A 60,948-nucleotide genomic window follows, 5' to 3' on the forward strand; every position below is an offset into this window, starting at 1 on the left:
CTGTTGAAAGTTTGGATGAAATAAAACCTGAAGACAGTGTCTCTAATATCTCAAGTGTAAAACCACCTTCAAAAACCTTGTCACAGCAAAGTCGAATTTCATCAACATCTTCCGCATGCATTAAAGCTGCGGCTGACAAGGCAGCGCTCATGGAGCGACTGGCTGCATTAAAGAAAAAACATTCTATCGAAGCGCAAGAGGAAAACTGAGAAAAGAAAAGGAGACATTATCCTTGGAAACAGAGCTGGCAGCCACTAATGCAAAGCTTCGTGTCTTAAAAATAAATTCAGTTTGTATCTCTGAGCATTCTGATGGAATGAACTCTTATTTTGAAAGAGGGCACGTACAAGAAGCGCCTAGTTTAAATCCTTGTGCCGATACATTTGTTCCAACATCAAGAGATTACTCTGGTATAAATTCTGCATCTGAATCACAAGTAATCGTACCTAGACAAAGTCAAACCCAACATCAGGTTGATGATTCAGCTCAAGTGACGCAGCAAACACAGCCTCAGTCTCCTACTTTGACTGGGAATTGCACGAAGGAGATTGTAAATATTATGCAAAAACAAAATGACATCACTACTTTGCTTGTAAAACAAAACTTATCTTCTGTCCTCCCCGCCAGAAACATCCCTGTGTTTGATGGAGACCCTTTACAGTACAGATCATTTATGAATGCCTTTGAAAATGGAGTGGAAGCTAAAACTGATAACTGGAGCGACTGTTTGCATTTTTTAGAGCAGTTCACTAGGGGGCAGCCTAGGGATTTGGTGCATAGTTGTCAGCACTTACCACCTGAGCAGGGCTATTCCACAGCCAAAGATCTTCTTGAAGAACATTTTGGGAACGAAAATAAAATTGCCTCTGCATATATGGAGAGGATTGTGAGTTGGGTACCTATTAAAAGTGAGGATGTGAAAGGTCTACAGTCATTCTCTCTTTTTCTTCAAGGATGTTCGAATCTAATGCAGCAAGTTGTTTATATGAAGGAGTTGGATTTGCCCTCAAATATGAGAATGGTTGTTATGAAACTTCCATACAAATTGAGGGAAAAATGGAGAGTTGTTGCCTATGAACTGCAGGAACAAAATGGTTACAGAGCAGTATTCACTGATCTGGTTACCTTTATAATAAAACAGGTAAAAGTAGCATCAGATCCAGTGTTTGGCAACATACAAGACTCACAATCTGGAAGCAGCTTTAAAGCTTCAAGTTCTACCAAGCAAAGAAAAAAGGGAAGTAGTTTTGCCACTAATGTCAGTACAGTGCCAGGAATCAAAGCTCAATCAACTGGAAGCAGAACAACTTCCGCCGTTCTGCATAGTTGTTTGTTTTGTTCACACAGCAACCATTTACTAGAGAATTGTAAGCAGTTTAAAGCTAAAACGCATCAGGATAAGTTGACTTTTATCAAGGAAAGGGGAATTTGTTTTGGTTGTTTAAAAGTTGGTCACACAAGCAAAGACTGTAGGAGTCGTTTGGATTGCGACGTGTGTCACCAAAGGCACCCAGGGGTTCTTCATATAGAGCGAAAGGATCCAGGTGCGTCTTCGGAACAAACTCAACAGAGGACAAACTCTAATGTCAACTTTTCAACTGCAACCACTCAGACATGTGGGTATATTGGGGCTGGTCATGAAGTTGATGCAATTTTTTCTATAGTTCCAGTTCAAGTTAAGAGCCAAAAGAGTAATAAAATTGTGCAAACTTATGCGTTTTTGGATCCTGGAAGTTCAGGTACATTCTGTACAGAAACTTTGGCAAAAAGGCTGAATGTAAAAGGTAAAAAGACCAATATCTTTTTGAGAACAATGAGTCAAGATAAGATTGTTAGTACACAAGTTCTGTCTGGTTTGGAAGTGTCTGGTTTGGAAGCAAATGATTTCATGCCATTGCCAGATGTTTTGACTCAAAAGACTATGCCAGTTTCTACAGTTAATATTCCCCAGCAAAGCGACATCGATCAGTGGCCTCATCTTAAACCTGTTAAATTGTGCAACTCTATTAGATAATATATTTACAAATATAATAGAAGGAAAGATAAAAAGTGGGCTGTTAATCAATGATATAAGTGACCATTTACCAGTCTTTGCATCGTATAATTGCCATTATAAAGTGAACAACGATGGACATAAGATTATTTACAAAAGAATAAGAACAGAGAAGACCTTAAATTGTCTTAGAAATGAACTTTTAAAGCAAGATTGGAATATTGTATATGAACAAACAGAAGTTAATAAAGCTTACGAAGGATTTTTAAGAACATTTAACACATTACTTGATAAAAACTGCCCAGTAATTGAAATCAATAGGAAACACAACTATGCAGGAAGACCATGGATGACAAAAGGACTACAAAATGCCAGCAAAAAAAAGAATACCTTATATCGAGAATTCATAAAAAAGAGAACAATAGAAACTGAAATGAAGTATAAAACTTACAAAAATAAATTAACTAATATAATGAGATCCTGTAAAAGAGAGTATTACATTAAAAGGTTAGAACACAATAAAGATAACACAAGAGATATATGGAATGTATTAAACAGAATAATCAAAAATGAATCAAGGAATAATGATTACCCTGGGTACTTTATAGAAGGGACAAGAAGTATTAATAACATGGAGGAGATAGTAAATGGCTTTAATGAATTCTTCGTAAACATAGGGCCAAAACTGGCAGAAGAAATAAAGGTTGATGGAATAGAAAGGGACACTGGTGAAAATATTGAAAGGAATAGTAGCTCAATGTTTTTAAGAGCAGTGGAAGAGAAAGAGATTTATGACATGGTTAGAGGACTTAAGAACAAAACCAGTACAGACTGGAATGATATTGATATGGTAACGGTAAAGACAGTTATTGATGGTATCGTAAAACCATTAAAATATATATTCAACTTGTCGTTTCAAAAAGGAGTTTTTCCACAAAAAATGAAAGTTGCTAAAGTTATTCCCATTTACAAAACCGGTGAAAGACATCATTTTACAAACTATAGACCAGTGTCAATACTCTCCCAGTTCTCTAAGATACTGGAAAAACTCTTCATAAAAAGATTTGACAGTTTTGTGGAAAAATATGAATTAATGACAGATAGTCAGTATGGGTTCAGAAACAACAGATCAACAGCTTTGGCACTGATAGATTTAATGGAAAAGATAACGGAATGTATGGATAATAAGAGGTATGCGCTCGGAGTTTTCTTAGATCTAAAGAAGGCGTTTGATACTGTTAATCATGAAATTCTATTAAAAAAACTGGAAAAGTACGGGTTTAGGGGAGTGGTTTTGGAATGGTTAAAAAGCTATGTAGGGAATAGGCAACAATATGTACAAATAAATGAATATAAATCTAATTTGATGGATATAGCTTGTGGAGTAGCTCAAGGTTCAGTACTGGGTCCAAAAATGTTTATTATGTACTTAAATGATATCTGCAGAGTATCGGAGATTTTAAAGTTTGTAATATTTGCAGATGACACAAATATACTGTGTGCAGGTGGGGAATTGCCACAGGTTTTGGAAATGATCACACAGGAATTAACGATATTAAAGAAGTGGTTTGATATAAATAAATTATCATTGAATCTCGATAAAACCAAATTCATGTTGTTTGGAAACCAAAAGAAAAACATCGAAGTAGAAATATGTGTTGACAATGTATATTTAGAAAGAGTAAATGAAATAAAATTTCTTGGGGTGATCATTGACCACAAGCTCTGTTGGAAGCCACACATTACTTATGTTCGGGGGAAATTGGCACGGGGCATTGCCGTCCTGGGGAAAGCAAAGCATATGTTGGATCAGAAAGCCCTGCACATATTATACTGTGCTTTACTACTGCCATATATGAGCTACTGTGTAGAGGTCTGGGGAAACACATACAAAAGTAACACACAAACAATAACTATAATACAGAAAAGGGCCATTAGATTAATAAATAATGTAGGGTACAGGGACCATACAAATGCACTCTTTGTCAAAATGCAAGCTATTAAATTCCAAGACTTGGTGAAGCTTAAAACAGCGCAAATAATGTATAAAGTCAGAAATAAATTGCTTCCCAAAGAAATCTGTAAATTGTTCATAGAAAGAGAAGGTGGGTATAACTTAAGAGGGAAATGGAATTTAAAAATACAAAGTGCTAGAACAACTTTAAGAACTATGTCAATCTCAATTGCAGGAGTTAAATTATGGAACAGTCTAACAGAAGAAATAAAAGACAGTCAAAACATAAAACAGTTTAAAGTAAAATATAAAAACCTAATTTTAAATAAGTATAAGAATGAAGAAAACGGGGTTAACCCAGGATGGTAATGTTGCTGGTAATGGTGTTGTGGTTCTTTTTTGGTTGTTTTTTTGTTTTGTTTTGGTTTGTTGTTTTTCCATAACTTGTGTATCTGCAAATATACACATTCTGTATTTTTCATATGAAAGAAACTATACTGTGGTGGGGCTTGCTAATTTCTTGTTTTTGATTTATGTATGTTATGTTTTACTTCATATGTTTATATGTTTCATATGTTGTTTGTTTAATTTAAGACAAAAACAAATTAAATGAATGAGAGGTAAAACTTGAGGGGGTAGGGACAAATAAGTAAATACTTCAGCCTACTCCTTTTCAAACAAATAATGGAATGATATTTTGTAATGATTGTGAAGGCACATGTTTGAAATAAAAATGAACTGAACTGAACTGAACTTAATGCAGATGTGGAGCTACTGATAGGCACTGATGCTTCCAATGTTTTGGAGCCATGGAAGGTGATAAACAGTGTGGGAGGTGGACCTTATGCTGTAAAAACAAAAGTTGGCTGGGTCATAAATGGTCCCCTGCGCACTGGAAGTAACAGTGGAAATAAAACCAACTGCACTGCTGTAACAGCCAATAGGATTTCTGTTGAGCGTCTTGAAGACATGTTGATTAAACAGTACAATCATGATTTTAATGAAAGATCATCAGAGGAGCAGACTGAAATGTCTAGAGAGGATCTGTGTTTCATGGATATTGTTAGTAGTTCAATAAAGCTTATTGGAAATCATTATCACATTGATTTGCCTTTCAGGAGAGAAGGTTCCAGTTTGCCAAATAACCTCTGTGTCGCGGAGCAGCGTCTCCAGAGTCTCAGACGGAGATTTGAAAAGGATACTCATTATAAGGATGAATACACTAAATGTGTAAACAACATGCTTGAACGAGGATATGCCGAGTTTGTGCCTGTAGATGAGTTGCACAAAGATGATGGAAAGGTGTGGTACATCCCTCATCATGGAGTGTATCATCCCACAAAGGGCAAATTAAGAGTTGTATTTGACTGTGGAACAACTTATAAAGGAGCATCATTGAACAGTCAGCTTCTACAGGGACCTGATCTCCCAAACTCGCTGGTTGGGGTTCTGATCAGATTTAGACAAGAGCCTGTTGCATTAATGGCGGACATTGATTCCATGTTTCACCAAGTTCACGTCTCAGAAAAACATGTCAACTTTCTCCGTTTCCTGTGGTGGCAACATGGCAACACTTCAAGGTCTGCACAGGAATGCAGGATGAAAGTGCATTTGTTTGGAGCTGTATCTTCGCCAAGTTGTGCAAATTATGCTCTACAGAGAACTGCAGATGATAATGCACAACAGTTTCCAGCTGAAGTGGTTGATACAGTCAAAAGAAACTTTTATGTGGATGATTGTTTGAAATCTGTTGCTTCAGAAGAGGAGGCAGTGCACATGGTAAAATGGTAAATGGCCTGTATTTATATAGCGCTTTTACTAGTCCCTAAGGACCCCAAAGCGCTTTACATATCCAGTCATCCACCCATTCACACACTGGTGATGGCAAGCTACATTGTAGCCACAGCCACCCTGGGGCGCACTGACAGAGGCGAGGCTGCCGGACACTGGCGCCACCGGGCCCTCTGACCACCACCAGTAGGCAACAGGTGAAGTGTCTTGCCCAAGGACACAACGACCGAGACTGTCCAAGCCGAGGCTCGAACCGGCAACCTTCCGATTACAAGACGAACGCCCAACTCTTGAGCCACGATGGTGAAGAGGCTGACAGATATCTGCGCTAAAGGAGGATTTAAGCTTTCAAAATGGATCAGCAACAGTCGCACAGTGCTCATGTCAATCCCAGAGGAAAGAAGAGCAAAGGAAATTAAGGATCTGGATTTGGACACAGATCAACTTCCAGTTGAGAGAGCACTGGGTTTACAGTGGTGCATAGCAACAGACAAGTTCCAGTTCAGAACCTCCCTGCAGGACCGTCCAACAACCAGAAGGGGAATTTTGTCTGTGGTCAGCTCACTGTATGATCCTTTGGGAATCTTGTCTCCCTTCAGTATGCCAGCTAAACTGTTGCTACAAGAGCTTTGCCGACAAAATTTGAAGTGGGATGAAGTTATTCCCCACTCTCTTTCCCAGCGGTGGCGTGATTGGCTGGAGGATCTCCAGCTGATTTCAAAGTTTAAAGTGGAACGTTGCATTAAACCAAATTGCTTTGGAAGACCAGATAGGGCACAACTTCATCATTTTTCTGATGCAAGTCAAGATGGGTATGGAACGGTGTCATATTTAAAGTTGGAAAAGAATAACGTCACGCATGTTGCTTTTATCCTGGGAAAGGCTAGAGTTGCTCCTCTCAAGCAAACTACAATTCCCAGGTTGGAATTGACGGCTGCAGTTCTTGCAGTTCGGGTGGACAGGCTTCTGCAAAAGGAGCTGCAAGTCAGGTTGGAAAAATCAGTTTTTTGGACTGATAGCACAACAGTACTGAAATACATCTCCAATGAAACCAGAAGATTCAATACTTTTGTTGCAAACAGAATTGCTGTTATTCGGGAAGCAACAGATGTGAATCAGTGGAGATACGTTTCTTCTAAGGAGAATCCTGCAGATGACGCATCCAGAGGTATGAGAGCTGGGGATCTCCTCAAATGTAGGAGATGGATAAAAGGGCCAGAATTTCTCTATGAGTCAGAAAAGGAATGGCCTAAACTGGATGTGGAGTACAGTGTAATTTCTGCAGATGACCCAGAGGTCAAAAGGGACCTGACAATGAATGCCATTGTGAGGGAATTACAAAATCCTACCAGCTATTTTATCCTCTACTTCTCGTCTTGGGCAAAACTTAAAATCTCTGTAGCCTGGCTTTTAAAGATGAAAGAGGTCTTGGTGTTGTTGGCACAGAAGAGGAAAGAGTTGCTTGCTGCAGGTTTGAATAAGAATGATCCGGAAGGTCAGAAAGAAGTGGAGATAAGAATGGAAAGATTTAAGACCACTTTGAAGAAAGGAAATCTCACTCCAGAAGACTTGGCAAAGGCAGAACAAGCTATTCTTCAATATGCACAACAACAGAAATTTACGACTGAAATGGCTTTAATCCGCAATGGCCTCAAAGGAGTCTCTAAGGGAAATTGTCTCTATAAACTTGATCCAGTGTTGGATGCAGGAATCCTCAGAGTGGGTGGCCGATTGAATAAAGCAGCCATGCCTATGGAATTAAAGCATCCTGTAATTTTGACAAAAGATATGCATGTGTCAACACTGATTTTACGCCATATCCATCAAAGGTTGGGACATGCAGGAAGAGCACACATGCTGTCAAAACTAAGACAAAATTACTGGATACTAAATGCAAATTCTGCTGCCAGGAAAATCATCTCTCGTTGTGTCACGTGTAGACGCAACAGAGGAAAGTTTGTTGAACAAAAGATGGCGGATCTGCCTGAAGAGAGAGTCCTGCCAGACATAGCCCCATTCACAAATGTTGGAGTGGACTATTTTGGACCTATAAGTGTTAAAAGAGGACGAAGTCTCCTTAAAAGGTATGGAGTTCTTTTTACTTGTTTCACCAGTCGTGCAGTACATCTGGAGATGGCATGTACACTTGATACAGACTCTTGTATAAATGCTGTGAGGAGGTTCATCTGTAGACGAGGCCCAGTTTCGACCATCAGATCTGATAATGCTACAAATTTTGTTGGGGCGAATCGAGAGTTGAAAGAAAGTTTGACTGAGCTGGACCATGCCAAAATTCAAAAGGCTTTTGTTCAGGATGGCATGAAATGGAACTTCAACATCCCAGCAGCTTCTCACCAGGGTGGTGTGTGGGAGCGTCTCATTCGTTCAGTAAAGAATATTTTAGCCTCAGTTCTTAAGGAGCAAGTTCTGGATGATGAAGGACTCCACACAGTCTTCTGTGAGGTTGAAGCTATAATGAACGACAGACCCATTACTAAAGTTTCAGATGACTCAAATGATCTTGTAGCACTGACACCCAATCACTTGTTGTTGCTGAAAAATAAACCAGTTTTTCCACCAGGACTGTTTCATCCAAGTGATTTGCATGTCAGGAAAAGGTGGAAACAGGTACAGTACATGGCAGAGTTGTTCTGGAAGAGATGGCTTTCTGAGTACCTACCTTTGATGCAAGAAAGACAAAAATGGATGAGGACTAAAAGATGTCTTATACCTGGAGATGTTGTTTTAATTGCAGACGCTACAGCTCCAAGAGGATCATGGATGATGGCGAAAGTCTTAAATGTAAACCAGGATGCAAAAGGCTTGGTGCGTTCTGTGAGACTACAAACAAGGACCAGTGTTTTGGAAAGGCCAGTGACAAAACTTATTTTGCTACTGGAAGCCTCATCGTGAAGAAAATCCTCAATGAAAATTAAGGATTTGTTTAAGGGAATAGCTCCTCCTTTTGGGACTTTAAAGTAATTGTGATTGTATGCACAATTAGGGGCCGGAGTGTTGGAGCTATTTGTTCTTTATTTTTGTTTTTGTTCTTATTTTTGAAATTAGTTAAAGTTTGTTGTTAGTTTACTTATATTTTGGGGTTTATTTGTCGGTTAATATTTTGTTTTAAATGATTTGTTTTGTTTGTTGTTATTTTGTTAAATTAGTCAGTAAGAGCTGTAGGGCCATTTTGTTTCTATAAATAAAGAGACTGGTATAGGACCAGCATGCATTGGGGTGGGCCTATGGTTTTTTACCAGAGCAGGAGAAGCAGTAGGAAGGATCTTGTTATTGCTTGCCAAATGGATAAATAAACCAAAACCAAAACTCTCAACTAAAAGGTTTGGACAATGGACTTCTTTTGCCTGCGTACGAAATATTACCTCAGTGCAGCAGTGGCTTGTGGACTTTAAGTTGTGGGACGTTTGATCATTCAAAAGTAAAGGAATTGCCACTACATGGACCTTTTGGTGTGCATTTGTGAGAGGTCACCAGATTTACAGGGGAATAGGAATAAAAAAATTACTTGTTTTTCAGTACAGTTGTGTGGGTTGGAAATTGATCATGATCTGCTGCTTACTGGCTTCAAAAAAAATATCTGGCCCAGATAAATTCCTCGGTTTGAAAATCTAACTTCGTAGTTGAATAGCCATGCTCTACGGCAAACATCGGCACTGAGTTGCCAGGTTCTCAGCCACTCATCCCTCCTCTGCTAAACTCCGCGGCAAACCTCGGCACCAGGTTGCCAGGTTCTCAGCCACCCATCCATCCTTTGCAAATTTCTGCAGGAAACCTCTGCACCGAGTTGCCAGGTTCCCAACCTCTTCCCTCCTCGGCTAGACTCCATAGCAAACGTCGGCACCCGGTTGCCAGGTTCCTTTATTGCTCATTCGCGAAAGCAGCAGCAGCTTTTCTACCATCGGGTTGGCAGTTGTCTGTATAGACAAATAAATTAAAAGCCACCGGGTTGCCAGGTTTTCCTTCATCCCCCATTTGCATGCAGCATCTAGCTTCCCTACTACCGAACTGCCAGTTTCTCCGCTTCTATCATTGCAAGCAGCAGCAAACCCTTCTAGCACAGAGGTGTCAGGTTCTTGCTATATCTGCCATGTGCAAACCGCAGTGACAAGCTTCTTACCCCTGAGTTGCCAGTTCCTGTCCATCCATCATGGCTAAAGCAGCAGAGAATCCTTCCCGCTGGTTCCTTCTATGTCCATCATTCTTAATCGCAGCAGCAATCTTCTTTAACCACGTTGCCAGTTTCTCTGCGTCCATTATTGCAAAGCAGTAGTAAACCCCTCTGGCACCGAGATGCCAGGTTCTCTCTTTATCCCTCATTCGCAAACGCAGCAGCACGCTTTCTAATATAGAGTTGCCAGTTTCTCTGCTCGGCACTGAGATGCCAGATTCGCTGCCATCTTTCCTGCCTTTCCAAAGCATCGGCGAACCTCATGGCAAAGAGATGCCAGGTTCTCTCTTTATCCCTCATTCGCAAATGCAGCAGCATGCTTCCAGCACCGAGATGCCAGTTTCACTGCCATCTTTCCTGCCTTTCCAAAGCAAAGCTGAACCTTCGTGGCACAGAGATGCCAGGTTCTGTCCTCCATCAATCCTTTTAAGACATCCAAACTGAGTCGCGCGCGTAATTTTTCAAGGCGTCCCTTCACTTCTCATGTGTTTTCACTAGCATCATCAGGCATCCACCCTCAACACAATCATTCGAGACCGCTCTCTAAGTTGACTCACGGTTCTGACTGCGTCTGAACGGCTTATCATCTCCCACGCTCTCTGCTCTTGGACAATTTTGGGGGTTATTATTAAAGAGATTATTTTCCTCTAATCAATCTTTCAATTCATCAACTCTACCCAAGCTGCTGCTGTCACTTCTGTTAATTCAGAAATCAGCTCAGTCGTTATTGCTACCTTATCTGAAGTAATTAACCAGCTAAGCACCTCCTATCCATCTTCTACTCAAAGACAAGCTCACAAGCTTTTTGAGCCGCCAAGCCCTACCTCAAATCTCAAATCCAGCATTCTTCTCTGTCAGAGCTTCAGCTCAAAGTCGAGCCACGTCGCTACGCGATCGAGGGTTCCCCTCATTGATCCATTAAGATATCCGTTGTTTGCAACTTCCTTTGATCTCTTCTCCTGCCTTTCCTTTCTAATTGTCCGAGCTCATCCACTCCACACCACGGAACGACGTTTGCTCTCCCTGTGCTCGTCTTTGTCCTCCGCGCTATGAATTCTGGGATAGGCTGGGCCATGAAGAAAACACCAACTCATCCTTCAAATCTGGGGAAAAGGAGGACGCACTTGTTGACATTTACCTTAATTGGATAGCCTATGTCGAATATATTTGAAACCAACGATAACACTTCTCACTATTGCCAATATTAACAAAACTAAGGGTAGGTGCTAGTGATGGCCCGCTAGAAGCTGACGCTCTGGTGCGTGTGTCAAAAAAAGTCAACACACTGCTTCAGAAGCACTTGGTTCATTTGGCCGGAGTCACGTGATCAGTGATGTCCGAAGCTTCGTTTAGAACATACCTGATTCTGTGGTTTATAAGGGTTTGTGGAGTGTTTTGATGGTGAGAGAGCAAACCACTGATCATTCTATTGAGAGATACGGAGCCAGCGAGGAACAGGGGAGGTTCTGTCGTGTGGGAGTATTTTGAGTTGATTTTGGTCCATTTTGGTTGGGTTTGCCAGCTTTGTGTTCTTGTTGTTTGTTTTTGTTTTGTGCATCTTTAATTTATCTGAAAATGTGAAAAATTCTCTTCATAATATAAATATCATGAAAGAACTTCAGAAAGACTTCCATTTGACTCTTTACATTTAATGTAATAAAAATGTATATTTTATTTTTAAAATAATCTTAAAATATTATTCTACAGAATGTGCAGCAATTTAATGTGTTTATTCTTTTTAACTGATAATTTGTGCGACCCAGGCACTCCAGCCTCCTCTGTCCCATGTGAGAGGATTTTCTTTAAGGCTGGAGAAGTTATCTCCATGAAAACCAGCAGGTTCGGCCATCGCACAGAGGAACAAATTCTCTTCTTAAACAAAAATTAAAAAGGGGTTACTATAGATGCATCGTGTTTTTAATTTGCAAGTTCATAAGCATTTTCCAGTTCACAATTAATTCTACCCCCAGGTCAAAGAAGATGTATAAGAAAATTGGCCTAATATCATATTATTATTTTATTTTATTTTTTTATTTTTTAAATGACATCAGAAACAGCAGTATGCGACATTACGTGATGGCAGAGCTTCAGTTCATCCTTTGTCATTTTTTTTTTTTTTTTTTTTTTAAATAAATAGGACAGGGGGAATGAATGAGAGAGAGAGGGGGAGAGAAAGAAAGAAAACCAAAGGGGAGAAGAGACGGTGAGAAGGGGGGGGAAGAGAGACAAAAAAAAAAAAAAAAACTCCTGGGTCACCTGTATGGAGAAAAAAAAACAAACAAACAAACAAACAAAAACAAACAGAGGAGACAGCAAACAACAAAGAGCAACATAATAATAGAGAAAACAAAGCACCATCACAATAAACTAGCTAGTCATAGATATCAGTATTTACTAAATAATAAACGATATTGTGCAGCACGCAAGATAGACAGCGCACAGTGTGCTTTGAGGCAGCAGCCAAGAAAGCTTTAGTCCGCGTCTGTGAATACCCATGTGTGCATACCTGTGTGGATCAGCATGCTTGCATTCCAAAGGTTTCTCCATGTAATGATCTGCTAGGGAGTGTGGGGGGGCCACAGCCCCGTCCTCCAGGGTGTGAATTCTACCCCCAGGTCAAAGAAGATGTATAAGAAAATTGGCCTAATATCATATTATTAATAAACATACCAGCTGTCCAGTGATTAATTGCACAACTACATGGAGGCAGGACTTCACAGCAGAAGCATACTCCATAATGTGTTGTACATTATTACATGTATATTATATGTATTTTTCAATTATTACTGTTTACCAACATCAAGAAGTCACAAACAAAGAGAGACCACACCGTGGCGCATGTTTAAACAAGGAGAGTTTGTTGTTCATTTGTTAAATATATAATTTTGATCAAGAATTTTTTCACCCCCAAAAAATACATGTTCAAAGCAAGACAACGGTGGCCCAATATCAGACAGAAACGTGAACTCCACTCTGTAGAGTGGGCAGTCATAATGAAGCAGTTCGTTGTAGATTCAAGCTGCTCTTCATATTTTGGCCACCAGATGTCACCAGACAGGACTGTGTTGAAAAGCAATGAACCGTTTTTCAATACAAGCTTCCATGCTTCAGAAAGCTTCATTTGGCCATCACTAGTAGGTCCAGTTATTTAAAAAAGAGAACTCACAGTCTTGAAAAATAAAACTGAAAAATAGAAATAAAGAAAAAAATAAAATATCCATCCAGATCTTTTCAACAGACAACAGAAAATCTATTTTAATTGGAGGGCCTAATTCAAAAAATTTTGCAAAATGAAATAAGAATAAAAAAAGACCCCTCAATATAGACAATACCTACAAAACTAAACAGGATTGGCATAGTAATATATATGTATTTTATATATATATATATATATATATATATATATATATATATATATATATATATATATATATATATATATATATATATATATATATATATATATATATATATATATATATATATATATATATATATATAAAAAATTAAAAAAAAAAGTTTATCGCAGTCTCATGGAAACTCAAATTAACAGAGAAACATTAAACGCACCTCATCGCCTGCTGTAGCCAAACGGGAGAAAGAATGTTCTTCGCAGCTGCACTTCATCTCAGAGGTGGGTTAATAAATTGGATATAACTTAACCACAATACTTTGACATGGGTTCTTTATAAACTTGAGTCCAACTTGAAGGCGGTGGGAAGATGCGTCGCATGGATGATTTGTCACGGCTAACCGGGGTGAGCCGTGTGGAGGAAATAAATGAGGACCCCAGAGCAGGCACTCACTGACACGTGAAGGAGGTTTATTGCAAAATAAAAAAATGGTGCATGACAGCAACATAGATCCTGATTGTAATTTTTTTAACAATAAGACAAATGAATGCTATTATTATACAAATGAGCAATTTAAAAAGAAAATCAAGGTAGAAAAGGGTATAACAACGGTTCACTTTAATAGTCAAAGCTTATATGCAAACTTTCAATCCATCAAAGACTACATAAAACAGTTTGAACAGCCATTCAAGGTGAAAGCCATATCAGAGATCTGGATAACTCCTGGAAAAGAAGAAGACTTTGAAATAAATGGATATGAATTCCTTCATGTAGACAGGATCAACAAGAAAGGAGGTGGGGTGGCACTTTACATTGATAAAAACCTAAAGTACAACAGAATTGGAAGAACGACGACTGTTATCGATGGAATGATGGAATGTTTAACAGTGGAAATAAGTACGGAAAAAAGGAAAAACCTAATTGTCAGTTGTATTTACAGAACTAAGATATTTAAGGATAATATGGAGGACTTATTTACAAATGTAAATCAGAAAAGAATGTTTATTTGTGGGGACTTTAATATTGACTTATTGAATCCAAATCATAATAAGAGTACAGAATAATTTATTGACTCCATGTACAGCATCGGTTTATTTCCAATATAACATCTCGCAACTCTATTAGATAATACATTTACAAATATAATAGAAGAAAATATAAAAAGTGGGCTATTAATCAACGACATAAGTGACCATTTACCAGTCTTTGCATCTTATAATTGCCATTATAAAGTCAACAGCGATGGACACGAGATTATTTACAAAAGAATAAGAACAGAGAAGACGTTAAACTGTCTTAGAAAGTAACTTTCAAAGCAAGATTGGAATATTATATATGAACAAACAGAAGTTAATAAAGCTTACGAAGGATTTTTAAGAACATTTAACACGTTACTTGATAAAAACTGCCCAGTAATTGAAATCAATAGGAAACACAATTATGCAGGAAGACCATGGATGACAAAAGGACTACAAAATGCCAGCAAAAAAAACGAATACCCTATATCAAGAATTCATAAAAAAAGAGAACCATAGAAACTGAAAGGAAGTAAAAAACTTAAATAAATTAACTAACATAATGAGATCCTGTAAAAGAGAGTATTACATTAAAAGGTTGGAACACAATAAAGATAACACAAGAGATATCTGGAATGTATTAAACAGTATAATCAAAGATGAATCAGGGAATAATGATGACCCTGGGTACTTTATAGAAGGGACAAGAAGTATTAATAACATGGAGGAGATAGTAAATGGCTTTAATGAATTCTTCGTAAACATAGGGCCAAAACTGGCAGAAGAAATAAAGGTTGATGGAATAGAAAGGGACACTGGTGAAAATATTGAAAGGAGAAGCTCAATGTTTTTAAGAGCAGTGGAAGAGAAAGAGATTTATGACATAGTTAGAGGACTTAAGAACAAAACCAGTACAGACTGGAATGATGTTGCTATGGTAACAGTAAAGAGAGTTATTGATGGTATTGTAAAACCATTAAAATATATATTCAACTTGTCGTTTCAAACAGCGGTTTTTCCACAAAAAATGAAAGTTGCTAAAGTTATTCCCATTTACAAAACCGGTGAAAGGCATCATTTTACAAACTATAGACCAGTGTCAATACTCTCCCAGTTCTCTAAGATACTGGAAAAACTCTTCATAAAAAGATTTGACAGTTTTGTGGAAAAACATGAATTACTGACAGTCAGTATGGGTTCAGAAGCAACAGATCAACAGCTTTGGCACTGATAGATTTAATGGAAGAGATAACGGAATGTGTGGATAATAAGAGGTTTTCTTAGATCTAAAGAAGGCGTTTGATACTGTTAATCATGAAATTCTAATAAAGAAAATGGAAAAGTACGGGTTTAGGAGAGTGGTTTTGGACTGGGTAAAAATCTATGTAGGGAATAGGCAACAATATGTACAAATAAAGGAATATAAATCTAATTTGATGGATATAGCTTGTGGAATACATCATGGTTCAGTACTGGGTCCAAAAATGTTTATTATGTACATAAATGATACCTGCAGAGTATCGCAGATTTTAAAGGTTGTAATATTTGCAGATGACACAAATATACTGTGTTCAGGTGTGGAATTGCCACAGGTTTTGGAGATGATCACACAGGAATTAATGATATTAAAGAAGTGGTTTGATATAAATAAATTATCATTGAATCTAGATAAAACCAGATTTACGTTATTTGTAAACCAAAAGAAAAACATCAGTGTAGAAATATGTGTTGACAATGTATATTTAGAAAGACTAATTGAAATAAAATTTCTTGGTGTGATCATTGACCACAAGCTCTGCTGGAAGCCACACAGCACTATGTTCGGGGGAAACTGGCACAGGGCCGTCGTGGGGAAAGCAAAGCATATAAGATAAGAAGATAAGATAAGATAAGACTTTATTGATCCCACAACGGGGAAATTTTTGCATCACCTCAGCTCAGGTACAGATATCAGAAGGAAATACAAAAATACAAATAAGTACAATCAGTCATGATCCTGAGTCCATGACTCAGTGATTTTGTGTTTGGTGTATTTATTGTTATTATTTTCATTATTACTTGTGGGCTGTTTTGGGATGGTTTGTGTTTTGGGATTTTAGATTCTGGGTTTCTGGGTTTGTGCTCCCCCTGTTGGTCCCTGGTGTTCGTGTTCCCCTGTCTCGTCAGGTTAATCAGGTCCAGCTGTGTCTCCCACCTGTGTGTGATTTCCCAGTGTTCCTCTGTGTATTTATAGTGTGTGTGTTTCCCTCAGTTCCTCATCGCCTGTGTTCATCCTCTGTGTCACCCTGCGTACTCTGCATTTCTCCATGAATCCCCTCCATGTTCACCCTCACATCTGAATAAGTGCTGCATTTGAGTCCTCCTTTCTACACTTCACACGGCTGCTGCCCCAGTCGTGACACAATCAGTGAAAAAAAGTAAAAAATACACTATATTCAATGGTAGCATATACAGTATGTGATTATGGATATGGTTGGAAATATGGAAGACATAAACTATATAGCTTGATTTAGCTATTGTACCACTGCTATTCCTATTTATAGACATGTACACACACACACACACGTACACACTAAATATACATATGTATACATATACAGACATATATACCTGCACATGTCCGTACACATGGAGGGTCCATTATACATGAAGTGGTGACCGTGGATGTTCACAGTGTCCAGTGACTTATGACATCGTGATTGAGGAGTTAGAGTCTAACTGCTGTTGGGATGAATGCTCTGCGAAAGCGCTCCTTCCTGCAGCGAGGGTGTTTCAGTCTCTGACTAAAGGAGCTGCTCAGCCCACTCACAGACTCGTGCAGTGGGTAATGTGGTTTGTGCATGATGGATGTCAGCTTTACTAACATCCTCCCCTCACCAACCACCTCCACAGATATGTTGGATCAGAAAGCCCTGCACATATTATACTGTGCTTTACTACTGCCATATATGAGCTACTGTGTAGAGGTCTGGGGAAACACATACAAAAGTAACACACAAACAATAACTATAATACAGAAAAGGGCCATTAGATTAATAATAATGTGGGTACAGGGACCCTACAAATGCACTCTTTCTCAAAATGCAAGCTATTAAATTCCAAGACTTGGTGAAGCTTAAAACAGCGCAAATAATGTATAAAGTAAGAAATAAAATGCTTCCAAAAGAAATCTGTAAATTGTTCATAGAAAGAGATGGTGGGTATAACTTAAGAGGGAAGTGGAATTTAAAAATACGAAGTGCTAGAACAACTTTAAGAACTATGTCTATCTCAATTGCAGGAGTTAAATTATGAAACAGTCTAAAAGAAGAAATAAAAGACAGTAAAAACATAAACCAGTTTAAAATAAAATATAAAAAACTAATTTTAGATAATTATAAGAATGAAGAAAACAGTGTTAACCCAGGACGGTGATGTTGCTGGTAATGGTGTTGTGGTTCTTTTCGGTTTTTGTGTTAGTTTTTTTCCATAACTTGTGAATCTGCAAATTTACACATTCTGTCTTTTTCATATGAACGAAACTATACTGTGGTGGGGCTTGATTATTTCTTGTTTTTGGTTTATGTATGTTTGTTTTGTTTTGCTTTACTTTTGCTAAAAGAGACTAAAAGAAAATTAAATGAATGAGAGGTAAAACTTGAGGGGGTAGGGACAAATAAGTAAATACTTCAGCCTACTCCTTTTCAAACAAATAATGGAATGATATTTTGCAATAACTGTGAAGGCACATGTTTGAAATGTTTGAAATAAAAATGAACTGAACTGAAACATAAGGATGGCAAAACGGAGCTACAGATAATCTAAACTGGGATAAACTGAACAGCAAACCTGAACATGAAGGAAGGATAGCAGGGTGAACACACGGTTGATACACAGATGGACCAGCGATCAGCACACAAGTAGACACGACTTAGATACACACAGAAGAACAAAGGGAGATTACACACAGGTGGGGAACACACAGCTGGACCTGATGATCCTGAAGAGACGGGGGGAAGTAAACAGAATACACTGACATAAGACATGGACTTTCAAAGTAAAAAAGGAAACAAGAAACAGTTCATAAAGACGCAGACTCGACACTGAACTAAACCTACACTAAACACGAGGGCACAAGACACAAAAGGACAATTGTTTAAGGGGGCATTTCCCCTCTAGCCACCGGAATATAGCCAGCCCTGGTGCACAGTAAAGAAATCATTTGACTGGATAGGATATTCAGGATAAAGAGATTTTTTTTATATGTATGAATGCACAGTCTAAATGTAGGTGTCGATAAAGTTAGAGGGGAAACGTTGGATTAAAAATGCCTAAACCTCAAAAATAAATAAATGCACAGTGCATCTGGTTTCTTTACAGATTCAACAGACAGCTGTCCACCTTTTCTCATTTTTACAGCTTCTAGTATAAAATATCGTGGTTTTGGTGCTCATTTGCTAATAAGACATTGGGCATATACATGCATAAACCCAGACTGCAGTTCTTACTAGTAAATATTTCCATCCATCCATCTTCATCCGCTTTATCCGGGCCTGGGTCGCGGGGGCAGCAGCCTGAGCAGAGAGGCCCAAACCTCCCTCTCCCCAGCCACCTCCTCCAGCTTATCCGGGGGAACACCAAGGCGTTCCCAGGCCAGCCGAGAGATATAATCTCTCCAGCGTGTCCTGGGTCTGCCCCGGGGCCTCCTCCTGGTAGTAAATATTTATAGCTATTTAATATTAAGAGTACTCCAAGACTATTAGACAATATACCGTATGTGTTTTGTTTATCCTGCTTTTGGTTGGAATTTATAAGTACAATTCTAATTTTCAAGACAGAAATATTTCTTGCAAATGATGTATCATTGTCTTTAACTGTCACAGCTCCTCCTTTTCACCCATGGTTCAGTATGTTGAGCAAAATACACGTTACAATACATTCATCTTGATCAACCCAGCTAGTGCTTTTTTTTGGGGGGGGGGGGCATTTTTCAGTAATGTTAATTAAATCATTTAAAATGTATTACAGACCTATGTCTGTATTACAGTGGGGGGTTTGCAACATAGTATTACATCAGGCAGCACGGTGGTTAGCATTGTTGCCTCACAGCAAGAAGGTCCCGAGTTCAATTCCACCATCGGGTGGGGGGCCTTTGTGTGTGGGTTTTTGCATGTTTGCATGTCTGGGTACTCCAGCTTTCTCCCACAGTCCACAGACATTAGTGGGGTCAGGTTAATTGGAAACTCTAAACTGCCCATAGGTGTGAGTGTGACTGGTTGTCTGCGTCTATGTGTTAGCCCTGCGACAGACTGGCGACCTGTCCAGGGTGTAACCTGCTTCTCGCACTAAGGCAGCGGGGATAGGCTCCAGATTGAACACACTGGAAATCATCAATGTCAAAAAAGCACACACTAAAAAGAGACCACATCTCCAACTAAAGACCTACTTGCCGTTGTCTCTCTTGAGGTTCACCATGCCAAAATTATCGACCAACTAACGGATTCAGGCTGATTAACCCTGTCATGCATGAATTATGACCACGACAATCAGAATTTTTTCTTTAGTCTTTTTACTCCTCTTTACGCATGAAAAAATGAATAAAATACTTAAGAAAAAAAAATCCTGATTGAGGTGGTCATAATTCATGCATGACAGGGTTCAATAACAACAATTACAATGAAGCATGTCATATATCTATAGTGACATTAAACGACCAGTGGGTGGCAGGTATGGAGTGAGGCATCAGTGTCCAATGTAGTGGTTTATGTGCAAGTGCAATCCCATCAACACTGACGCAAATACAAGGAAACAGCCTTTGAACAGCTGTGTCCACTGTAGTGACCACTATGCATGAAAGGGTTAAACTGACGTTCTGTCTTTGAAAGAGGCATAGAGAGAAACCAGCTTTGGTCCTTTTCAATACTGAAACCGCTTGGGTCTTGCATGACTCCAGACTCCTTGCTAGCTACATGTAGCCTAATCTCTGCTCCTCCTGTTTTATTTATATTATTATATTTAATAACTATGAAAAAACAGTATCTCTCTTTTCTGTAAACTTTTGGCCAACCATCTTATTTTGCAGAAATGAAAGTTAGACACAAGCCATGAGTTCACATATCTCCAGGAGCATGCGTCACTTTGCAAAACTTAGTGATATACACAGAAAATGTTATATGCTTTTATGCATGCTTTTATTCTACATAAAAACAAACAAACAAAAGGGATTGAGGACAGAAAACAAATCACTTGACACTTGGATTGAAACTGTGCGGGGATGTGAAGTGTGATGTTGTGTGTATGTTTTTACCTACCAATTTCAAGCAGGCTCCCTTAAAGAGTAAATATGTAATGACTGCCATTGCACTTACACGCTTTCCCCTCTCATCACTTGAGCCAGACTTCTCAGTGGCTTCTCTTCCCCAAAGACAGCTCATCAGTATTCTGCTGCTTCACCACCTGACAGGACGCCCGATTGCTGTAAACAACATCGTACATTTTGCATGCAACAGCTGCATCATAGCGCAGCCGTAATGTCACAGAGTGCTGAATTCCTTCTTTCATCTTAAAAAACACACACACACACACACACACACACACACACACACACACACACACACACACACACACACACCAATAGGCTGCAATCAGTTGAAGAGACTTTACTGGGATCAGACCAAACTGCCCCCCCAACACACACTCACACCTTATTGCTTTAGTAATTCATAGTACAGTATGACTAGGTATCATACCACAACAAACAACCATTAGCTAGTATTCTGTTCTTTTGAATGTTCCTCCTCTGATGGTGACTGTGTTGTTTGGCCTCATTTTTTTTTCCCACCAGGTCACATGTGCAAAAACAACAATAAAGCTTTAACAATTGAAAGAAAAACAAAACACACTGTACATTGGTAGCGTATGTGCACCTACCCAGTCATACAGTCTTCTCACTTATGTATGTGCTCCGTATACACATTTTAATGCATAGCTGGTGCACTTGGATTCATTCAGCAGATACGATGATACCGTATACCAGTTCTGAAAGATTGACTGAGCTTATATACTGGGACCATCTGCAGAATAACAATTATTCAGCAAACCAGGAAGACAAATTCTCTCTTGATTTGCATATTTTCTCAGACAAATTCAAGTCTATTAAGTTTGGTTATTTTGGCTTCACAGTTCTACAGTTTGTGGTTTTTTAGGCATAAATAATAATGTAAAAAATCTCTAGGCAGATTTACATTAATCCCCATAAGTTCTCATATGCTGTAATACATCACATCAGTGATTCTAAGGTGACAGTCAATCACTCAGCACCAGGATGCAGGATTCTTAAATCTACACTCACCTCCTCCACAAATGACATAAATACAACATTTGCCAAACTAAGGAATTATGATGATACTCACACTGAGTTAGATTTTACCAAGAGAAGCAGCAGGAAACCACCATGTGTGATTCATTATTCATTGTTGCAAAGAAATCCTTGAATCCAGTCAAACTAAAGCTCCATCTGACAGCACAGCAGTGGGAGCAAGTGTATGCAGTGTGGGTGTAGCCAGTGGCGGTCCTAGCCTGTTCGGTGCCCTGGGAACCCCCCACCCCCCAAATTATGTCTGAGCATCTAAAAGTCACATACATGTTTTATATATTTAGTTCAACAAACATCCTCAAAGTTTCTATGCTAGAAGGTTGTGCATCCATCTGGGGTATCTAAGCTCAAAGGAATAATGAAAGAAGAATAATCAAGTAGAATGAACATGTTTCCCCACTGACCGAGTTCTTGAAAACCATGATCACTAATCAATAAAGACTCAAGCTGCAAGGCAAAAATGCATACACCATCTGTAAGCCAAGCAGGACTGGGCATGGACATGAAGATGAGCAAGTAAACAGTTATTGTCATGGTCCCTGTGCCCCGCTGGTCAATCCTCTATTGGGCAATATGTTTGTGGTTTGTTTGCTCTCTCGCTCTCGCCCTCTCTCTCACTCTCTCTCTCTCTCGCCACGGCGATGCTCACTGCGGGCTCCCGCTGCTGGCCCACACACCTGCTCATCACCACACCGGCCGCTGATCCCAGCTGATTACTGCACTACTTAGATGGCGAGTCTGCACTAGTCTTTGCTGGATCGTTGAGCTATCAGTGTCAGTTAGACTTGTGTTTCTGCTTGTCATGGTCTGGTTGGGCACCTGCAGGTCTCAGACAGCGGCTCCTCCTCCTTTAGGCAGAGTCCGGTTGCCCCTCCCTGGCTGACCACCTGTGAGCAATCGTGCCAGCGGTATATCAGACCTGCGCTCTCAACCACTCATCGCCTGAGTATCTGCTATTCCCATGTTAGTTCAGTGGAGCATCCTAAACCTTGTCTTAACGCCGTGTGATGACTGACCTGTCTTTTCTTGTCCTCAGCGATAGCACCCGGAGTGGAGATCTTGTTCCCCTCGCTCCCGTCCTCCTGGACCTGGGCCGCCAGCTGCTTACACAACGTGGCCTGCCGGCCCACCGCTCACCTGCCTGCCTCCCCACGCCTCGACCGCTTCCGGGTTTTCCGCTCCACCTGTCCCCTCCATCTGAAACCAAGTAAGGCAATTCAATTCAACTGCGGAGGATTATTGGTTGTCTGCTGGATCCCTCTGATCGTGATCTCCTCTTGTTCCAGTGCCCCCGGCCCCTACCTAGTCCTGTTTCTACCTCCCCGCTGTCCCCGCTGTTCAGCCGTCTCCTAGAGGTGTCTAGGTCGCCCTCATTATCACCGACGAATCCTACGCGCCACTAGTGTGGTGGCGTCGCTTTGTGTTTCACCTTTGTTTACCTGTGGGCGGAAATAAATCATTTGTTTTCTGTCACCTCGCTTCCGGGTTGGTTTCTGCGCCTGTGTCCATCCCTGTTCCCTCGTGCCGTTGAGCCGTGACACTGCTAACCTGTACTTTGAGAATTTCTTATAATTATCCTGCTAACCTGACGTTTTGTGTGTAGATCATTTTTGGAACCCGATGTGGAGAGGAGTGATTGAGGGGGAACGTTTTTGTACAGAAAGTGTGGAACACCCTTCTCCCAACCCTGTTTCCCACGGACCCTGGCGACCCGGACCCGTTTCCCCTGCACGTTGTATATAGCCACTTGGTGTATGTGTTCACTGTAAATAAACGCACTGTCCTTCGCTTAAAGGAAAACCCTGGCCTGCGCCTGAGTCTCTCTCGGAAACCTTATCAGTTATAATGCTCAGTGAGTTTTTAAATGCACTCACATTACTTGCTTCCCATGGCTGCTGGAAGGTGAGGTCTTTTCAACTGAGGGATTCGTCTCCTCAGGGCAACAGAAATGAAACAACATGTTGGGAGGATAGTCTTGCTATTAACTGCCGTGTGTGTAAGAAAAAATGGATTCCAGCAGCGTCCAGAGCAGAATTGGAGTACAGTGATCTTTGCACAGTTAAACTTCCTGAAGGGCCTTTTTTAGTCATTATGATTAAAATTCCGCTCACACACATAAAATCCTTTCACAATTCTGTGGATCTACTTTCAAAACATTCCTGCTTCTCTGCTTCTATCTCCTAAAGACAAAAGACTTGCATAACACCTGCAAAGACATTTTAATTGACACAAATGTAGTGAATCAGGGCATGTTTCTGGAAAATGACTAATACTGAAGCAGCTATAATAAAGCAAAGCTACATCTATTACTGGAACTCCATCATCAAGAAGAAGCAGAAATGCAAAGGTGCTCCTGTTGTATCTTCTTTTTACATAGACATGGATATTATAACACAAGCATGTTTTCAGTATTAGAAAATTGAAGCATAGACCTGCATTAAATAAGGCTACGTTCACTCTGCAGGTCTTGATGCTCAATTCCGATTTTTTGATCAAATCCGATTTTTTTGTCTGCTCGTTCACACTACAAATAAAATGCGACAGCAAACGCGCTCTAGTGTGAACGCTCAAAGCGGCCGCATGCGCAAAAGATGTCACACACAACGCGCTCTGTTTAGACCCAGACCAACAGTATTGTTTGACTGATGGCCTTAATATAAAGACTTCGGACTTTACGTTTCCCAATTTTTGCTTTAAGTTATTTTGTTATTTACATAATAATGTAAATAACCTAATAAGGATCCTTATTGCTGTTTGAGAGGAGCGGTGCTTCAAAGGATAGCTGCAGATTTCTGTCAGAATCTGCAGATTATACAGAACAAATAAAATGTTCACGTTTCTCCAACGTTGTCTTCCCAACAGTTTAGCTGACATCTATACTGGATGGCCAGGAAGCGTTCGCGATGTCTTCTCCGGCGCTGATAATTGGCATTTGTCTTGTGTCAGTGACGTAAAAGACGGATTTAATGCGACATGACCATCAAACAGCAGTCGCTTTCTAAAACATTGGATATGCATCAAATTCAGGACCACATACGAAAGTGACCCAGATCGGATGTGATAATATCGGATTTGTGCCGTTCACACTGTCACACCATGATCGGATATGGGTCGCATAGGGTCAAAAAAATCTGATTTGATGCGCTTTCCCCTGCAGTGTGAACGTAGCCTAAGTGATATTACATTATCCTGCGTGGCCTTCAGTCTGGCCTTTGTAATTAAAACATTGTGGGCCTGTTGACTCATCATCACATCAGAAGAATCATTTGTTTTTTAGGCCAACCAGCCTCTGTTCCCTGCCAGAAAACAAGAAAGGAAAACCTTGTCAGCCTGTGCTATCCTATCTGCACACCACGTGGCAGAAAGAAAGTGGAGGAATAAAAGATGATCAGCACAAGAAATATATGAAAAAACAGCAAGTGAAAAAGAATGGAAACAAGACTAACAGCACAATAAAAGCTGACTCTCAGTTCATCCCTCTGTGTCCTGTGCATCCTGTATTTGTGTCCAATCCTGCCTGCCACACAGCAAACACGACATGTCTCCTCTGTGCTGAAGTCTACTGCACCTCTCGCTGTTCTACAGAACAGCCACACCACAAAAAATAAATTGCTGCAAATGGAAAATACAATCTTCTTTTGACTATAATGGTACTGAAACATAAGAAATAGTAACAGCCACAAAAACAAAAGTCTAAAGATGACCTGTGTTCCCTGAAAGCAGCACTGTGGGTTTTCCTGTCTGCAAAGGGGAAAAAGCTTAGAAAAGTTACATGATATTAACCAGGCCAACAGAGAAGAACAGACTGACACTATTGTGTAGAGAATTTGTTAATCTCATATGTTTTGCATTATTGACAAACACAGTTACTATAACAAATTGTGATGTAAGAATAACTTGTCTGATTTTGTTTGTTTTGTTCAGACACAATTTTTTATATTATTATTTTTAATGAATAGCTTCGAGCTCCAGGGCTACAGCCTGTTTTACTATATTTTCACTAATATGTTTCATGTTTTCTGAAAATGCTGATGTCGTTATGGCCTACTGTGTTTAGGAAAGACAGAAAACAGCACAATAATCCCCAGCTGTCAGGCAAACGTACACACTGATTATGTGGGTGCCTGTTCCTGCTCGGACTCCCTTTTACCCATGTATCTGGTTTTTGCCACATGTCTCTAAAGGCTACGTCAATTTACCTTCAAAATGTAGCTGAAAGAATCTCAGGTCTGCTGTTGCTGAGCTGCATAAAAAATTAATGTGCTAGCATTACTATTCATGATTGGAAATGTCTTGCATTGACCAAATATTTGATTTTTGTGCTTTTGGGGTCGTTAATGGACTGCTGTGTAGTTTTATACTACAACTACAAAGATTGATTTTAAATATCATGCATCATCCCAGTAAAAATAAATGAACTGCCTCCACCTGACACCATCATCCTATCATTTCTTGCCTAATTATCTAAGTCTGCCTAAATTAGCTTTTGTTACAGATGTTGTTAATTACCTGAAGCATTTTCTCCAGTAGGATGCACAAGTTGACCTCTCTCTTTTAAAACGATTTTTCAGTCTTTTAGGACTGCTTTCACTGGCTTCCATCTGCAATCCAACTGTCACTTTAGAGGCTCAGTTTCTATCCCCAAAGTCATGCCTTTGGGTATGGCCTTCCAATATGGATTCATCCCACGTTGCACATCTTTCAGGTAAAGCCCGTGAGAAAAAGGGGCTTCCAAGCTGCCCCCAGATCCTCACCACATACCTGAGACGCATGTTTATCCCTATCTATATGGTTGCCTTTTCCCAGGCTTGCTGAATGTGTTAGCTATCCAATCGTTTTTGTTTTTTGACTCCTTTTTTTGTCATTTTGTTCTATTTTTTAGATACATTTTTGCATTGCCCTCCGAGTTTTTTCTGTCTAAGAATTGCCCTGAGAGTGTGTGTCTTATTACTCTGCCAGAATAAACACAGCCTTGCATCTGCACCAGATAGGCTTACTTCCCCGTAAGGGTAAGGTAAGTCAGTTTGAGTACTGCGAGTAAAATGCATTTGATTTCCCCCCGAACATTCAGATTAGTGCAGCATGAATTCATTCATGAGGGGGAAATTACAGTGAGAACATGTAGAGGCTCTGTTAGATGGATAACATAGTGAGTTCAGTGCATTGATGTGACATTGTCCTGAAGGATTTAGTTATTCTCCATGGTTAAAGAAATTGCACTAATTAATTCATATTTATTTAACTTTGGGCTGACTCAGCATGTAACAGAGGCCACACATAATAGAGGACACACTCTTGACCTACTGATCTCCAAAGGCCTGAGCATTTCAAAGGTTACTGTGTCTGATGTGGGCCTGTCTGATCATTACTGTGTTTTCTTTGAAAGTAAAATGAAGATGGCGCCGGTGAGGTCGGCTGCCGTCACGACTGCTCCGACCACTTTTTCTTTGTCTTTGTTTTTTAAGTTAGTTTTCAGCGTTTCTAAATCGGCAAAATCATCACCATTGGGTACATTAGGTATGACAGTGACACTCTTGTTTCTATTGGTATACAATGTACTCACAATTCGAAGTTTTTAACTCCGGATCCGAGCTGGCCGAGTGAGATCTCGAGGGAGAACAAAGGGAAGCGGCGGCGGCCTAGAGGGAAGCGAGCCGGCGTCAGGAACAGGCTGAGAGCTCGTGCACACCGCACACCTCTGCCTAGCATCCTGCTCGCCAACGTCCAGTCACTGGAGAACAAGCTTGACGACCTCAGGGCCAGGATAAAGTTCCAGAGAGACATTCGGGACTGCAATCTCCTCTGCTTCACCGAGACATGGCTGAACCCAGCGGTGCCGGACCACGCCATCCAGCCGGCCGAGTTCTTCTCGGTTCACCGCATGGACAGGACACGGGACTCGGGGAAGTCAAGGGGAGGCGGCGTGTGTTTAATGGTGAACAACAACTGGTGCAACAGTGCGAACGTTGTTCCTCTCACACGCTCCTGCACACCAAATCTGGAACTACTGTCCATCATGTGTCGTCCTTTTTATCTACCTCGGGAATTTACATCGGTCATTATAAGTGCCGTTTATATTCCACCACAAGCGGACACGGTCACCGCCTTATGCGAGCTGCATGAGGCACTCACACAGCACCAGACACAACACCGGGACGCTGCGCTTATTGTGACGGGGGACTTTAATAGCGCCAACCTCAAACGCGCAGCGCCGAACTTTTATCAACACATCACCTGCCCCACCAGGGGTGAAAGGACACTGGACCACTGCTACACTACGGTCAAGGACGGCTACAAGGCACAATCCCGCCCTCCTTTTGGCAAATCTGATCACGCCGCCATCTTCCTCATGCCAAAATATAAACAAAGGCTGAAACAGGAAGTTCCGGTTCAGAGGAAGGTCGCGCGCTGGACGGATCAATCGGTGGCCGCGTTACAGGACGCACTCGATGACGCAGACTGGGGCATGTTCAGAAACAGCTCTGATGATGATGTCAACGTGTTTACGGAAGCGGTTGTGGGATTCATCGGGAAACTAGCGGATGATACCGTGGAGACAAAGACTATCACAACGTTTCCCAACCAGAAGCCGTGGGTGGATAAAACCATCCGCAACGCTCTGAGATCCCGCACCGCTGCCTACAACACGGGACTCACAACGGGGGACATGGACCCGTACAAAGCCGCGTCATATAACGTGCGGAGGGCGGTGAAAGAGGCGAAGCAGCGCTACGGGAGGAAACTAGAGTCACAACTCCAACAGAGTGACTCTAGGAGCCTGTGGCGGGGACTAAGGACAATAACGGACTATAAAGCACCAACAACCGGTATGACGAACGCGGCCGTGACTCTGGCAGACGAGCTGAACACTTTCTATGCTCGCTTCGAGGCTGCAGCTAAGGTCTCCAACAATGCTAGTGTTAGCGGCGCTAACGGCTGCAGACAGGAAGATACTGCCAGCACCGGAAACGTGCTCGTCATCTCCGAGCATGAAGTAAGGAGAGCCTTCAAGAGAGTGAACACCAGGAAAGCAGCAGGACCAGACGGCATCCCAGGTCGTATCCTCAGAGACTGCGCATACCAGCTAGTTCCTGTGTTCACTGAGATATTCAACATCTCTTTATCTCAGTCGGTGATCCCCACATGCTTCAAAGAGTCCATCATTGTTCCTGTCCCGAAGAAACCCCACCCTGCTTCTCTCAATGACTATCGCCCTGTAGCCCTCACCTCAGTAGTGATGAAGTGCTTTGAACGCCTGGTCAGAGACTTAATCATTTCTTCACTACCAGACACACTGGACCCACTACAGTTCGCTTACCGTCCACATCGTTCCACAGACGATGCCATCTCTCATCTCCTCCACACATCACTCACTCACTTGGACACTAGAAGGGGGAATTATGTTAAAATGCTCTTCATAGACTACAGCTCTGCATTTAACACCATAATTCCCTCCACACTCACCACCAAGCTGGAGCATCTGGGACTCAGCTCATCTATGTGTCAGTGGATCTCCAACTTCCTAACTGGCAGACCACAGGCAGTAAGGATGGGCGGACATGTCTCAGCCTCCACCACTCTCAGCACTGGAGCCCCCCAGGGGTGTGTTCTGAGCCCCCTGCTGTACTCTTTGTACACATATGACTGTGTGGCCACTACCAGCTCCACCACCATCATCAAGTTTGCTGACGACACCGTCGTGGTGGGCCTGATCTCTGATAACAACGAGACGGCCTACCTGAAGGAGATTAGGAATCTGGAGAACTGGTGCCAGAGGAACAACCTCCTTCTAAACGTCAGTAAGACAAAGGAGCTGATAGTGGACTTCAGCACTAAGCAGGAGAGGAACTACCAGACCCCCGTCATCAACGAGTGCCCAGTGGAGAGAGTGGACAGCTTCAAATACCTCGGAGTTCACATCACGCAGGACCTGTCATGGTCCTGTCACATCAACACCGTGGTGAAAAAGGCCCGACAGCGTCTCTACCACCTCAGACGCTTGAGAGACTTCCAACTGCCCTCCAAGGTGCTCAGGAACTTTTACTCGTGCACCATAGAGAGCATCCTGACGGGAAACATCTTAACCTGGTTCGGGAACAGCACCATGCAGGACAGACGAGCTCTACAGAGGGTTGTGCGGTCAGCTGAGCGCACCATCCGCTCCGAGCTCCCTGACCTGCACTCAATCTACAGCAGGCGGTGCTGGACCAAGGCCAGGAAGATCGTGAAGGACCTCAGCCATCCCAACAACAGACTGTTCTCTCTGTTGAGGTCAGGAAAGCGATTCCGCTCCCTGAAGACCAACACAGAGAGACTGAGGAGGAGCTTCTTCCCGCAGGCGATACGGTCTCTCAATCACACCACCACACAGTACTGACCCACACATATAGTTCTTACACACACACTGGACATTCTGGATATTGTTTTCACTTCATTACTTAAATCACGCTGCTGTTATTGTGTATATATTTATTTATATTCCTTCATACATTCTTATATAGTTCTATATTGTGTATTTTGTTGTACAGTTATTTTATTTTCAACTTTAATTTATATATTTTATCTTATTCTTCCCAGTTAAATTTACCCTTCATTCTAATTTGTGTTGTACAGTTATTTCATTTTTAACCTTAATTTATATTTTATTCCTTCTTAGTTAAATTTACCCTTTTTAATTTTTCATATTTATTTCCTATCTTATTCATAGCCTTTTCCTTTTTTGTTTTCTTTAGGTCACGAGCAGTTGTCCAAGCATTTCACTACATATCGTACTGTGTATGACTGTGTACGTGACAAATAAAATTTGAATTTGAATTTGAATTTGAATTTGAAAATCTCAGCCCACACAAATATATCAACAACAGTGATAACAAAACGAGTCAGACCTGTTACAGATCGTCAACTTTTCTTTAATGTCAGGTGTGTTTCCAGAACCACTAAAAACTGCTGTAATAAAACCTATACTGAAAAAGGACAATCTTGACAAGACACAAATGAACAACTACAGGCCGATCTCAAATCTCCCGTTTTTAAGTAAGATCATTGAAAAAGCAGTTTCTCAACAGCTCAGTTACTTCTTAAAACAGAATAATTGCTACGATGCCTTCCAGTCAGGTTTTAGACAGAACCACAGCACTGAAACCGCTCTGACCAAAGTGTTTAATGACATATTCAATGACTGGTTGTGCCACAATTTTCTCCAGCTAAACAAAAACAAGACTGAGGTAATGGTCTTTGGCGCCAAAGAAAAACGATTACAGGTCACCAGAGAACTTCAATCTATACATCTAAAAACCACAAACCAGGCGAGAAATTTGGGTGTAGTGATGGATGCAGACCTAAACTTAGAAAAACACATTAAGACAATAACAAAGTCAGCTTACTATCACCTCAAGAATATATCAAGGATAAAAGATCTGATGTCTCAACAGGACCTGGAAAAACTAGTCCATGCATTCATCTTTAGTAGGCCTGATTACTGTAACAGCATCTTTACAGGTCTACCTAAAAAATCAGTCAGACAACTACAGCTCATTCAGAACTCTGCTGCTCGAGTCCTCACTAAGACCAAAAAAGTGGACCACATCAGTCCAGCTCTGAGGTCCTTACACTGGCTGCCTGTCCGTCAGAGGATAGACTTTAAAGTTCTGATGCTGGCCTATAAAGCTCTGAATGGTTTAGGACCAAAATACATCAATGACCTCCTGACCCAGTATGAACCATCCAGATCCCTCAGGTCATCTGGATCCGGTCTTTTATCAGTTCCCAGAGTCAGAACCAGACACGGAGAAGCTGCATTCAGCTTTTATGCTCCTTATATCTGGAACAAACTCCCAGAAAGCCTCAGATCAGCTGAAACACTCAGTTTATTTAAATCCAGGTTGAAGACTCACCTGTTCTCAGCTGCATTTGAATAAAGCACCAAATCCACACTTTAAGCTTAAATTTCAAAACTTACATTTAACTACTGATTTTATCTACTGTTCTGATTTTATCTGTTTTGATTTTATATACTGTTGTTTGTTTGTTTGTTTGTTAATTAGTTAGTTAGTTTATTTGCTTGTTTTATTCAATTTTAAATCATGCTTTTTATTTGTTCTTTTTTCTAATGTCTCTGTAAAGCACTTTGAATCACCTTGTTGTTGAATTGTGCTATACAAATAAACTTGCCTTGCCTTGCCTTGCCTTTATTATAAATAATCCTAATTACACATCTTGCTTCCTTGTTTGTGTCATGTGTCACTAAAAATACATTTTATTTTAGTTTTATACATTGATTAATGACCTGCAGAATCTCCTTATCCTATTAGGTGTCCATAATTGTCACTTAAAGTCGAACTTTATGCTTTCTCCCTCTTGAAAGTGTTTACATCCTTGCATTACATACTTGAGGTTCATTTTTTGCTAATAGGTTTCTAAAAACCTCTCTTTTTCAGTGCGCCCCAGGGCAGTTGTGGCTACAGTGTAGCTGCCATCACCAGTGTATGAATGTGTGTGTGAATGGGTGGATGACTGGTTGTGTAAAGCGCTTTGGGGTCCTTAGGGACTAGTAAAGCGCTATACAAATACAGGCCATTTCAGGCCATTTTAAAAAGAAACAGGCAGATTTAGAATATAGCATGCAGCGTTCTATAGATGGATACATAAAAACACTTTATTTGTTACATTTATGATAAATGGATTTGAAAGTAGATAAAACACATTTGTGTCGGCCTTGGCTCATAGTTCTTGTCTTTAAATGAACTTTTTCTGTCTGTGTTTGAGGTCCTGCACTCTCAAAGACTGAATGAACCAGCATTGCAGCCATGGGTCACTGTGAGCATCACAGGGAAGGTTGAAGCCGCCCACTGCAGCTGTCGCTGCTCTTCTGTTTAATGTAGAAGCAACAGTGCTGATCTGTGGCACAAGGACTGTTACAGATGAACCTGCATACTGGGTTTTGCTGGGTAATATGACCAAGATACAGCCAGAGGTTGGCCATAAGGTAGACTTCTCCTCTTCAGCTGCCCCAAAAAAAGGCTCTCGATCAAAACATAAACAGACCATTCGTTGTGACAGGTAAAAGGAGCCGTCCTCAAAAAAGAAAAGTTCCACCTGCTACTGTGGAGGAGTTGGATCAACTGATGGGAAAATATTTTTCCAAGCATAGTTCTGTTCTGAATAACCCATAATGTTTTAATTTAGGGGGGCATGTAAATAATTTGCATTTACTGATTATGTCATGGGCCGTGGTGCGCGGGCACGAAAAGATCCAGGCGCAGACTCCGCGCTAACAGAAAAAACACTTTATTGTAACAACGAAAGGCGACCCGGGGAAACTAGGGAGCAAAACAAGAAACTAAAAACCCGGGGAAACGATGACACGAGGAAGCCGGGATCGGGACGGTGGGAGGGATAGAACGGGACCATGGGAGCTCGGGAGGGAAGTGTGGCAGTCCGTGGGGGCAGGAAGTCCGTGGGAATGGCAAATGGGCCAGGTGAGCACCGCGAGATCCAGTTGAGCCGGAGGACAGGCAGGTAGCAGACGCCGAGTAGAAACCACTGTGGCGTGACTAACGGACTGGCATGGAGCATCCGTCAGTGCCGGGTTAAGCAGATCTCCGTGTAGTCACCGTGATGGAGAGCAGGTGTGCTGGTGATGGCCCAGCCCGGGGGTGTGGCTACCCGAGCATCACGCATTCCACAGACACAGGACCACGGACCATGACAGATTATGTACTTACTAAATACCACTGTTCAAAAGTTGAATAAAGAAACAAACAAATGTTTGCCTTTTTTTAAAATTAAAACCTCTTTGTAGAACATCACATCAGTTACAATGTAGAATCAATGTCAAGTATAGTTTACAAACGACAAAATGTTCACATAAAATCATGACACCATTTAAATAATATCACCCACTATAGCATTCTGTAATTTACCGTCTCTTTTGAAAACTTATCACTACATATACAGCACAAGACTTTTAAGAGTATTTCACAAGAGCATTTTCCCCTGGTTTTACTACCACACTGGGTCACATGTTCACCAAAACGCAGCACACCTTCGCCATCTTAGAGTCACCTTTTCACCCTCACATGGAAGAAGTAACCTGATTGGCATGGTGGTATGTAGCATGTAGTTTGAAACAAAGATTTCGTAGTGCCCCATATATTGGAACCCAGTCAGGATTTGTTTCATTCATTTCATTGGCTGGTTTGCTGCAATAATGAAAAACAATTAGCAACCCTATAAATAGAAGGTAGTTCTGCATGTTTGTTCTAAATTGCTATGACCTCAGAGCGCATTGAAAATAAAACTAATAGGGTATAAAGAGTCTCACAGCTGCTATCCAGGCCTTCTTTTGCTAACATCCAACACATAAGCTCCCTCATGATGATTCCAGGTGAGGAAACAATGAAAAGAGAGCCAGAGCCCTATTAACGTACAGATCTAGAAAGAAGACGCTGCATTTTTAACTCTGAGGGAGATGGGGAACGAGCCTATTTCCAAAAAAAGTGGAGTGTGTTCCTTTAAGTACTGTATTGTATACAGGGAGTGAGGAATTATTAGGCAAGTTGTATTTTTGAGGAATAATGTTATTATTGAACAACAACCATGTTCTCAATGAACCCAAAAAACTCATTAATATCAAAGCTGAATGTTTTTGGAAGTAGTTTTTAGTTTGTTTTTAGTTTTAGCTATTTTAGGGGGATATCTGTGTGTGCAGGTGACTATTACTGTGCATAATTATTAGGCAACTTAACAAAAAACAAATATATACCCATTTCAATTATTTATTTTTACCAGTGAAACCAATATAACATCTCCACATTCACAAATATACATTTCTGACATTCAAAAACAAAACAAAAACAAATCAGCGACCAATATAGCCACCTTTCTTTGCAAGGACCCTCAAAAGCCTGCCATCCATGGATTCTGTCAGTGTTTTGATCTGTTCACCATCAACATTGCGTGCAGCAGCAACCACAGCCTCCCAGACACTGTTCAGAGAGGTGTACTGTTTTCCCTCCTTGTAAATCTCACATTTGATGATGGACCACAGGTTCTCAATGGGGTTCAGATCAGGTGAACAAGGAGGCCATGTCATTAGTTTTTCTTCTTTTATACCCTTTCTTGCCAGCCACGCTGTGGAGTACTTGGACGCGTGTGATGGAGCATTGTCCTGCATGGAAATCATGTTTTTCTTGAAGGATGCAGACTTCTTCCTGTACCACTGCTTGAAGAAGGTGTCTTCCAGAAACTGGCAGTAGGACTGGGAGTTGAGCTTGACTCCATCCTCAACCCGAAAAGGCCCCACAAGCTCATCTTTGATGATACCAGCCCAAACCAGTACTCCACCTCCACCTTGCTGGCGTCTGAGTCGGACTGGAGCTCTCTGCCCTTTACCAATCCAGCCACGGGCCCATCCATCTGTCCCATCAAGACTCACTCTCATTTCATCAGTCCATAAAACCTTAGAAAAACCAGTCTTGAGATATTTCTTGGCCCAGTCTTGACGTTTCAGCTTGTGTGTCTTGTTCAGTGGTGGTCGTCTTTCAGCCTTTCTTACCTTGGCCATGTCTCTGAGTATTGCACACCTTGTGCTTTTGGGCACTCCAGTGATGTTGCAGCTCTGAAATATGGCCAAACTGGTGGCAAGCGGCATCTTGGCAGCTGCACGCTTGACTTTTCTCAGTTCATGGGCAGTTATTTTGCGCCTTGGTTTTTCCACACGCTTCTTGCCACCCTGTTGACTATTTTGAATGAAACGCTTGATTGTTCGATGATCACGCTTCAGAAGCTTTGCAATTTTGAGACTGCTGCATCCCTCTGCAAGATATCTCACTGTTTTTGACTTTTCTGAGCCTGTCAAGTCCTTCTTTTGACCCATTTTGCCAAAGGAAAGGACGTTGCCTAATAATTATGCACACCTGATATAGGGTGTTGATGTCATTAGATTAGATTAGATTAGATTAGATAGAACTTTATTAATCCCTCGGGTGGGTTCCTCTGGGAAATTCGATTTCCAAAAAAGCACAGCACCGACAGAAGTTACAGAGTTACAGAATATTATATATATATATATATATATATATATATATATATATATATATATATATATATATATATATACACACACACACATATATATAAATACAGAGACAATATAAATAAAATATACGAAGGGGATAAATAGAATAAATAGGAATAAAAATAAAAATACAAGTGAATTGCACATTTCAAGTATTGAGTCTATTGCACCGTTGACTATTTACAAAAGTATTGCACAAAAGGTATTGCACAGTGAGGTGAAGAGGCACTACAGCTTAGTTGTTCCCCCCTCCTTTGTCCTCCTGTTTCCCCTCCCTCTCCCCTCCAGGGAGGAGTTAAACAGTCTGATGGCGTGTGGGACAAAGGAGTTTTTAGATTAGATTAGACCACACCTCTTCTCATTACAGAGATGCACATCACCTAATATGCTTAATTGGTAGTAGGCTTTCGAGCCTATACAGCTTGGAGTAAGACAACATGCATGAAGAGGATGATGTGGACAAAATACTCATTTGCCTAATAATTCTGCACTCCCTGTATATTGTCAAAAACTAAAGTGTACATAGCAGTTGTTGTATCTTGTTTACTGTATCACTGACAGATAATTTCAAAGTCAAGTGAACGCTACATTATAGTGAGATATTGTGTAATGTGAAATACTGTAAGCAAATGAATAAACAACCTCATTCTTGCTAAACCTTTGACTCTGTTTTGTTTGAATCCAACTGTTTTTTGCAGATGTAAATAAAACATGTTGTTACTTTTATTATTATTAGTCCTTTATTTATCCAGGTAAAAAATCTCATTGAGATTAAAAATCTCATTTCCAAGAGAGACCTGACATCATAGCAACAAAAGTCACATACCACATAGGTATATAACATTTAAAACAAATACAATATCCCATACAAACATGTGTAAAATATACAATAACAGATCAAATTAAGAGTACATTAAAAACAATCAATTTTAGTATTATTATTATCATCATCATTGCACTAAATACATTTTAAATAAAGGATACTTTGATATACATTCTACTGTAAGGTTGGAAATGTATTTTCTTCACCCTAAAATATATTTTGAAATGTATTTTGGTTTGAAACAAATATATTTTCAATTTCAAAAATATATTTTTTGAGCATCACAAATACAACATATATTTACCACATATTTGAAATATATTTTGGCCAGGAAAAATGTAATGTATGGGTATAGTCACTGACATAAAGCGATTCCTAGAAAGTAGATTCTGTTCATCTGGATGTGGTATTTTCTGTGAGCGAAATGTTTCATCACTCATCCAAGTGACTTCTTCAGTCTCAGCTGAAGTCTCAGGTAGTGATGTTAATTCAGAGTGAGCTGTTTAAATAACAACACAGCATTTTATATCAGCAGATATGGTGGGTGAAATTCAAAATATACTGACAGCTCTCCAAGTAAGACTTCAGTATTAAATAAAACGGTCCGGTTATGAAGTGGAACTTTAATCTCAGCCAAATCGATTTGCTCAGGAACAAATAAAACACTGAAATAAACATAACATTTAGATGTTATCTCCATCCACAAAAGTCACAGATGATGAATGCTCGATAAAATGGGGGTAGCGAGAACATTTTGAGCTACTTGACTTCGATGCGTCCTTTGAATTGGAACAGTACTTGGTCTGTGACTGATGATGTATCACAAGTCCGCATATTGAGAAACGCCTATGGACTGCATCGAGATAATAGGGAGGAACACATCGTAAACCGTGTGGTGTTTTTGAGTTTCTTTGGGTTTCTGTTGTTGTTGGGTAATGTTTGATCTCTTAAGTGTGAGCAGTGCACTGATGTGAGCGAGCACTTCCTCAGTCAGTATCACTGCGGTCCTCTGCTTGGCAGTGGAGGTTTTGGCTCAGTGTTTTCAGGACAGAGGCTCTCTGATGGACTACATGTAAAAAAAAAATACACACCTGTATTTATTCATTTAAAAAATTTGCACTTTCTCTCCATTATCATTATTATTACAGTTCAAGAAGTTTATTTTATTATTTTATTGTTTTAAAATATTTTACTCTTTTTTTAACCATCCAGGTTGCCATTAAATTACAACTGACAAGTGGACAACACTGGTGAGTGATACTTAAAATAAATAAATAAACTAAATGTGTACAAAAATGCACAGGGTGTTTTGAGTGACACATGTGAAACAAAGCTACGATTGTTTAGCTCCGTCTTCTGCTGGTGGCTCAGGGGAGCTGCAGCTGTGGTGTGCAGTGGTTGAGAAATTTGTAACAGTTAGGGTACCTGGGTCGTTGACTCAGCGTTTTCAGTTTTGTACCTTTCTTTGTGTTCTCTTGGTTTATTACTGTGAAGGTTTTGGTTTCTGTATTGCATTTCTATTTTCCACGGTTCTTCTTGGTTTGTGATTTTGTAGTTCTTATGTTTGGGTTTCCATGTTCCCTCTGTTGCAGTGTCTGAACTTACTGTCTGTAAGTTCAGCCTGTGTTTCCTGTTTTACTTTGAAAGTTCGTATCTCATGTTAATGTGTCTGGTTTTGGTTCCTCTGTCCCGTCAGCCCTGATTTTCCCCAGCTGTGTTTCCCTTCTGTCTCTCATTCACTGATTGCTCCCTCTGTGTATTTAAGCCCTGTGTTTTCCTTTGTCTGGGTCATGATATACCATCTACTATGCTGTGTGTTCTGTCTTCCTGCCAGCCTGCCAGTTCAGTTTTTTTGGTACCTTCAGTTTAGTTATTTTATGTTTCAGCAATAAAGCTGTTTTGACTGCACTATTTTGCTCACGTGAGTCTGCACTTTGGGTCCTCCTACCCACCACTCCTGCATGCACACAGCTTAATCTTCTTCTTTGTTACGTCAGTCAGATGAGATCAATCACGTTCCCATGCAGATTGCACCGCTGCAGCTGCTGTCAGAGGACGGGGGGCACCCTGGGGTCATCCACATGCTGGACTGGTTCGAGGTGGAGGGGCGGGGCTTCCTGCTGGTGATGGAGAGGCCTCTACACTGTCAGGATTTGCTTGACTTGATCACGGAGAGAGGAGCTCTGTCAGAAAGCCTCTCACTCAGGTTTGCGCTCCCGCCCACCACCTTTGAAGGAGGTTGAAAGGAGGTTAATGCATTCTGCTGCAGTCGTTTAGATGTCTGTTAACATTCTGGTTCTTTGTTCTTCCCAAAAGGATTTTCCATCAGGTGGTTGAGGCGCTTCTATTCATTCACTCCCGCGGCATCGTGCACATGGACATCAAAGACGAGAACATAGTGGTAAACACCATGACGATGGACATCAAAATCGTAGACTTTAGGTATGGGGCGTTGCTTAAAGACGGCATGTACAGCGAGTTTCAAGGTAACCAGTCATTCTAAGGCTACATCCACATGTACACGGGTATTTTTGAAAAGTGCACAGCGTGACATCAAAAATGATGCACACCTTTGACGTTGCGTGACTAAATCTCAATTTTCCTCATCCAGACGTAAATGGAAAAACTGAGTTTTCTAAAAACTCCACCTTGGGAGCAGTTTGCACAGAAAAAGCTGCATTTTCCAAAATACCCGTGTACATGTGGACTTAGCATAAACCTATAGCATCTTTTCCCCCTTCCCCTACAAAATTCCTCCCTGTGCCGAGTTTCGCATTGTAACCCTCCTCTCCTCACTTCCTGCGTCCTCAGGAACCCGTGTCTACAGCCCCCCCCCCCCCGAGTGGATTGCGTCAAAGCCCTACAAGGCAGTCCCCCTCACCGTCTGGTCTTTGGGGGTTTTGCTATTCACCATGGTCTGCGGCTACATTCCCTTCAAGAATGACGATGAGATTTACAAAGCCTGCCCCAGGTTCACCAGGCCGGTGTCTACAGGTGAGCCTCAGGTTCTCCTCAACAGGCGTTTCCTCCAAAATCACTGTGGTTCAGGGTCACATCACCCCTCCTACATGTATAGTAAATCTTTTCAGAACCTTTCTCTTTTTTTCCCACCAGGATGCCAGTCTCTGATTCATTGGTGTCTCTCCTTCCAGCCTGAGGACCGTCCCATTCTGAAGGAGATCCTGTCACACTCCTGGATGAAAGAGGAGGAAGAAGAGGAGGGGAGGCCTGCGGGAGGAGCACGGCTCCCTTCCCTGACAGTTCCTGCGAAGTATCAGGACTCTGGACTGTTTAGGACTTTAGATTTGCAGATTGGACGTGGTCCTTATCTGCTTTCAATTAAGCCTGGTGGCACCCTTAGCTGGAAATTATTTTTCTATATGCGTTTGCATATTTATTGATTATTTATTTTTGCTTGGGTTGCTGATTTTACACCAGACTGTGAAGCGGAGTTTCACCGTTTTTTTTTTTTTGTTTTTTTTTTGTTTTTTTTAACATTTAAGTTGGGTTTGTTTTTTTTTTTGTTTTCCTTTACTGAAACCTGCAAGCAGCGACTTTGATCAGTCCCACGATAAAAGTGGAATTAAAGATAAAGTCATTTCATCACATTCTGTTTTCTGTTTGACTGACTGGAAATATACAACGTTGTAGAGCTGCAACACATTTAATTGCCACTGGACATGGCAACCTAGGTTCCCTCCGGTGGCTGACGACCACCATGGGTTGTTAGATCTTGTTATTTTGTGCTGCTTTAACATCTTCTGACACTTTGTGCCAAATTGACCCTCAAGGGGGCACATATTCCACAAGGACTGTCAGATTTGAATGACCCAGCAGCTTCAGAGAGGCACAGGGGGACAGACACAGAGGCAAAAGCCAGGCACATAGAGGCACAAGACACACACACACACACACACACACACAGGCCTACAAAGATTAAGAGTCAAAACGTAAAAGCATTAAACCACTTCTCTGTGTCACACTCTGCCTGTCAAACACGTGGCCACTGTAGCAGCTGCAAACTGCTCTTATCTAGCACTCGTAGTAACACAAGCTAAACGTATGCCCTCTGTTGTTCTGTTGCAGCACTGTATACCGCCTTAGCTCATAGCCTTCCACTCTGTATTGCTCCTTTGCCGCCCATCTCTTTAACCCTAACCCCTAACCCATTTAAAAACCAAACACACAGACAAAGCAGAGCGAAGAAGAGGCGCACAAGGCGATTCTCTTATAGCGGTAACTGATCATGTGTTGCTCTCCACTTGTAGGATGCGTCTTGAAGGCATGTGTGGACTAGGACATGAGAGGAACAGGAACCACAGAGCGGTGGTGGAATCATCGCGATAGGACACTTCTATTCACCAATTTTGAACTATTGTTACGGTCAGAATTTGACCGATTGGGCCTAAGTCCAGAACTGTTGATGGTATCGACATGGGGTCTTCACCAAGGTGTCCAGAGGACCCCAAAAACCCCCATAGACACCACCTTCATCCCTCTACGACACTTACTTTTCGAGTTATTCCAATTTGTTACGGTCGGCTACTGGCTATTACCCCCTAATCCTAACCCTTAACCGTAACCCCCTAACCCTACCCTACCCTAACCCTGTTGTCACGAAGCGCCAGAATTTTTATTCTATGAAGCTAAAGCGTTGTGTTTTGTCCCAAAGAAAGAGGACTGCATCACCTTTAAATGCGATTTAAAGCCTAAACGTTTTCGTTTATGACTAGCTTACCGTGTTATGACTGAGAACAGGGGGGAAGTAGCGCGAGAGTAATGTCGACCAAAACAAACGCAAGTAAGCCCAAAGACAGCGCTGAAGTTATAAAAAACATCCACAAGCACGCGTTTGAGTATATATCCAAGGCACTGAAGATCGACGAGGACGAAGGAGGTTGTGCAGTGGTACAAGAAAGGGATTTCTGAGCTTGAAAGGGGTATTGCAATAGAGCTCACTGGGCATAGAGAGCAGTATGACCGAGCAAAGAGACTTCAGGATAAAATGGTCACCAACCTCACCATGGCAAAAGACAGGCTTACCCTTTTAGAGACGACACTAGTCTCTAAAAGGAGAAATGACCCCCAAGGGACATCACGTCATGCTCTTCCACAGCCAAAGTCAGCTCCTAAAAGTCAACCCGCAGGTGTTTCCACCACCATCAGACCCTCCACTCCTGTAAGACCTTCATTAAGACTAACTGATGCAAAGGTTTGTGGGTTTTTTTGGTTATTTAATAGTGCAGGCACATGCCATTTGAAGCTACCTTTCTAATGTGTAATGCTTTCTGGGACAATCTTATTCCTGCTAAGACAACCGCTCGGGTGGGAAAAACTCAGAATGGAAGACCGGCAGCTGTGAAACAGCCCCCGAAGAGGGATATGAAAAACTTCAAGAATGTGGACAGTAAACTGGCCAACTTAATTAGTGTGAATGCTTGAAAAACATTCACACTAATTAATCAGAAGAATAACCTTCGCTATCATTTATATACGTTTATGATGTTTTGCTGTTACCAGCAGTGCTAACGCTAGCTTCAATGCCAATGCTAGCAACAATGCTAACGCTAGCTATAGTGCTAACACTAGCCTTAGCAGTTGTTAACTGACAAAAAGAATATTCCTGTGATATATCTTGGCGGTCAGTGAGTGAGACAAAAGTAAGAAATGAGCTTTATTATTGCCATTGTGGCTCAGTTTTAACAGTGCAAGCGCTAGCAGCATTGCTAATGCTAGCTGCAATGCTAACGCTAGCTGCATCGCTAACACTAACTGAAGTGCTAATGCTAGCCGGAATGCTAGCGCTAGCAGCAATGCTAAGGCTAGTAACAGTCTAACAGTAGCCTTACATAAGTGGAAATACTTCAGGTAATTAGTTTGAATTATAAAATTGCTGCTGTGTCTGTTTTATTCTATTTTTATTTTTTATTCTTTTATTTGGTGTGCTGTATTATTCTATAACCTGCTGACTATGAGTTCAGTGTATCATGTCGTGTGGGCTTTGTATTTCTGTTAGTCTGATAACACTGTACAGACAACTAACATATAATTTCTCGTCTTACACTTTCAGGAACTTGACTGACACCTGTGCTTTGCCTGGTAGGTGTGCACATACTGTAAGAGAAGTAGACCAAAATAAAAAAATAATCTGACTAATATAAGCTTTGATGGGTTCAAACTTTGTGCTAAACATTTTAAACACAATTTTATAATAAATACACATAAGTGCAGCTTAATAATTGGGCTAAAATATTTTTTTCGTACATTTTTGTAGTCACACTACATGTGATTAGTTAATCATATTTGTATTTAAAAATATTATTGCTGAATTTAATTAAATATTTATTCTTATAAAAAGTGCCCAATTATGCAACTTTTTGCACATGGCAGCCAACAACAGTTTAGCTTGAATATTTGTTTTAGTAGTCACAATTAGTTCAAACAATTACCATGTGATTTCATTTTAATACAATTATTATTTTTTCTTCTTTTTTGTTCACAGTGTGCAGAAGAAGAACAAGGACCAGATTTCCAGTCTTCTCTCTCATATCCCAACCCCTCTATCCTCTGTCCTTCTCCACCTGTTCTCTCTGCCTTCTTTCCGTCTGTATTTCACCCTGTGGTTTGTGCGAAATTGTGCCAAACTAAGAATCTTATTGCGGTTTGATTTAAAGCCGTGTCTCTCCTGCTCTGTCTGTTCTCTCTTCTAAATTTTCTCTCTACCTGTTTTTCATTCTGGGCTTGCTGCTAAGTTGTGCCAAGCCTATAAAGAGAGTGCATAATATTCTCTCAACTGAAGAACAAACTGTCAAACGAAAGACAACTGTTTCAGACAAATAAAAACAAAGACAACATCTCCTGGTGTGTGCCACTCTTATCTTGTGAACATATTTTCTAAAGACTAAGAAACACTTGCAAGTGTGTGAAAATGCCAAGGAAGCAGAAAAAGTCACAAGCTGCAAAACAACGCTGGAAGAAGTTTGATGAGCTTCCATGAGTTCCATGAGCTTCACTGTGAGGCCGTCACAGTGATGTGGCAGGACTAGAGCAGGGCGATATGGCCAAAAATATTTATCACGATATATATTTGAAAATTTGCGATAACGATATAACTGACGATATAATTGATGCGAGACAAAATAGAACTCCACAACATTACTAGCGCAAAAAGACAACCTTCCATTTATTTTCACTTAAACAAGAAGCTGGTTTTTATGTACATTAAAGCTTTATAAAAATGTAACGGTGCAAATGCAAATTCCTTGCTGAAAGTTTAACCAAAAGGCATTTCCAGTAGAAATGGGCTGACATATCCTGAGCATAACCATGTATAATATCCACTGAAGTTAAAAAGAGGTGCTTTGCAACATTAAACTGCAGTGTGCAGTATGCCTTTTTCGGACCGTAAGGTGCACGGGATTATAAGGCACATTAAGCGAAACAAAGCAGTCAGATAAATCAAACTTTATTAAACTCATTCTTCTTGCTTCATCCACTTCTGTACCATTGATTCATTAATGTTGAATTCTCTGGCAGCTGCTCTATTCCCATGTTGTTGCAGTATATTAATGACTAACCTCGTATTGTGGATGGATTATCTCAGTTGTTCTCCTGACTGAAGTTTGGTCCGTTTACAGCATCCTGCCATGCGATTGCATTTGTCTCTAACCATGAGGAACCTTCACGTTAACTTTTATAAGTGGAAAAGTGTTAGTGTTCGTCCTCCAGCTTCACTGTTTATGTTATGCTAACATAGCTGTGTCGCTAGCGATCACGTAGCACATCATTATATACCAGCTAGCCCAACTTCAGTAACCCTACAAACGTCACTGCTGTTTAGTTTCCTGTCTTCATTTATGTTGGAAGTGATAGCAGAGCTGTACGTTTGATTTTTTTCAGAAATCTTTCAGTCAGAACATGCAATATCATGCTTAGGTAGCTAGTGAAACTAGCGAGCTAACTTCCGCTAGCTTCCTGCTAACTCCGTTAAATGTAATAAATTTTGTTTTCATGGATGCCTGGAAGTTAAACTTCATAGTTACACCTGGTAAAGCAGCAATGCTTATCGTTTTATTAAAGATGAAAGAATTTAGACAGTTTTTAACTCTCAGTGATGCTGCAGTGTTCGTTTGACCAGAAGCACACGGAGTTTAGGACCCAGATTACTCCCAGATTTAAGAGCATCTTAGACCGACAAATACGACAATAACGACGGCCGCATGCATGTTCTGCAAAAAAATGTGCTTTGTCGTGTATCTGTCGGACAAACACCAAACGAGGTTCCACATCACTGAAGTTGCACCATTTTTACAAACCAATTCTGGTTCATCTGTTTCACTCAACAATCGGCCATGTGCGTATGAAAACAAAGGCACTGCGCATGCGCGTTTTACTCATATTCTATCGCGACATTTCATTTTCCTATCGTTGCCTAACATTATACCGGTATTACCGTGAACGGTATAATATGGCCCAGCCCTAGGCAGGACCATCTCATGCAGAAAGAGTGAACCTTGAAAACCAGCCCTCTGTTACACATGTCTGTGCATCTCACAGCCAGGCACATCCTAAATATGGAGACTCCAGAAACAAGCAGTGCACATGTAACTCACTCACATTTCTTGCATTCCTTCATGAGAATGAAAACATGACTACAGCTGACCTTAATCTGGTCTTGGATAAAGGTAATGTGATGTACAAAGAGGCCAAGAAAAGATTTCCTAAAAATATTCATTTGGCAACCGACGAGCTGCCAGACAAAGTTGATGCTCGCAGGTCTATGTATCATGTCAACATGACACAGCTTTCCCGGTATGGGACATCTGAAGAACCTCCAGAGGAGGCAGTAGATACCTTTCTCAGCTTAGAAGCAGGACTGAGCTGCCTGTTGTCAGATGTGCAGTATGCCTTATTGATTATGAGTGGATTGTGTATCGCAGCGTTCAGATCCACATCAGGCAAATATGGTTTCTTTGATCCACACTCCAGAACACCCAGTGGTCTTCCTCTACTACTACAGTCACGTAATCGTGATTCAGCAGTGATGCTGAAATTCACACTCCTGAGTGACATGATTAAGAGGCTACAAGATTCTTATGAAATGATGGAGATATCACCCTCTTGTAACTATGAACTGAAGCCTGTGCAGTTCTACAGTATGAGCACAGTCAACCTAAATGATACTATCACAGACACAGTCTGCAGACAAACAGCTGCCACTGCTGTGGCACCTACTGACTCTGATACAACTGTTGATGAAGCAAACCCCTCTACTCCAAGGAGAAACACAACCACTGGTCTGACTGAAAACATATTTTGTCAAATGTCCATTTGTACGCCACTGGTGAAACAAAAAGAAGTCCACATGACTCAGTTCACATCATATGAAGATCAGAATGAACCTCCTAATATACCAACTGAAGAATTATGCAGTGAATTAAGTTTCCTTCCATCAAGGGATGCTTTTTCATGTCAATCAAATGCTGCCATAAAAAATGTTGCTGCCTGTGATCTTTCTGATATAGTTTTACAAAAACTGAAAAAAGTTAATCAACAACAAAGGCACAAAATGAAAAGAAGATTAATGGCATCAGAGAAACCCAGAAATCAGAGAAAAGAAAACCAAAAAAGGAAAGAACAACTAAAGTATGCTTCAAATAAAGAGTACAAAGAAAAGAAAAAATCTTGCACAAGCGAGGCATATAAACCAATCCTGAAGTTAGACAAAAACAACAACAATATATTAAAAGACGCTACTGTGACAATGCTGAATTTAGACAAAAACAAAAAAATATATATAACTAAAAGGTATCAAGAAAACCCTGAATTCAGAGAGAGACAGAGATCTCGAGTGACTCAGCGTTATGCACGTGATGACCCATTCAGAGTAAGACACAAACAACTAATGAAACAACTAATGCGAGACAGGTATCAAAGTAATCTTGCATTCAGGATTATGCACAACATGAGATGTGCAATGAAAATAAAAAGGAAATACAGATGGGTGAACAGACAAACCCAAGAGAGTGACAACAGTGTGATCAACGAGGCCATATCTGTGTTAAAATCACAAATCAAAGCTGAACCATCATAGCCATGTACTGTATGTTTTAAGGCTTCATTTCCAAACCAAGTGCGACCCCGCACAAGGTCAAAGTATGTCAAAAACCCACGTGTGGTTGCAACATGTTTGACAGGAAGGTTTGTTCATCTTTGTGATGAAAACTGCAGAAATGAGCAGTGCAATGTGCCTGATGAGAGAAAGAGAGAGTGGATTTGTCACACCTGCCACGATCATCTTAAAAATGGATTCATGCCAGCACTTGCTGTTGCCAATAAACTGGATCTTGCTGATATTCCACCTGAACTGTCTGATCTCAACATACTGGAGAGACATCTCATAGCCAAGTGCATACCATTTGCCAAGATCATTCCACTTCCCAAAGGCAGACAGAGAGCAATTAGAGGAAATGTGGTCTGTGTCCCATCAGAGGTGCAGGAAACTGTTGAAGCACTACCTCGATTGAGAATTAATTCTCAGGTGATGAGAGTAAAACTGAAGAGATGCTTGTCTTACAAAGGTCATCAGCTGTTTCAGACTGTAAGCTGGTCTAAACTTGTGCAAGCACTGCATAAACTCAAGCAGATTCATCCACAGTATAAGGATGTGAGCATCAGAGATGATGCTGAGCTATGTGACCCAACACTTCCTGATGAAGATGATGATGATGATGAAAACATGAATGAGGACGATTATGATGAGGCTGATTTAATGGAAATTGACAGCTGTGAGAAAAATGCACTGAGTGAAGCACAAAATAAAAATGAACAGGACATTGACATGTTACCCTGTGATGGTGAACAATCACGTGAACAGATGAGAGATGATTCAGAGCAAGAAGATGGACTGACTAATGGTGGTTTTGCACTCGAGTCCTGTTTGCAGCCCCCTGATGTGGCTGAGGAGATATTATGTTTCAGTGAAGGAATCTACTCTGTTGCTCCTGCAGAGAGAAACAATCCAATAAGTTTTTTCAAAACACCTAAACTGGAGGCCATGGCCTTCCCTGTGCAGTTTCCTACAGGTCAAAACACACTTGATGAAAGAAGGTTGATCAAAGTATCCCCCAGTGGGTATTTCAAATCAAGACTTTTCTGCATTGATGATCGTTTTGCCAAAGACACAAACTATTTGTTCTTTGCACAGTTTGTGACTGAAATACACTTGGCTACATCCAGCATGACAATACAGTTAAGGAAGGCAAAGCCTCTGACCAGAGATGGGAGAAAAATAACCTCAGGCATGTTACAAGATAAACATGAGGTGGAGAAACTGGTGCGAAATAAAGACGCAGTGAGATTCATGCAACCTCTGAGAGGAACCCCAGCCTATTGGGAGAAAACCACAAGAGATCTTTTTGCCATGATCAGACAGTTGGGAATTCCCACGTTCTTTTGCACATTTTCGGCCGCTGAAATGCGCAGGCCTGAAGTGATTGAGGCAATAACAAGGCAGCAAGGTGAACAAGTGAATTTTGAAGGACTCGACTGGTCGGCAAAGTGTGACATCCTGAGAAGCAATCCTGCGCATGTTTGACAAGAGAGTTGAAGCATTATTCAGAGATTTACTCTTATCTCCTGCAGAGCCACTTGGCAAAGTCATTGACTACTTTTACAGAGTTGAGTTTCAGCACAGAGGAAGCCCACACATACACTGCCTCCTGTGGGTAGAAGGTGCTCCTGTGTTTGAGGAGGATGATGAGCAAACTGTTGTTGATTTTATAAACAAATACATCACAGCTCAGCTGCCTGATCCACATAAACAACCTGAACTGTACAAGAAAGTAACAGAAGTGCAAAAACACAGTAAGAACCACACAAAGACGTGCTTTAGGAGTTTAAGCTCCGGGTGCCGTTTTGGTTTTCCCAAACCACCCTGCAATGAGACAATGATCACAAGACCCAGTGAGGATGATGCACTGGAAGTAGAAATAGCAAAGAACAAGCTCAGACTACTGAACCAGCTGCTGAATGAACCTGAAACTGCTTCCATGAGTTTAGAGCAGCTCTTGGCAAGATGCAAGTTGACACATGCAGAATATGAGCGATACCTGAATAAAATGAACACAAGGAGTACGATCATACTAAAGCATGATCCAAAAGACTCTTGGATAAATGGCTATAATCCACATCTGCTTGAAGCCTGGAACAGTAATATCGACATAAGCTTTGTTTTAGATGCTTTTGGTGCTGCAAATTATTTAATGAAATATATATCAAAAAAAGAGGGCGGGCTATCTGAGTACCTGAAAACTGTCATTGAGAACTCCCATAAGGACAGTGTAAATGAGTGCGATGAAATGAGAGCCGTCATGCAGGCATATTCAAAGAAGCGAGAGATCAGTGCACAGGAGTGTGTTGCTCGTGCATGTGGTCTTCACATGAAGCAATGCTCACGTGCTGTAATATTCATTCCAACTGATGATAATCCTGTGAAAATGAGTCGTCCCCTGTCAGTTCTGGAAAACACAACACCTGAGTCTTCCAATGTTTGGATGACATCTTTGAATGACAAATACAAAGCCAGACCTGAAACACCAGAGTATGAGGAGATGTGCATGGCAGAATTTGCTGCTACTTGCAGGATTGTCTATGGCCAACAGAAAAAAGGTAAAGATGTTTTGCCTCTTCTCAATGAGATGGGATTTGTGCAAAGGCGCAAAAACGATAAGCCTGCTATCATCAGATTTCACCAGTGCTCACAAGAAAAACATCCAGAGCAATATTACGGAAGACTGCTTAAACTGTACCTTCCTCATCGTTCAGACCACGAACTGAAAACACCATCTTTGCCAACCTATCAGGCTTTCTATGGTGCTGGCTGTGTACAGCTACCAGATACTGACCGTCTTGAGTACGTGCAACACATTGTCAAAAGAAACAGAGAGAAATATGAGAAAAACGGTGAGGAGATCGAGAGCGCTGTTGAGGAATATGAGCAGAACAGAGGTGTGACTGACGAATGGTGTAATCTGGCACCTGAATCAGATCTCGTAAGGTTGCCACTTGTTGAACAAGAAAGAGAGCGAGACAATGAAAATGAACAGGAAGATGTGACCGACTACAGCAGTCAGGCTGATGCTTCAACAGAAGTCAGAGCCATCAGGGAACCCCCTGCTATTGATCCCACATTGTTACGTCAGATGTTTCAGAATCTGAACAAGAAGCAAGCCTGCATATTTTATGCAGTTAGAGACTGGTGCATTAAAAGAGTCTGTGCTCTAAATCCAGAGCAGTTTTTCTTTTATATTAATGGTGGTGCTGGAACAGGAAAATCACATCTTATCAAATGCATCTACTCAGAAACATCTAAGATACTGAGCAAAGTGCCCAGATATGCAGACGACGTTGACATATCAAGACCCACTGTCCTGTTAACTGCTTTCACTGGGACTGCAGCTTTTAACATTTCTGGAACAACACTGCATTCTCTTCTCAAGCTGCCTAGAAGCTTAAAACCTCCAATTCAGGGACTTGGCAATCAGCTGGATGAAGTCAGATCAGAACTTTTGAATGCTGAAATAATCGTCATTGACGAAGTGTCTATGGTGTCAAGACATCTCTTTGCATATGTAGATGCAAGACTCAAACAGATCAAAGGGACTCGGAGACCCTTTGGAGGCATGTCAGTTATTGCTGTCGGAGACTTCTATCAGCTACCCCCAGTGCGACAGTCTAAACCTCTCTGTGTGCACGACCCGTCCGAGATCGACCTGTGGCGGGAGCATTTTCAAATGATCACTCTGACCGAGATTATGCGTCAGAAAGATGATGTTGTCTTTGCTGAGATGCTGAACAGAATTCGTGTGAAAGGAAAGTTGGATGAGCTTTGTGAAGCAGATAGAAATTTGTTGTCACAGGCCATAACTGAACCAGCCCTTTGTCCGACTGATGTGTTGCACATTTTTGCAACTAATAAAGAAGTGGATGCACACAACTCTTCAACACTGGCTCTGCTCCATACTCGTATCATTGACATCCATGCAGATGATTTTAGAAAAGATCCTAGAACTGGCAGAATGGCACTTCAAGACAGACCATTCAAAGGAGGTAAAAACAAGTTACCAGACACACTGAAAGTTGCAGAAGGAGCTCGTGTCATGCTCACCAGAAACATTGACATACAAAATGGTTTGGTTAATGGAGCTTTTGGAATACTACTTAGAGTAGTTCACTGTGAAAACGACCAACACATCATCAAGCTTGTACTTAAAATGGATAATGAGACATCTGGAAAGAATAACCGCACACCAGCAGACGACATGGTGTACATTGAGAGAGCAGAGGAGAATCTGAAGCAGAAAGGAGTGGTACGAAGACAGTTCCCAGTGAAGCTGGCCTTTGCATGTATAATACATAAGGTACAGGGTATGACAACTACATCAGCTGTTGTCTCTCTTAAGAGCATTTTTGAGCCCGGCATGGCCTACGTAGCTGTCAGTAGAGTGACGTCTCTCAGTGGACTGTATCTTCTTGATATGGAGGAGAAAAAAATATTCACCAACCCAGAAATCACTGCAGCGCTTGAGAACATGAGACAAGCCAACCTTGATGACATGATGCCTCTTCTACACGTGAGACAAACACTGAGCAGGTCAGACATTTTCACCATTGTTCATCATAATACAGAGGGACTGCCAGCTCACATTAATGACATCAAGAGTCACCATGAATTGTGTCTAGCAGATGTTTTGTGCCTAACAGAAACACACCTGCGGGGCTCTTTTGTCGCAGAGTCTCCACTTGAAAAATTACAATTTGTTCAAATGCAACAGACACCTGTCCTACACAAACTTTCCCCAGATGGCAAACAGAAGTGGTGGTGGAGTTGCTGTTTATGTGAAAAGTGACATTCAAGTGCATGAAAAACAGTACATCCATAATGTAACTGACCTTGAATTTCTGGCTTTAAAGGTTGAAGCACCAGTCAGTGCTCTGATTGCAGTTGTGTACAGACCTCCAGACTACACTCTGAGGCCATTCCTGAAAAACCTGGTAAGCCTATTAGACTCATTAGAGATCATGGACTGTCATCCCATCATAGTTTGTGGTGATTTTAATGAGAATGTTTTATCCAGTGCAAACAAACCAATCCTGGAACTGTTTGAGTCTAGGGGATACGCACAGGTCATCACTGCCCCTACCACTGAGAAGAACACACTGCTTGACCTAATTTTCATTTCTCAGCCAGAGCGATGTCTCCATTCTGGAGTCATGAAGACCTACCATAGTTACCATGACCCTGTATACTGTGTATTGTCCTGTGATAAGATAAGATAAGATAAGATAAGATAAGATAACCTTTATTAGTCCCACATGTGGGAAATTTGTTTTGTCACAGCAGGAAGTGGACAGTGCAAAAGTTATGAGGCAAAAATTAGAATACAATAAGAATAAATACAGTACACAACTGTACAGAATAGAATAAAATAAAATACTATATACAGTAGAATAAAATAAAATAAATATACAATAAGATAAAAATAGAATACAAATACAAATACTATATACAACTGAGTAAAAATACAACGATGACAGAAAGGATTATTGCACTTAGTATTATTGCATATGTATGGATGTGTGTGCTTGATCAGTTAAAGTCTTTATTATGGAGTCTGACAGCAGTGGGGAGGAAAGACCTGCGAAATCTCTCCGTCCCACACCGTGGGTGCCGCAGTCTCCCACTGAAGGAGCTGCTCAGTGCTGTCACAGTCTGCTGCATGGGGTGGGAGATGTTGTCCAACAGGGATGACAGCTTAGCCGCCGTTCTCCTGTCACTCACCACCTCCACTGGGTCCAGAGGGCATCCTAGAACAGAGCTGGCCCTTCGGATCACCCTGTTCAGTCTCTTCCTGTCCCCAGCAGAGATGCTGCCGCCCCAGCAGACCACACCATAAAAGATAGCAGAAGCCACAACAGAGTCATAGAAGGTCTTCAGGAGTGGGCCCTCCACTCCAAACGACCTGAGTCTCCGCAGCAGGTACAGCCTGCTCTGCCCTTTCCTGTAGAGGGCGTCTGAGTTATGAGTCCAGTCCAGTCTGCTGTTCAGATGAACACCAAGGTACCTGTAGCTGTCCACAGCCTCAATGTCCATACCTTGGATGTTCAGTGGTTGCAGTGGAGAATGCTTGTGCCTGCGGAAGTCTACCACCAGTTCCTTGGTTTTACTGGCGTTGATCTGGAGGTAGTTCAGCTGGCACCAGTCCACAAAGTCTTGGGTCAGACCTCATGATTCATGATGATTCATGATCTAGATCTTTGAATAGAAAGTAGAACAATATTTAAAAGTTGACTTAAGAAAAAAACGCCCTGCATTGCAGTATAATGTTTGAATTGTTTACATAAAATACAATTACATGAATTAAGTAATGATATCAGTAAAAGATGACAATTTTATTTATTACAGAAAATCCAAAATTCACTAATAGTAACCTATAAATGTCAGAAAAATCAAATATAGCAGTTTAAAATGAACAGTGTAGGCATATCCTCTCTGCAGCCAGGCTTCAACATCCTGCCAGGCTGCCCCAGTCTCACTGTGGCTGGGAGGGAGGGAGGGTGGACCAGAGGATTGCCCACACAACAAATAAATGTTCAACAGCTTCTTCATTGTTTCTGAGAGAACAACAATGACTAAAGGTTGCTTTTTAAAAAAACAAACAAACAAACAAACAAACAAACAAACCTAATTACAGCAATAATAACAGTTAAGCCACTTTATGTGTGCCTCTATTTTGAAATACTATTTACAAAAATTTTATTATTTTGGTTTGTTATCAACTTTAACCTTTTTCAAAAGTATACGATTATATTTTTGGACAAATTTTTCTATGAAACATACATTTTTATGAGCTTTTATCATGTTTTGGCCAGTGCAATCATCAGGGTGGGTCTGGGTTGATAACTGCACATTTCTGGCCAGAAATGTTTCAGCAGTGTTACATATGTAGTACATATGTAACACTTGCTTTCTGTTACCAGCCGATACCCTACTTTTGTATAGACATTGGATGGTGTGAGGTTGGGGAGTTTGGGGGGGGGGGGTGTTAGGTTTCCTTTTTTTTTTTTTTTTTTTTGTTAAGAGAGACACAGTCCTCCTGTGTCTTCTCCAAGCTTCACATGTAAAATCCAACAGTGTGAAGCACATAGCAGCCAGAAACTGTAATGCCACAGATCAGAGAGGCTTCATCATCACCATCTTCATCGCCGTACGATCAGAGCGTGAGACTTCACATCTGGAGCACAGGAGAGATTAGTCTTCCTTCTAGCTTGTCCCACAAGCAGTCGGTGAGATTTACTCACAACAAAAAGGGTTAATGACATAATTTCCATGAAAACATGTATTCATTCTTTGTAAAGTGTTTAAATTGTGTTTTCACTTGACCTTAGGAGTGTTAGAGTGTATTGTAATGTCTGTACTCAGGTGTTTCCCTCTGTGATCCATCCCCTTCAGAGCTGAGACACTCAGGACTGAACAGACTGCACAGTTTCTGTGACTGAGCCTCCAAAACACCTTCTTTGAAACCACTCATGATAGAAGGGCTTTATATTTGCAGCAGCACTACTACAGGTATTCAGTTTATTACAGGATGTGTTTGTTTCTTAGGACCAGCTCTGAGTGCACACTACCTAACATATACACCTTTCTGTTCATTACAAACCAACTACTCTGGATCATATGGCCAGTTGGCAGGAATGTTGCTGCAGGAAAACATCCCTGGAGATCACCATCATTGTCAGACTGATTGTGCCTCTGTGCAGTGTCAAGATCCTCCCTAAATGAGTGTGTAAGTTGACATTTTCATTATTTTATTCCCTTTGACAAGACAAGTATCACTGATATTTACATTTACAACTATATATGTTCCCGTTTTCTGCTCTTCTTTTAAAGTCCTCAGCTATCCTGCTTCTGTACTGCTTGCCACACATCAAACACTGGCCGGATGACAGGGAGGATCCACTCTGAAGTCACTGGACATGATGAGGATCATATGGGACTTCATAGTTTCACAGAAACGTTGTGCTCTGTGATTACAGGTTTTAAATGGACATAATGACTGCCTCTCTCTGATCAACAGGCTAAAGGATTGTTTTCATTGTTAGTGCTCTGTACAATGTATGCTTATTTAATATTTCATCACAGAGCAAACCTTTATTTATTTAACATATTTTTATTTTGTTTTAATGTTGAATTAACTGTGGGGATTTTTTTTAAGTGGGCACTCGAGATGTCATATGACCAGAAATGTGGTAACTGGAATTCAAAATCTGCTGAGAACGAAACACACACAAAACCCCCAAGAAAATTCAAATTCATTCCATGTAATCCAATCTAAAACATTTTAAACTGCTGAACAGCAACACAAACAGTGTTAAAAAACAGTGTTAACAGAATGATTATGATGATTTTGTACCAAGGTTTCAGGTCACATGGCACACCTTGTCACGGTTCTGGGTCCGTTGGACCCAGTATTTTGAGTTTATTATGTTTTGGTTTTATTTTGCATCATGGATTGTTTTCTTGTTCTCTTGTGGTTGTGGGGATTATTATTATTATTATTAGAGTTTCATGTTTCTATTATCCATGTTTTAGGAATTGTGGTTTCATGTATAGTTCAGTTCCATGTGTCATTTTCTGTCTCTGTGTTGAGTCCATGTCTCTGAGTTGTGATTCATGTTTCCTGTTTTATTGTGAAAGTCTTTGTCTTATGTTAGTGTGTGCAGCTTTGTTCCCCATGTCACATTAGCCCTGATCTCTCCCAGCTGTGTCTCCCTCCTGTTGCCGATTCCCCCGTTACTACCCTGTGTATATAAGCCCTGTGTTTTCCCATGCTCGGTGTCGCGTCGTACCATCAGATTATGCCTGTGTGTTTCGGTTCTCCATATTCCATGTTCACTTCATGTTTTGTTTTCGTACCAGCAATAAAGCTGAGGTTTTTAAGTTTCAAGTTAGTGTCTGAGTCCTGCGTTTGGATCCTCCTCTCCGCCTGCCCGCACACAGAGGTGTGGACTCGAGTCACATGACTTGGACTCGAGTCATTAATTTTATGACTTTAGACTTGACTTGAAAAAATGTTCTAAGACTTGTGACTTGACTTGGACTTTTACACCAATGACCTGGGATGTGAATTGGACTTGAACCGGTTTACTTGAAAAGACTTGATATTTCACCCCAAATCTAAAATTTAACATGCATATTATATAGAGATTGAAAATGTGACGTCATTCAGGGGTAAAACCGCAAAGAATTCTGGGAACTCGTGGCAAGAGGTACTAGCGCACGCAGGCTTTCAATTGAAATCAGTCACACAGCGATAAAAAGAAACACAAAAATGTCAAGAAGCTGTTGTATTATTAACTGCAATAACCGGTCGCATGACAGCCACGGGAAGCCGACGGGTAAAGAGATCGGTTGTTATCGGATTACGTCGTTGAAGATACAGTGGGGCAAAAAAGTATTTAGTCAGCCACCGATTGTGCAAGTTCCCCCACTTAAAATGATGACAGAGGTCAGTAATTTGCACCAGAGGTACACTTCAACTGTGAGAGACAGAATGTGAAATCCATGAATTCACATGGTAGGATTTGTAAAGAATTTATTCGTAAATTAGGGTGGAAAATAAGTATTTGGTCACCTCAAACAAGGAAAATCTCTGGCTCTCACAGACCTGTAACGTCTTCTGTAAGAAGCTTTTCTGTCCCCCACTCGTTACCTGTATGAATGGCACCTGTTTGAACTCATCATCTGTATAAAAGACACCTGTCCACAGCCTCAAACAGTCAGACTCCAAACTCCGCCATGGCCAAGACCAAAGAGCTTTCGAAGGACACCAGGAAAAGTATTGTAGACCTGCACCAGACTGGGAAGAGTGAATCTACAATAGGCAAGCAGCTTGGTGTGAAAAAATCAACTGTGGGAGCAATCATCAGAAAATGGAAGACATACAAGACCACTGATAATCTCCCTCGATCTGGGGCTCCACGCAAGATCTCATCCCGTGGGGTCAAAATGATCATGAGAACGGTGAGCAAAGATCCCAGAACCACACGGGGGGACCTGGTGAATGACCTGCAGAGAGCTGGGACCAAAGTAACAAAGGTCACCATCAGTAACACACTACAACGGCAGGGAATCAAATCCCGCAGTGCCAGACGTGTTCCGCTGCTGAAGCCAGTGCATGTCCAGGCCCGTCTGAAGTTTGCCAGAGAGCACATGGATGATACAGCAGAGGATTGGGAGAATGTCATGTGGTCAGATGAAACCAAAGTAGAACTTTTTGGTATAAACTCAACTCGTCGTGTTTGGAGGAAGAAGAATACTGAGTTGCATCCCAAGAACACCATACCTACTGTGAAGCATGGGGGTGGAAACATCATGCTATGGGGCTGTTTTTCTGCCAAGGGGACAGGACGACTGATCCGTGTTAAGGACAGAATGAATGGGGCCATGTATCGTGAGATTTTGAGCCAAAACCTCCTTCCATCAGTGAGAACTTTGAAGATGAAACGAGGCTGGGTCTTCCAACATGACAATGATCCAAAACACACCGCCCGGGCAACAAAGGAGTGGCTCCGTAAGAAGCATTTGGAAGTCCTGGAGTGGCCTAGCCAGTCTCCAGACCTCAACCCCATAGAAAATCTGTGGCGAGAGTTGAAAGTCCGTGTTGCTCGGCGACAGCCCCAAAACATCACTGCTCTCGAGAAGATCTGCATGGAGGAATGGGCCAAAATACCAGCTACTGTGTGTGCAAACCTGGTAAAGACCTATAGTAAACGTTTGACCTCTGTTATTGCCAACAAAGGTTATGTTACAAAGTATTGAGTTGTATTTTTGTTATTGACCAAATACTTATTTTCCACCCTGATTTACCAATAAATTCTTTACAAATCCTACCATGTGGATTCATGGATTTTTTTTTCACATTCTGTCTCTCACAGTTGCAGTGTACCTCTGGTGCAAATTACTGACCTCTGTCATCATTTTAGGTGGGGGAACTTGCACAATCGGTGGCTGACTAAATACTTTTTTGCCCCACTGTAAATTGTTCGAGCCATGTTTCCGAAGTAACAAAGAGGCGACGGGTGGCCTGGATTGCAGCCATTCAAAGACCAAATATAACGTCCCAGAACACTCCAGCTCACAGGTTAGTCTGCTCCAAGCATTCCCACAAAGGTCAGTCTTCTGTTGTAGTTAATGCGTCATTTTTCTTAACATAATTGGTGATATAGGTTACAAGCAAGTCTGGCGCTGAACAGAAATTCTCGCGCTATGCTCCTTTGTTTATTGTGCATAAATAGTGAATTGTCCTGACACAATATTGCGTTTCGCTTCTGTTATTATGGTACATTGACAAAAACATATACTTTTATTCACAGGATAAAACAGTTGTTTTGTATCACTAACTGCCCAGTGCGATTACAGCATACAGTATTATTGTCACTGCTACATTTCTGTAATGCTACCAGAAATTATTTCCACTACTAATTAATTACCCTTGAGCTCAAAGGTCCTATTAATAAACGGTTAACGAATGTGTATTTATGAAGACAATTTGTGAGACTGGTAAACTTATGATAGGTACGATGGTCTTTACTTTCTACACGGTGCATTTCAAGGTCCTGTACCCATCCGGCGGTAAACTGTACCTGGGCTTGTTGCAGTGACCGGAAGTTACTAAACTTCATGAGTGTATGCACTCACTCCAAGAACCGTATGATTATAAATATGCATATAAATATGCTACAATGAGATAGCTGACTTCATCTAACTAGCAAATGTTGTCCAGGCTACGTAGGTGATGCAGTTTTTTTAAATATGTATGATATTTTTGTCATGCGATTTTAAAGCCGGTCCTACAACCGCATCCAAGAATAACATGCAGCTTATCTCAGAACTGTCGGTGAAAATTATTCTAGGAGCTAGGTTTAATTGAGCTGCATTTTAAAGAGGTGCAATTTCACAATTTGTGTATATTTTCTAAGTTCACTATTTTGTATGTGTTGAGAAAAACACAGATTTTAAAATTACATGGTCTAATATTTACATTTAGCATATAACTGCAACATTATTTTTTCGTTTGTTTTTTTTAAAGACTCGAAAGGACTTGAAATTCAAAGTTTCAGACTTGTGACTTGACTCGGACTTTTACACCAGTGACTTGAGACTTGACTCTGACTTGCCTGACATTACTTGAGACTTGACTTGAGGATAAAGACTTGAGACTTACTTGAGACTTGCAAAACAATGACTTGGTCCCACCTCTGCTGACACACCTAGTGTGTAGTGTGGGGTATCAGCTGGTAAGTATAGTTTTTTTATATTTGTGTCCTTAGAGTTCAGATAGATAAAGCCTTGTGTATAATAATTAGTCATAACCACAACTCAAAGTCAGGGACTAACTAAATTTGGGACTTTGTGTCTGAGCCCAGGTTAAAACAATGTGTAAAAAAGCATTTAGTGGCATGGCTGAACAATGCTGTAAACTATTGATACTTATTTATCCATGTTCACAAAAAGGACTGTGTTTATTTGATTATTTGCATGTGTTAAACTGTGTCACCACCTTAGGCTTTCATTTGAATTTACTCACAAATCTCTATACAGTACACAAGTTTGTATTTTCTCCAGAATGTTTGTTCATCTTTTAAGTTCATTTCAATTAGAAGAATATGAACTTTTAGTATTCATTCAGATGTTTTCTGACTCTAAATTTTCTTTTGTCATTACTCATCTTTTTATTATTTACATTTTAAACATGTTTAGCTTTTTTCCAACTTCTTCTGTGTGAACATCAACTTTCAAAAGTTCTGCACTTTTGTTTTCAGGTTAAAAATTCTGTATTTTCCAGCTCATTCAGAATTTTTAACTTAACATTCAGCAATTAATTCATTTCAGTGCATACATTCAGATTCAAGCATTCACACTGCAGTTTCTTCAGAAAATGCCCTTTCTAGTTATGAATGAAATTGTAGAAAGGTATCAGAAGCATCACAATCAACAAGACATTTTTCCCTGGGTGAAATTTAAAAAAAAAAAAAGTTTTGCACATTTAAAATATTTCTTCTGTTCACTGCAGTGGAGCGACTGTGTCATTTGATGACATCGCAGGGCAGGATCTGGCAAAGCAAGCACTTCAAGAAATTGTCATCCTTCCTGCCTTAAGACCTGATCTCTTTACTGGTCTGAGAGCTCCTGCACGTGGCTTGCTTTTATTTGGCCCACCAGGAAATGGGAAGACCATGCTCACCAAAGCAGTTGCTGCAGAGTCTAATGCAACATTCTTCAACATTAGTGCTGCTAGTTTGACCTCCAAATATGTGGGAGAAGGCGAGAAGCTCGTACGAGCACTCTTTGCGGTTGCAAGAGAGTTACAGCCCTCAGTAATCTTCATCTATGAAGTGGACAGCTTGCTCTATGAAAGGAGGGAGGGGGAGCATGACGCCTCTCGCCATTTAAAAACCGAGTTCCTCATTGAGTTTGACGGGTTGCAGTCAGGAAGGGATGACAGGGTACTTGTAATTGGAGCAACTAACAGGCCCCAGGAGCTCGATGAAGCAATATTAAGGCGCTTTGCAAAAAGAGTATATGTGACCTTACCCGACGAGAAGACAAGATTTACGCTGCTGAAAAATCTTTTGGGAAAGCACGGGAGTCCACTGAGCCAAAACGAACTGTCCTGTCTTGCAAAAGTGACTGCAGGATATTCAGGGAGCAATTTGACAGCATTAGCCAGAGATGCTGCACTTGGCCCAATAAGAGAGTTGGGACCAGACCAAGTCCGTATTATAGCTGCTGCTGAGGTGCGCAACATTAAGATGAAAGAATTTGAGGATTCTCTGAAGCAAATCAAACCAACTGTTAGTCCAGCAACTCTTAATATGTACACCAAATAGAACAAAGATTTTGGTGGTCCTTCTTCAATAAATGCATTCATTAAAAAAAAAAAAGGAAAGGAAAGTGGTATTTATCTTCTGAGTCTCATCAAGTAATTAAACATCGAGCAATTAAGTATATTTTTCTAAATTGTTATTCTAAGTAATAAATTAAACAAATTAAATAAAGAAATTGTCATCCTTCCTGCCTATATAAAAAAGGGGCAGGGACACCACCACCCGGCCACATCGATGGCCCGTGCATCTCAGGCTACCAGCTTGCTGGTGGCCTGCTCTTACACAAAACCTAACCCTAACCCCAGCTCCCCCTAACCCTAACGCCATGTCGGGTGTCTAACGACCCAGCAGGGCCTGCTGAGTACAGTGGTGGTGGAATTAGCCCGATCAGACACTCCTATCTGCAACTTTGAACTTTTTATTCGGTCAAATTTTAACCGATTTCAACC

General features: G+C 40.9%; 1 protein-coding gene, 1 long non-coding RNA gene and 2 pseudogenes across 3 annotated transcripts; all 4 read left to right on the forward strand.

Moving 5' to 3' along the window:
- The window catches only part of LOC146693084 (uncharacterized), a 1,498-nt pseudogene extending 530 nt beyond the window's left edge, over positions 1 to 968 (forward strand).
- Positions 969 to 22,553: 21,585 nt separating this feature from the next.
- On the forward strand, positions 22,554 to 23,123 carry LOC146693085 (uncharacterized). Its single transcript, XR_014915049.1, has 3 exons — positions 22,554 to 22,613; positions 22,687 to 22,857; positions 22,937 to 23,123. It is a non-coding gene; the product is annotated as an uncharacterized LOC146693085 (long non-coding RNA).
- Positions 23,124 to 38,571: 15,448 nt separating this feature from the next.
- On the forward strand, positions 38,572 to 39,951 carry LOC146693086 (serine/threonine-protein kinase pim-2-like). Its single transcript, XM_085431185.1, has 4 exons — positions 38,572 to 38,756; positions 38,867 to 39,036; positions 39,362 to 39,544; positions 39,665 to 39,951. Exons 1-4 carry the CDS (start codon positions 38,572 to 38,574, stop codon positions 39,949 to 39,951), a joined length of 825 nt encoding a protein of 274 aa, XP_085287311.1.
- Positions 39,952 to 41,166: 1,215 nt separating this feature from the next.
- LOC146693087 (spastin-like) lies at positions 41,167 to 60,598 on the forward strand (annotated as a pseudogene). Its single transcript, XR_014915380.1, has 4 exons — positions 41,167 to 41,762; positions 41,864 to 41,978; positions 59,564 to 59,585; positions 59,686 to 60,598. The product of XR_014915380.1 is annotated as a spastin-like (transcript).
- The last annotated feature ends 350 nt before the right edge of the window (positions 60,599 to 60,948 follow it).

This window comes from Copadichromis virginalis, linkage group LG15 (assembly GCF_057382275.1).
Source record: "Copadichromis virginalis isolate Kocher_CV1m ecotype Utaka linkage group LG15, C_Virginalis_male_GT1.1, whole genome shotgun sequence".
Lineage (NCBI taxonomy): Eukaryota > Metazoa > Chordata > Actinopteri > Cichliformes > Cichlidae > Copadichromis > Copadichromis virginalis.

Coding starts and splice junctions, on each gene's coding strand:
- LOC146693086 (XM_085431185.1), top strand. CDS start 38,572: ATGCAGATTGCACCGCTGCAGCTGCTGTCAGAGGACGGGGGGCACCCT. Junction 38,757..38,866: donor TCAGAAAGCCTCTCACTCAG/GTTTGCGCTCCC, acceptor TCTTCCCAAAAG/GATTTTCCATCAGGTGGTTG. Junction 39,037..39,361: donor CATGTACAGCGAGTTTCAAG/GTAACCAGTCAT, acceptor CTGCGTCCTCAG/GAACCCGTGTCTACAGCCCC.